The sequence below is a fragment of the Halichoeres trimaculatus genome, unplaced genomic scaffold (assembly GCF_033239565.1).
Source record: "Halichoeres trimaculatus isolate MK-OKI-2021-1 unplaced genomic scaffold, fHalTri1.1 fHalTri1_scaffold_83, whole genome shotgun sequence".
Taxonomy (NCBI): Eukaryota; Metazoa; Chordata; class Actinopteri; order Labriformes; family Labridae; genus Halichoeres; species Halichoeres trimaculatus.
The window spans coordinates 1,642-73,730 of NW_027437262.1; the positions used below are offsets into that span (position 1 = coordinate 1,642).

A 72,089-nucleotide genomic window follows, 5' to 3' on the forward strand; every position below is an offset into this window, starting at 1 on the left:
GGGTCCTATTGCAACAGGAACAAAATATTCTGGTAGAGGACCCTCTGATAAGCAACATACTCAGATTTCATGTTCACAGCTCAAAGTGTGTATAAGTCTTTAGATGGAAGCATGCGTAAAGGCCACATTTACTGTGATGGTTGACCCCTGTGACCTTTGGCTCTTCCCGAGGTGCTGCGGCTCTGAATTTGTACACAGTGCATGGCTTGACCCCCACGATGAACACAGTAACATTTCAGCCCCTTATGTCAAAGCGTTTGGGAGTTATTAATTTTCCCTGTATTTTGTAATTTCAAATTTCAAAAAGTGCCTTTTTAGCTGCCATGCTGCAACCTTTGACCCCACTGACCCCAAACATGGCACATGGGATGGCCCTAGCCCCCCACAAACAAACTTAAAATTTAACTCTCCAGCTTAAACCTGTCTCCTTTAAGACTCATAATATGTTACTGTGAATTTTTACAATGTCGACTGGTTGTTGTCATTTGTTAAAAGTAAATGTTATTGTAAATTTTGATATATTACTTTGGATTTCTACAACACCAGACAGGTTGCTGGATTTCCCAGAGTACGTGATATTACACTGAATTTTTTATTGGTTGCTGTAATCTTCCACACTACATCCACAGTTGAGGTTTCTACATAACAGTACACAATATGTAACCGTGAAATTCTACAGTTCTGCAATAAATACTGTGATCTTTCACAGTACTCTACAGGTTACTGCCTTTTCCCACAGTAAATTATTTGTTACCTTAAATTCCAATGTATAACTGTGAATTTCTACAGTACCATACTAGCTACCCTACCAGACACAATATATTACTGCAAATTTCAATGAATTATTGTGAAATTTCACAGTACTGTAACTCTTGCTTTGTTTTTTTTTTACAGCATTGACGACATTACTGTGAATAACCACAGTAAAACTTGGTCTGCTGTGAATTTATACAGTATTGTGTTTATTACCGTGACTTATACAGTATTTTGCCAATTACTGCTAATCATACAGCATTTTACTTTAAAAATATTCACAATAACTAACCTTACAGAAAGACTGTAAATTACTGTGTATTTCACAGTCATTTTTTACAGTGTGTGGTTGAAACAATGGATGTGTGCTTGACTTTGGGGCCAGGTCTCATGGACAATTCAACCTTCAAGCCGTAATGTAACATCTCAGTGTACAGAGGGGTCTCACATCCACTGTGTCCCCTCCTCACTCACTCATGGTTATAAAACACTGTCACAACAAAAGTGACTTTGCTGTAAAATAACAGTAACATACTGTCTGCAGTGTTACCAGTGTTTTATTTTTTTAAATACATTTATACACTATGTTACCATATACAGTATAATACTCGAAAAAAATAAATAACAGTGCATGCCTTGTAAAATAACAGGAACCCACTGAGTGAAGAGGCAGTCAAAGGACGTCCTTTCAGAGTCATTTTTGAACGTCTAACTTTGGTCTCCAGACTGTTCCTCCAGACATGGTCTTAGTCTGACATCTACTGGATGTCCATTTATGACGTCTACAGGACCTTCCTATAAGAGTGATCCAAAATAAGAAAGAAAAGAAAAAAGATCTGTTCATGTTAATTCAGTCAGGAACCCTTTGTCTGTGTGGAGCACCATGACTTCCTCATTGGCTGTGCCGTATTCTTGAAGACACTGGACCACAGCCATAGACACAGTAGAACGGTTGTTCTCCTGTAGGAAAACAGTGTCAGCAAGGTGGGGCAGGATCCTCCCAGATTCATCCTTCTCCAGGAGGCAATGAAGATGTTCACATCCTCCATCTGGAGTCTCCTACGAGCTTCTTTTTCTTTGAGGTAGACTGATCCTAGGTATTTCTCCTAAGGCTGGTGGAAACCAGGAATGGCTCCTCCACCTCCTCCTCCTCCTCCTCCTCCTCGATGACATTTTCCTTCATGAGTTTTCTCATTATTGGGTGATTGCTCTGAGAGAGTGGGATGTTTTACTACAGTGCAAGGGGCAACCTAATCTTCACAAATTTTAGGGTCAAGGGAAAAAATATTCTGTCAAGATACATAATCACAGCTGGTGAAAAAATAGCCCCACTCCACTGTAGCCTGCCTCATTCAAGGACGTCTATCTCACAAACCAGCTCTGGTTTCATGACAAAACCAACTTGATATTTTGAATAAAGCTTTTACAGCATGTTTCAACAATAAATCAAAACTTCACGATGAAACTACTTTCTGAAGCAGAACACCAGGGAATTACAGCACAGCCCCACAGTCCGAGAGTCTTTCAGTTCTCCCTGCTTACACCCTTTGCCAAATGTAGACCTTTGTACACATGAAGACTTAAAGGAAAAGTCAGAACCACTTCCTGTAGGGGCATCTATCAGCATACAGCACAGAGCTGTTAGCAACACTCCTGGCATTACAGTGGATAGAAGAGCGTGGACTTTGTTCAGCTGTTGTTGGTCTCCATGACATCAGGACAAACTCCCATGAAACCCTGACATATGTCATCATTTTGTACTGGGACTCTGGCAGACTTTCAGAAAGGTGTCCTGTCAGGAGAGAGCTTGTGTAGTGAAAGTCCAGTTCAGTCAGTCCACTCCTGCTGAACCCAGTCCAACTTATTTTGAGCAGCACAACTTTGTCTTTGGCATCTTGGCTCTGAGCCTCATCACTTCATGCAGGATGACTTTACATGAAGTCAGTGATCCACATCATCCCAAGATGCTTTGCAAAAACAGCTCTAGACTGTACTCTGCAGAGACCTGGAGTAGAACCAGACTCATGTTAGAGAGACATCTGCAGAGACAGTGTTGGCTTAGAGAGAAAGGGATGTTTTTGATTTTACTCAACAACTTTGTTTACAGTAATGTGCAACAATGAAGAAGCTCATTTTTCACAGCCTAAAGAGCCTGATGATCACACAATGGACCATGTTTCCATAAAACCTCTAAGATCTGCCGTTCCTTTAAAGAAATGAAAGTCCACCCAGACTCTGGCTCTCACTAAGAGAAGGAAGAGCTCACTCAATTCCTTTCCTGTCCTCTTCTCCACCTCTTTCTTCCTGCTGAGAGAAACGCACAATTTTGCCTGTCCTGATAAAAGAGTTTCAAAGTTTCCGTCTGAGCGTGCTGGTGTGGACCAAAGTATTTTTAAAAACCAATTGGGGGGGATATTCCTTCTTGAGAAATACCCGGCGACGTGTGTACAAGGCCTTAATCAAACCAACAACCTCCCAAACACAAGTCTATTCTCAATACTACTACACCACACAGACAGACAGGCTTCTGTTTCATGAAGAGAGGACACTTGGAAATTACTAATCATAGACAAGGTTAAGAATGTATTTATTTTTCTATTTATTTATTTAGTTAGTTAGTTAGTTAGTTAGTTAGTTAGTTAATTGTGATATGAACAAATTAACCAGCAAAATCACCTCCTCACCCTGAGTCTCATTTTCTGTCATAACCCCTGCTTTACCTCTCTGAGACACACTTCTACAAAGTGACCACTAGATGGCAGTAAACACTAATCAATAAATGTGTCAAAAATGTATTTTGTGTGAATTCTTTTGCCCTTTTTTTCAGGACAAATCTCTCAGGAATTTGTCTTTCTATATTTTTTAGATGCTTCAACTGTGTGGACCAGCAAAATCAATGATTCATTTATTTGATAGTAACAAAGCAGTTTAACAACCAAGCATTAATCTGATGAAAAAAAACTAGATCATAAAATGTGCATTTACCAGCAAAGGGCAAGAAAAAATTACAGGATAACGGTAAAAAAACAAAACAAAAAAAAAACCACACATCAACCTAACAAAACAACAATGTCCCAGCTCAAACAGAAAATTAAAAACATGGCAGCCTAAAAATGGTTACAGCTCTGTTTTGCTTTCAGCCAGAATCAGAATCAGAATCAGAATCGGGTTTTATTGCCAAGTATGCAACACATACAAGGAATTTGACTCTGGCAGTTGCTTTCTCCAGCACAAGAGGTCAGCCAGCACTTGACCTTAACAGTGAAAGATTTTAAATCTGTGTTCAGTTTGATTTCAGTTGGTAATGAATTTCAAAGTTTCCCCCTTTAACAGAGAAAGCTGACTGTCTAAAAGTTGATGTACGTTTTTTATTGATAAAGTTTCCATTCACTGTACTTCTGGTTATTCTGCTGCTGCTGCTGCTTCTCTGCCTTTTAATACATTTGGAAAGAGGTTCAGAGGCCAGATTATTGACAAATTATATAAAACAATAAACATACAAATAAATAAATAAATAAATAAATAAATAAATAAATAAATAACTTCCTAGTTAGTTTCCTGTTTATAAACACTGTTGATGTACAGAAGTTTCAGGCTATTTTTATGGAGATGAAATGTCGCCATCTTTTGGTGAATTTTATTCATAACACTCATATCAGATTAGACAAGATAAATCAAGATAATCCTTTAATTGAGCCACAATGGAGAAACAAGAACAAAATAATCACATGAAAATACTTAAAATAGAAATCATCAAATCAAATCATAATGAAGATTAGTATTAGTTGTAGTCGTGTTTTCATTAATTGCATTTTAATCTTTGTGAGGTTAGTATTTACATTAATCTCATTGTGTTATTTAACAGTCAGACCAAATCAAACCTTAATAATCTGCTTGTTTGATGGATTTCTTGTCCTAACAGGGTCCATGTTGAAGTTTGTTCGTGAGGGTGTCACAGAGCCAGCACCCAGCAAGTCACCAGAGTCCTGTACTACCAAGCTGGATTTTCTTTTAGCCAGGTAACTTCAGGGTTAACCTCTGCAATCAGCTGTTTACAGTAATATGATGATGATAGGCTTCAACTTTCAGGAAACGGAGATGCACTCTGCAAGAAAAGACAAGTGAGGCAAATTTTGGCCTTAAGACTGTTTGCTGTTGCCCCTGACAAATACATGTAAACATTACCAAAAGATAACATAAATATAATCATTTTCATTAACTGCTGAGATCATATCGTCAACAAAAACGAACTATGAGACTCAGAAAATGGAAAATACCAGTCAAGTGGTTAAGTGGTTTTGCACTTATGGAAGATATATGTCAGTTTAGAAACTGGAATATTCCAGTAGGAAGTGGTGTATTCCATATAGCCAGAAGTGGTATACAAAAGGCACGTCTCAAAGCCATAAACTGCAGTTTCCTCTCTCCTCTCTCCTTCGCAGCACTTTCTGAGTAGCCATATTGAAGGACGTTCCAAAGTGATAATTGTGCTCAGAGGAGGGAGAGGGGAGGGAGAAGGGAGGAGACTGATCGGAGCAGCTGTGATCGAGGAAACACAAGAGCTGGCTTTGCGAAAGTCTTTTGACTGACAGACACGCCCCCATATGGAATATCACTCTCTGATTGGACACTACAGAGTCTCAGACTTCTCTGAAACTTCACATCAGCAGAGTTTAACTAGAAAAGCAATTTCTGAAGAAATTGCGCTGTGAATGCAGAATGCTGAAGCAGCTTGCGCTGAACTGCTAATGCAGGAAGCTGAACATGAAAAACTCAAGATATGTCTGAAATGGTTGAAATAGTCCTGAAAAGCTTTCGCTCAACTGCTAACGCAGAACGCTGAACATGAATGACTGAAGTTATGTCTGAAAATGGCTGAATGAAGTCTTACAAAGCTTGCGCTGAACTGCTAATGCTGATACTGAACATGAATGACTGAAGATATGTCTGAAAATAGAAGAAAGAAGTCATGAAAGGCTTGCACTGAAATGCTTAAGCAGAATACTGAACATGAATGACTGAATTTATGTCTGAAAATGGTTGAAATAATTCCTGAAAAGCTTGCACTCAACTGCTAATGCAGAGTGCTGAATAAGCCCCCCATTAACTCTTGGATGAAAGGAAATTAATGGATGAATCAATGGAATGGATAAATGAATTTAAAGTTCAAATGGCTGCATCTTTTCAAAACTCGAAGCAATGAATTAAATTTTAAAGAATATTTATGGAAACAATGACCTGGCTGAGGAATATTGCAAGTCTTATCTCTTGAAATCCTGTGTGTCCTGTGAGTGAGTTTTTAATCATGTAAGCCTTTTAGCTGAGGCTCATCTGAAGCCAGATGTTGCCATGGTAATCATTGTTTACCAACTGCCATCAGAGAGCTGGTGGAGTCTGTTGATTCCCAACACATTTCCACTGAAATCAGGGTGTCAAACTGCCTACGACTGTGACAAAACCAAAGGGCCGATCAGAAAAATGATCACACCGTAGGATTCCTGAGACCCTGAGGAAGCTCTCCACGTAAAATTCATGTCTGAAGATGCAGAAATACGCCCATGACAGCAATAGATAGATGAGGGAAATTTGACTGATCCCTGAGAAAACCCCTCAGGAATTAACATTGGGGTACATGGGTGCCAGAGCTGACTTTGCCCGACAGTTGGCCATTTTGTGAAAAAGGGCTCAAATCTTTTGCTTTAAAAACCACTTTGTCAGAAGCAGGACAAGCCTCCCTACATTTTGAGGGCTTATTTGTGTTGACAGCTCAAAAAATGTGGCCAAGAGAGCAGTTTACCCAGAAGTTTCCCAGGTCTTGTTTCCCCCTCTCCCCAGTCTGTCATTTGAATCTCCCAGTCTAAGCCGAAACATTCCGTCCAATACACACCAATGTTAAATGGCTTGAAGAGCTGAAAATCATCATGACCTTTGAAGGGTCATTGTGAAGTAACTATGAATGCTAGGAAACATTTGAAACCCACTGAATGAAGCCAAAAGATAGCTGAATATTGTGAAGTTTGAATGGAGTTTGTAGCTGAATGTATGAATTAATGAGGAGGGTTTGAAGCAGGCTGAAAAAATGTCCTGAAGGGAGGAAATTTTGAAAATTCCGCATTCATCTCTATGGGACCGAAATTTCGTAAATTGTTGAATATCTCGGAAAGTATTTGTGAAAAGTTTCTGAAGAGTCATACCCCCCTTGTCCCCACTGAAACACACGTTTTGAAGTTTGAACGGTGAAAATCGGTTGAAGTTTGTAGAAGTTTTAGCGGTCCAAAAAAGCGGGCGGAAGAAGAAGAAGAAGAACTAGACAATTTCCGCGGAAATCGTGAGAGGGGCTCGGGCGGCGGCCGGGCTTTTTGCAGTCATTAAATAGTTTAGAAACACCGATATGACCAGACCTTGTTTTGTACTGACTTCTGATTGAACAGGTGTCAAATTATCCCATGCACAATGAAGCGCGCTTCGCGCGCACACTTTCATATCTTGAAAATGTTCAGAAACACAGATGTCACCAGATCTTGTTTCGGACTGACATAGCAAAACACTTCTTAACATTTCTTGTTTCTGATTCAACAGGTATCAAATAACCTCATGCACAGTGATGCGCGCTTTGCGCGCACACTTTCATATCTTTACTGTTCTAGCCCCAAAACATTATGTCACAAACATACACCTTCATATCACAAGACATGGGAGAGTGGCTGGTTATAAAGCCTTAACCCCAAATAAGCTCTTAAGAACTTGTAAGAGTACTTGTGTGTGTGTGTGTGTGTGTGTGTGTGTGTGTGTGTGTGTGTGTGTGTGTGTGTGTGTGTGTGTGTGTGTGTGAGGGAGAGAGGGAGCGAGAGGGAGCGAGAGGCAGCGAGAGGGAGACAAAGCGCGAGGGTGAGAGAGAGAGAGTACTGAAAGGAAAGGGGGTTCATGTGTGTGTGTGTGTGTGTGTGTGTGTGTGTGTGTGTGTGCGTGTGTGTGTGTGTGTGTGTGCGTGTACACTTTCATATCTATACTATTCTAGTTTCAAAGCAATACGTCACAAACAAAGACTGTATAGTGGATAGCGTGGCTCCGCCATTTACAATTGCACAGTTCTTAAGCCAAAATACCTCCGTCAAAGGCGCGGCCATTGGCAGCAGTTGTGCAGCCAGAGTCTGCGCAGTACAGACTGTGAGGGATTCTGGGAGAATCTGAGTGGCGCTAGGTATCAAAACTAATAACTTAATTTTTCTTTTGTGAGTCTAATCACTTCTTGACTCTACGTCCTGACATATTTTACAATCCCAGAAAAAAAAACTGTGTGTGTGTGTGTGTGTGTGTGTGTGTGTGTGTGTGTGTGTGTGTGTGTGTGTGTGTGTGTATGGGTTGGCTGTACGTGTGTATGTGTGTATAAGAAAGTTTGGGTTGGCTGTTTAGGCATAATAAAGAAACACATGTGTTTCCCTGTCCCTCAAAGATCTAATCAGTGATTACCCACAGCTGTGTGGTTACCATGGTGATCATCATGATGTCATAATGAGTGTGAAGTGGCAGTTGAACTTTGGAACTCCTTTGTATCCACTGATCTTAAGCTGGATTTTTGGGCTAGACATAGGTCCGAACAAACTGCATTTACGCTGAAACCCTAAGGGCTAGAAGAAAAACAAAAACATTGTGAGAATCTGGAGACTCTGATGAACAAGATGATATGCTTTACAAGCTGGTAGGATTAGAACTGACCGCAGGAGGGTGATGTATAAAAGTAGTTAGGAATCAAGTTGATGAGAAATATAGGTCAGATTTTAACATTACTTCAGATTACAGGGATGTGACGGTTTCACTCACACTGAGGCGTTTTTTGGCAAAACAGTACATTTTTGGGGTAAAATACTCCCTTTGTAAGAAGCAGGAGATGTCAGGGAACTTAGTAATGTAGTTTTTATTTATCTGCTGTGAAGATTTTGGAAGTTATGACAATTCATTGGAGAATGCTGCAACCTGTCATCAGCCGCCTCTCTCACTCTACTTTCAGACATTCCGCACAGGAGGAGTTGAGACGTCAGGGCAAAAACCAAAAAGTTTATGTTGCTTCAACAGTAAAATCTCAAAAACTGTAATAGATATCAAAAAAGTAAAGTCATACTCATAGAGCTGAAAGATCAGTGAACATTTTAGTGCAAAAATGATGCCTGTAAGTGGAAGTATGCCAAAGTCTTAGCATCTCATAGTAAGTGGAAATTTTGGGCAGCGAGAGGGAGAGATTCCTAGGTTCCCCATTCATTCTCTATGAGGGATTTTTCACCGTTTTTGGCCAATAAGTCGGCCAAAATTCGGCGAATCGGTGAAAAAAATAATAGCACACCATTCCCGGCCGAGCCGCACATTTTGATGTATAATTTGTGGGGGTTTTCTCAAAGCCCTTGGAGGAGTAGCGAGCCAAAATTTTGGCCGGAAGATGATGAAGAAAAAAAAAGGCGAAACGGGAGAGCATTAGGGGCTCGTGGCGAAGCCACGAGCCCCTCTCCTGCATAGCTTGCTATGCAGGAGAGGGGCTCGTTCGAAGCCCGAGCCCCTAACTAGAAAAGCAATTTCTGAAGAAATTGCGCTGTGAATGCAGAATGCTGAAGCAGCTTGCGCTGAACTGCTAATGCAGAATGCTGAACATGGATGACTGAAGATATGTCTGAAAATGGCTGAATGAAGTCTTAAATAACTCGCGCTGAAATGCTAAAGCAGAAGCTGAACATGAATGACTGAAGATGTGTCTGAAAATGGTTGAATAAAGTCAGGCAAGGCTTGCACTGAAATGCTAATGCAGAACGCTGAACATGAATGACTGAAGATGTGTCTTAAAATGGTTGAATGAAGTCTTGAAAAGCTTGTGCTCAACTGCTGATGCAGAATGCTGATCATAAATGACTGAGGATATGTCTGAAAATTGTTTAAAGAAGTCCTGTAAAAGCTTGCGCTCAAATGCTAATGCAGAATGCTAAATTAACCTGCCATGAACTCTTGGATGAAAGGAAATAAATGGACAATAAATTGAATGGATGAAGGAATTTAAAGTTGAAATGGTTGCATCTATTCAAAAATTAAAGGAATGAATTAAATTTTAAAGAACATTGATGGAAATAATGACCTGACTGAGGGTAAATGTAAGTCTGCTATCTTAAACCCTGTTAAAATGTAATCCAGTGTGTACTGTGTGTGAGTTTTTTAACCATGTAAGCCTGTAGGCTGAGGCCCATCTGAAGCCAGATGTTGCCATGGTGATTATTGTTTACCAACTGCCATCAGAGAGCTGGTGGAGTCTGTTGATTCCCAACACCCCTTTTTGAAATCAGGCTGTAAAGGTGCTTGCAATTCTGACAAAAAGAATGATGATGAAGCATGAATCAGTGTAATCTAAAATTGGATTTAAAAGTTTGAATGGCTGAATCAATTCAGAAATTAAAGGAAGGAATTTAAATTTAAAGAAAAAAATCTAGGAAAATAAGGAGCTGACTCAGGGAAATGGAAGTCAAATGCTGTTAAAGTGTGATACTTTCTGCCCTGTGTGTGTGTGTGTGTGTGTGTGTGTGTGTGTGTGTGTGTGTGTGTGTGTGTGTGTGTGTGTGTGTGTGTGTGTGTGTGTTCAATCATGTAAACCTGTCTGCTGAGGCTTATCTGAAGCCAGATTTTACATTGGTTATTACTGATAAATTACCAGACACATGCTTGTCTTTGTTCCTGGATGTTTTGATGAGTTACTATAAACAGCTGCATGAGATCAAAGGTTTCCACGGTGACCAGCTCGTCAAGGGCAGCAGGTGCAGGTGCACAACTTTGCCCTTGTTACTGTAATCTTATGAAGATTTTGTGGCAAAGCAAGAGTCCGAATCTCCTGTCACCTTGCCAAAACCGTGAGGGCTAGAATAAAAATGAACACACCGTAGGAATCCTGAGACCCAGAGGAAGCTGTCCGTCTAAATTTCATGCATGAAGGTCAAGAAACGAACCCACGAGAGCGATAGATAGATGAGGGAAAATTTACTGATCTCTGAGAAAACCCCTCAGGAATTAACATGGAGGTATATGGGGATTTTTTTTAACTTCTCATGACAGTTGGCCATTTTGTGAAAAAGTGCTCCATCCTTTTGCTTTAAAAACCACTTTGTCAGAAGCAGGACAAGACTACTTACATGCTGAGGGCTTATTTGTGTTGATAGCTCAAAAAATGTGGCCAAGAGAGCAGTTGACCCAGAAGTTTCTCAGGTCTTGTTTCCCCCTCTCCGTGCTCTGTCGTTTGAATCTCCCACTCTGAGCCAAAACATTCCGTCCAATACACACCAATGTTAAACGGCTCGAAGAGCTGAAATGCATCATGACCTTTGAAGGGTCATTGTGAAGAAACTATGAATGCTAGGAAACATTTGAAACCCACTGAATGAAGCCAAAAGATAGCTGAATATTTTGAAGTTTGAATGGAGTTTGTAGCTGAATGTATGACTGAATGAGGAGGGTTTGAAGCAGGCTGAGAAAATGTCCTGAAGGGAGAAAATTTTGAAAATTCCCCATTCATCTCTATGTGACCAAAATTTCGTAAATTGTCGAATATCTCGGAAATTATTCGTGAAAAGTTTCTGAAAAGTCATAGCCCCCTTGTCCCCACTGAAACACACGTTTTGAAGTTTGAACGGTGAAAATCGGTTGAAGTTTGCTGGAGTTTTAGCGGTCCAAAAAAGCGGGCGGAAGAATGAAGAAGAAGAATAAATTTTTTTGTCACAGAAGAACATATACTGTGAATGCATTGCTGCATTCACAGCAACTAGACAATTTCCACGGAAATCGTGAGAGGGGCTCGGGCGGCGGCCGGGCTTTTTGCAGTCATTAAATAGTTTAGAAACAACGGTGTGACCAGACCTTATTATGTACTGACTTCTGATTGAGCAGATGTCAAATTATCCCATGCACAATGAAGCGCGCTTCGCGCGCACACTTTCATATCTTGAAAATGTTCAGAAACACAGATGTCACCAGATCTTGTTTTGGACTGACATAGCGAAACACTTCTTAACATTTCTTGTTTCTGATTCAACAGGTATCAAATCACCTCATGCACAGTGAAGCGCGCAAAGCGCGCACACTTTCATATCTTTACTGTTGTAGTCACAAAACATGTCACAAATGTACACCTACATATCATGAGACATGGGAGAGTGGCTGGTTACAAAGCCTTAACCCCAAATAAGCTCTTGAGAACTTGTTAAAGTACGTGTGTGTGTGTGTGTTTGTGTGTGTGTGTGTGTGAGGGAGAGCTGTAAAGAGAAAAGAGAGAGAGAGGGAGAGAGAGAGGGAGAGAAAGAGAGAGGGTGAGGGAGAGAAAGAGAGTATTGAAAGGAAAGGGGGTTCATATGTATGTGTGTGTGTGTGTGTGTGTGTGTGTGTGTGTGTGTGTGTGTGTGTGTGTGTGTGTACACACTTTCATATCTATACTTTTCTAGCTCCAAAGCAATATGTTACAAACATAGACTGTGTAGTGGACAGCGTGGCTCTGCCATTTACCATTGTACAGTTCTGAAGCCAAAACACCTCCGTCAAAGGCGCAGCCATTGGCAGCAGTTGTGCAGCCAGAGTCTGCGCAGTACAGACTGTGAGGGATTCTGGGAGAATATGAGGGGCGCTAGGTAACAAAACTAATAATTTTATTTTTCTTTTGGGAGTCTAATTACTTCTTGACTCTACGTCCTGACATTTTTACAATCCCAGAAAAAAAACACACAAGAACGGCAGCTGTCAATTATAATTTAATTGTGACAAAATACCTTGTTTTTAACCTCTCATAACTAATGGAAATGTAACTGTTCAAAAGAGAAAAAAAAGACTTAAATACAAGGCAGCCAAATGATATGTTCAAAATCATGCACCTGTGTGTGCGTGAGGGAGAGGGAGGGAGAGAGTAAGAGAGAAAGAGAGAAAGAGACAGAGAAAATTGAGAGAGAAGAGATGGGGGTTTATGTGTGTGTGTGTGTGTGTGTGTGTGTGTGTGTGTGTGTGTGTGTGTGTGTGTGTGCACATGGGTATGTATGGGTTGGCTGTATGTGTGTGTGTGTGTGTGTGTGTGTGTGTGTGTGTGTGTGTGTGTGTGTGTGTGTGTATGTGTGTTTGTGCGCGTGCGCATGTGCACGCGTGTGTGTATGGGTAGGCTGTATGTGTGTATGTGTGTGTATAAGAGTTTGGGTTGGCTGTTTAGGCATAGTAAACAAAACCTGTGTTTCTCTGTCCCTCAATAACCTCATCAGTCAGTAGACACAGCTGTGTGGTTACCATGGTGATCGTGATTATGATGTCACAGTGAGTGTGATCTGTCAGTTACACTTTGGAACTCCTTTGTATCCACTGATCTAAGCTGGACTTTTGGGCTAGACATAGGTCCGAACAAACTGCATTTATGCTGAAACCCTAAGAGCTAGAAGAAAAACAAAAACATTGTGAGAATCTGGAGACTCTGATGAACAAGATGATGTGCTTTACAAGATGGTAGGATTAAAATAGACCGCACGAGGACGATTTGCAAATGTAGTTAGGAAAGAAGTTGATGAGAAATATAGGTCAGATTTTAACATTACTTCAGATTACAGCGATGTGACGGTTTCACTCACACTGAGGCGTTTTTTGGCAAAACAGTACATTTTTGGGGTAAAATACTCCCTTTGTAAGAAGTAGGAGATGTCAGGGAACGTCACAATGTACTCTTTATTTTTCTGCTGTGAAGATTTTGGAAGTTATGACAATTCATTGGAGAATGCTGCAACCTGTCATCAGCTGCCTCGCTCACTCTACTTTCAGACATTCCGCACTGGAGGAGCTAAGGTTTCAGGGCAAAAACCAAAAAGTTTATGTTGCTTCAACAGTAAAATCTCAAAAACTGTAAAAGATATCAAACAAGTACAGTCATACTCATAGAGCTGAAAGATCAGTGAACATTTTAAAGCAAAAATGGTGCCTGTAAGTGGAAGTATGCCAAAGTCTTAGCATCTCATAGTAAGTGGAAATTTTGGGCAGCGAGAGGGAGAGATTCCTAGGTTCCCCATTCATTCTCTATGAGGGATTTTTTTTGCCGTTTTTGGCCAATAAGTCGGCCAAAATTTGGCGAATCGGTGAAAAAAATAATAGCCCACCATTCCCGGCCGAGCCGCACATTTTGATGTATAATTTGTGGGGGTTTTCTCAAAGCCCTTGGAGGAGAAGCGAGCCAAAGTTTTGGCCGGAAGATGAAGAAGAAAAAAAAAAAAGAGGCGAACGGAAGAGCATTAGGGGCTCGTGGCTTCGCCACGAGCCCCTCTCCTGCATAGCTTGCTATGCAGGAGAGGGGCTCGTTCGAAGCCCGAGCCCCTAATAATTTTTTTTGACACAAAAGAACATATGCTGTGAATGCATTACATTCACAGCAATGAGAGAGAAAACAGGCACTGAGGATGGTTCAGAAACAGGTCATGAAGGATCATGAAGGTCATGATCAAAAAACGGTTTGATGTGAGTTTGAAGAACAAAATACTGAACACGGCTGTCATCAAATCAATGAAACAGAAGATCAATACTGAAAACTGAAATCTGATAAACAATATCTTCCTGAGACATGATAAACTAGGTTATATTAATAAGTTTTAGTTTTGTTAAATGTGGTCACTAGATGGTGCCCTTGCTCAATTTTTTTGTACTCTTCTGAAACAACTCTTCTGTATACACTTTGTTGTGTTGTGTTCATGAAGTATGAGAGCAGGCAGGCAAGACACCTGCACTCAAGTTTTGTGTCAGGTTAACCTCTTGTAGTGGCACTAAAAAAATACACCAAAGGCTAAAGATCAAAGATCGAGTAAGTTTGCTTATCGTCCAGACCCAAGAAGACAACTGAACACTCCAACATCAGGCTAAATAATTCATAAATAATCTGATAATGAGACATTTTACTGGTGAAGTGATCTGTGTGCACACAGAGTGAACAGAGAGCAGGTTTTTTTTCATGTTAACGTGTTAAACAGGTTAAAAACACAGACAAAGCTCTGTTACTGTTTTTGTTTGCTCAGAGTTATTACAGCACACATGTACAGACACACAAACAGCTGTTAGAGCTGACTGACAGATGATCCAGAGGTGATCAGCTGTCATCACTGAACACGTGGCTTCATGTGACACTGCAGAGGAGAGGACGTTTCATTGCTCTAAAAACAAATCTCCTCTATTCCTTTCTCCTCTGTTCATTTCCTCATTTCCTCTCTCCTCTCTTTATTTCTTTGCGTGTCTTCCATACATCTCTGGTAGGAGGGACTAAGACACAAGTGAACGACTCCAGTGGAGGAAGGAAAGATGAAACTTTGGAGCTTTGAGATGCAACCTATGAAACAATGAGGCCAACATGAAAAAGTAGAAAGCTGCAGTAATCTGTCTGAGTCTTGTTCCCTGTGAGAAGAAAACAGCAGCAAACTCCTAAACCTGTCTTGAAGGATTTTAGCTGTTTTAAAATAAATCATAAAACACAGGGATGGTATGGTAATAGAATGGGGGGAAAAAGAAAAGAAAAAACTGAAGAAAAAGAAATTTGACAATCAAGAACTAACATAAGAAAAAAAGAAATAAAGTTATAAAATTATAAAAACCCTATATGAAAGCCATATATTTGCTTGTTATCACCAAAATATGTACTGATGACTGTATCTTAATGCAAGAAAGATGAAACTACAGTGGGATTACACTGACACATTTATATAACCATATACATAAACTCTTTATTCAATATTTAGTAATATTTTGTAGCCATATATCGTTTCATATCAATACATGCAAAAATGTAAAATAGAGGAGACAAAAACTGATGATGTTATACATATATGGAAACACAATTTATTCTTATTGATGTGTTAGCTTTTTGTGTGTCTTGTTTCACATTTTAGTATAAATAAGTAAAATATATTAATGAAAACATTTAGTCAGTCTTTCTTATGACTTTACTGCAATTAATAGTGAACCTGATTTTCCTTGACAACATTCTGGTATTTGTGTGTGTGTGTGTGTGTGTGTGTGTGTGTGTGTGTGTGTGTGTGTGTGTGTGTGTGTTCTTATTTTTTCCATAATGTTTCTCTGATTATACTGGAATTGTTATAATTGTTTGTGTGTTAAGTTTGGTGAGCGTCTATATATCCATCCATTTTCTATACCGCTTATCCTGTTTAGGGTCGCGGGTGGCTGGAGCCTATCCCAGCAATCATTGGGCGAGAGGCAGGGTACACCCTGGACTGGTCGCCAGTCAATCGCAGGGCTGACACATAGACAGACAACCATGCACGCACACACTCACACCTAGGGACAATTTGGTGTGACCAATTAACCTGGTAAGCATGTTTTTGGACTGTGGGAGGAAGCCGGAGAACCCGGAGAGAACCCACGCATGCACGGGGAGAACATGCAAACTCCACACAGAAAGACCCACCGGCCGAGGTGGGGATTTGAAACGGTGACCTTCTTGCTGTGAGGCTGCAGCGGCGTCTATATGTATATATATATATATATATATATATATATATATATATATATATATATATATATATATATATATATCAGAGAGAGAGAGAGAGAAACAGAGAGACAGAGACAGATAGGTTGTCATGAAGATATAGATATAAATACATGTATAACAGTAGTTATAAGGTGTTGTTCTCAGTAGTTGATGACTAACTGTTCATGCTTGGCTTTGATTTTCTTTCTCAAAGCAACATTTTCATGCTCCCTTCATCCTCTTTGACAGCTTCTATGGCCTGTAGGCCACAGATGGCAGCTTGCTGTGCATGCTGTACAATGAGAGACTGTGAAATGTCTCACCAATCCAATCCAGGCTTCAATCCAGGCTTGTTCATTCTGTGAATCACTTTCTTCTTCTGATTATTTCTAAAATAAAGATGTTGGTTTGTTTTCTACCTTTATTTCTCATCTTTTCCTCCACATCCTTCAATCTTTAAATCACATTTCAGATGTCTCTGAAAATATTCTTCCTCACAAATAAACCTGTCAGTGACAACACTTGTTGGAAAGTGACCCTGTTCTTCTACTTCCTTCTGCTTCATTATTTAGTTACTTCAATTAGAGGAAAAGGGTTTAACATGGTTCCAGTCCAGAAGATTAAAGTGTGTGCTGAAGCCTGTGTAACGTAAGTCAGGCTGGGACCTGGTTTCGCAGCTCTAACCTGGTCTCCAACTTTAACCCCCCCAAGGAAGGAGAGGTAATAAAGCAAGTTTTGGAAAAACAGACCTCTGCGCTCAAGTGGTTTTCTCCCGAAGTCTGCCTCATCCCTTCTCTGATGTTTGCAAGACTGTAAAACATTAAGACACCGCTGTAAATTCGAAGACTTTTTGTTGACACCTGGAGGACATGTGAAACTGTACAGACATCCTTCTCTCAGGGAGAGGCTGGAGAGACCTCCCAGCCTCCACCTTGTATCTTGTGACCCTCGACCTTTCTCTCTGGGAACAAGAAAGAAGGAATGCCAGGGGGAAGATTTGCTCCCCACCTTCTCCTCAAAGACAAAGACTCTTTGATTCACACAGTTGAGAACAGCACAAAAATGATGTTTTTACACTAAGACTTACATGTACATCTTCACCTTTGCAAACATGTACTGTGTAATGAGAATCATTGATAATGTGTGTGTGAAAACTGCTGTCTTCCCATTGAAACATCTTGATTTTGATTTTATTGGGTTCATAAAGAGAAAAACCTATCATGTTTAGTCTTGATGTGAAGCTTAAATCATAAGAAATGTTATTTTGACTATTACACGTGGGAATCTCTTTACAGTTTAAAGTTATAGTTAGTAAGTGATCTCTGGGACAATCTGATCCACGTGCAGAAAGATGAGAGGTGGAGGGGCGTCAGCCTAAAGTGACCTCACTGACTCGGCGGGAAAAAGCTGAGTAAAACTCCACTCCAGGACAAGAACATTGGCTCTTTCCTCTACCCCTCATCCAAGCTCTTTCCTCTTACTTCTTCCAGAAGGTTCCTCTTCTCCTTCTGCTCCTGAATCTTCACACGTCCTCAACTGGCAACGCACATTCCAGCTCCAGACCGGCTCCAGACTGGCTGAGACGCAAGTCACCTCAGCCCGACTGCATCCAGTCATCTATCGGTGCCTGGGTCTCTCCCTGAGACTCCCAGCTGATCGAGGGGGATTCCCCCTCATACGCTGACGTCAGGAGACGAGCGCTGCTCACTGCTTTCCCTGCGGTGATTCAACTTTGGAACTCCGCCAAAGTTTCAACCCGACGCTCGGCATCATCGCCGCTGTTTCAGCCGCTACTGCCGCTGTGAGAATCGATTCTACGGACTCAACTAATCGGACATCACCTCCGTGACGCTCAGATGACCTGCAGTAGGCCTCCAGCCTCTCCATCATCCCTCAACGGACATCCGCAGACATCTGCAGCAGGACCCAGCCATCTCAGTCGCCCCCTCCGCTCTCGTCATCGGCCTCAGGACTTGTGTAAGACAATCTTGCATTTCTTGGTAGGGGAGACTGGGGACAGTTGCAACACTTTTTACATTACTCTCAGTTACTCAGAGAATATTTGGACTAGTCTCACCAAATCTTTACATATTAAACCTACATCCGTATGCTAAATGCCCATGCCATTTAAAGATGGCTACATATAACATATTCATTTGAATAGAGGAATTCAGATGTTGCAACTGACCCCAAACCTGGGGACAGTTGCAACACAGATCAGGGTTGCAACATATAAAAAAAACATTAATTTTTCACTAATTATTCTCAGTGTTTTGTCTAAATAGGACAAATACTAATGGTATGACCCAGAGTGGGCTCAAATTCAATTTTTTTTTTCTGTACAGCTTTAAGGTATTTAATTAGTTTTGTTTTGTTTTAAACCTTGAGTCAATGTGCAGATGTTACTGAAGCTATAAAAACTCAATATTACATTTTGGGACAAAAAGAATAGAATAACTTGCAATTATTTTTTGATGCCGTGCTTGCAAGATTCTTTTTTTTTAATGTGGAACCTGAACAGTGTGGTGTGGCATATGTCAAAGGCCACTGCCCTCACTGATTTGCCCTCAACTATAATAATATCTGAGGCTTGTTCCAAAATACGGAGGGGAACCCCTCTGTTAGTGACTCTCTTCCTCACTCTTTGCATACTGAAAATAAACAGAATACAATTTCTCTATTTAGATGATTCATTCACTCTATGACAAGTTTATATGACACATACAACATACAACAATAACTAATTGCTAAATTTTGCTTAACAAGTTATTTGGGAAATTATTTTCTTTATCATTAGCGTTAGTTTCTCCATGTGATTGCCTGTTGTGTTCATCATGAGCAATAAGATATATTAATGTTGCCTATTTTGAACTAAAAATGTTAAAAAATATGATTGTGTGGTCTTTTCTAGTATGACTAACCTAACAGCATGGGGACAGTTGCAACAGTTGCAACTGTCCCCATGGTACCAGTCATGACAAAACGCTGTGTGCTAGCTAGCCACATTGACATTGACACATGCTCACCATGTCATTTAATAGTCAACAAAAAGTGATTCAAACTAGAAAGGTTTGGATTCATTCATACATAAGGTCAGGACAGTATGACTAAAAAACAGCTCATGAAAAAAGCTACTTTCATTATTCCAAAACAACTTTACTTGATAGAAGCAGGACCAGATGCCCAATATGGCCTCTCTCTCCTTGGTGGGTAGAGGGTCTAACTGAGCATGTGCAGTGTGAGTGTCATCACTCTAGCATGTTTCTGATTGGAGAAATAAGGCTTGTTGCAACCGTCCTTGCTGCAACTGTCCCCAGTCTCCCCTATATTGTGGTCAATGCCCCAGAGATCTTGGGTGGGTTAGTCAATTTATGTGGGTTGGTATGTTCTTTTATTCCATTTATCCAGTTTATTACAATAAGTTTCACTTTCAATTCATCAATGCATTTATCCTTTTATAGTTTTAAAATAAAGACTCTGTCCCACAAGCATCCTCAGCCATTGTGGTAAAGACGTGGCTCTTGTTAGTGTGTGCATTTAGTGGTCCTTAGGGATGGGTACCATATTAGATAGATAAGATAGACAGATAGATAACTTTAGTGTTCCAATTGGGAAATTGTTTTCACAGCCTGCCAAGCCCGCCATTCAGGTACTTTTATAGGTACTGACCGAATTCTGTCAAAAGTACCGGATACCGACTCACACAAACCCAAAAGGACCATGTTTAGGTACTTAAATGCATCCATTTGACTGTGAAGAGTGAAAGAGTAGGTGATTTTCCATACAAGACATAAACACAAAATTGGAAGGTTATATACTGATGAAAAATATTGCCAGGTACTGGCATCAGTACAGTCTCATTTTAAATGTGAAAGGTACCCATCCCTATTAGTCATCAAAGGGACATTTGGTCTTTGTGTGGTCCGTGAATTTGTGTTCTCTGGGGAAAATCTGAAGCAGCCACAGATACCGAGAAATATCATTAGAAATTTAGAAATGACCAGTTTTGAACTCCTGAATAACCAACAGGCAAATAGAAAAGAGCAAGACTGTTTGAGGATCAGGTCTAGAGTCCTCACAGGGTCTTTAAGGAAGCAGGACTGATCCTCCAAATCAAGCCTTTAACTCTGACCTGTTGAACATCTGGACTCTATGACTCTCTGTACTGTTGGTTTCACTCTTTAGATGTTCTGGTGGTCTTCATGGAGCCAAACTGAAAACACAGATCCCAGGAACACACTGGCAGCTAGGAGATAAACAATGAAGTAAATCCGGTTCAGTGTTTTGGTCTTTCTGGTCCAGTAGCCAGGGTCCTCTTCTTCCTTCCTGCTGCTGAGAAGCAGAACCACTGTCTTCAAAACCTCCCTCAGCTCGTCGCTCAAATTCTGTAAGTCCTGGATCTCCTGGGTCAGCTGGCTGCTGCTGCCCTGAAAAAACAAAAACATACCATGGTGTATTAGAGCGGTTAGAGGAAGAAGAAGATGGAAAAGAGGAGTCATTGAACTGAAAGTCAACAGTGGACCTAATATTCTGTCTGAGAAGCTGCTGATGGGGGGAGGTGTTGAATAAAGGAAGAAAGTGTCAAATCAGCCTTTCTGAGGCTTTCAGATGACTCAGACAGTTACACCCCAAATGATTCAACCCTGATTGGAAATGAGCTCCATGAGCAAAATGTACAAACTTCCCTCTGTTAGCAACAACAAACCAAGAGCCGCATTCAAAGCCCTCTGCGTCTGCTCTCTTTCTGTCACCTAAAGCTGAGTCAGGGTTTGTTCTAGGGGCTCTGGATCTATGGGATGAAGAGAATATGGAGCAGAGAAGGATCACAGCAGTTTGACAGAAATACAATTTTATGCTGACCTCTTTCACCTCTGGCAGCAGCTCAGGAGGCATCCCAGCAGGGGACTGGTCAAAGACACGCACACAAGGAATGGATTTGTTCATGTCTGTAAAGAAACATGGGAAAGCTTAGAGCCTGAACAAAGAGACAACAAATTGAAATGATAGATTCTACATGAGGAAGATCTGGAGAAAGACTCTGCTGCTCCACAAATGAGGCAGCTGTCTGTTTCCTCCTTTCAGTCAGAAAGCTTTCTGTTAATATTGATGTTAGTTGAGCTGAATCTCACCTCTGAAGCACTCGTGGACTTTTCCTGCTTGGTCCCTGTAGTCCTCACCCAGGCTTTGGTCTTTATCTGCCTCTTGGTCCTGGGACACATGGTCCTTTTCCATCAGGTACATCATCAAAATGGTCTCCAAGAGGCTCAGCATCATCAGAGTAAAAACCCCGATACAGTAGACGGCTGAAAGAAGAAAGCAGTGACAGAAAGAGCAAAGCAATCAGTGAGCTCACAGTGAGTTAGTAGGTGCTGCTTAAGATCCATCAGTTAGTGCAGGACTCTGAGCTCCTTTACCTATGAGTGGGATCCTGTCTGAAGAAGAAGGCAGAATATCATTCAGAATCAGCTGCATCACTGTGACAGCCAGCAGCACAGTCACCTTGAAGCTCAGCTTCTCACCTCCACTTTCTGAGATCAGGAAGGAGGCCAAGTCCAGACACAGGAAGAACAGGACGGGGACTATGAAGTTGGCCACATAGAGGACTGAACGCCTCTTTATAGTCATCTGTGAAATCATGGTTAAGATCAGGTTGGTCTTTTTGTTCCAACACTTCAGTTAAGAAAGCTCAACAGTCTTTGTGCCCACTGCATATCAATGAGCTGTCAAATCAGCAGGTTAGCATCATACAGGTTATCATAGAGTCAAAGTCTTTGTTTAATGCTCACTGTTTCTCTCTTTATAGACTGAACTACACTCAAATCAGTAAGCAGTGGGGACAGTTTGGCCATTTCAAAGCAACATCAGTGTTTGGAACCAAACTAGTGGAAAGAAGAAAAACTGGAGCTGTTCAGGATGAGGGGAGCTGAACAGGTGTGTGTTGATCCAAACAAGCTAATGCTCTGCAGCAGTCCATGTTGTTCAATCAATAGAATCAACATGTGAATAGAGTCTGGCCTGTTTGGAAGAGATGGACCAATGGGCTCTATGAAAATGTGTTAGTGTGTGTTAGTGTGTGTGTGTGTTTGTGTGTGTGTGTGTGTGTGTGCGCTTGCGCGTACAGACTCCTGCTGCTGGTACTCACTGTGTAAACCAGCATGCTTGAGGGAATGTTAAATTTAAAGACCATTGTAGTTTCCACGGTTACGTTCATGAGAAGCCACTCCGACTCAGTCTTCATGTAAGCACGAGTATCCTTTAACATGTATCCATTGGGGATACCTGAACGAAGCTGTATTTGTCCCACTGATGATAGAGAAAGAGAGACAAGTGTGAGTATTTTCTTCCAGTTCTAACAAAGACAAGGTATCTGGTCTTGGTGTCATGAAGTCCTGTACTAGCCCAGGGACTCCAGACCCTTTGACCTTGGTGAACTGTTCCTGATGTGTTCATTTTTGTCCTTTTTTTCCCAGAGGGGATCAGAAATGGCTGCAGGAGGAAGTGATGGAAGCAACTGGACAGACCTTTAACCAATCGGAGCCAAGTAGCATGTGACCCAGGGTAGCTCAGAGCTACTTAGAGCGTCCCTGTAAAAAGTGTTGAAATTGTCTGTCAGTGAATGAGAAAGTTGAGCAGTTGAAAGAAGAGGGTCAGTCACAGATTGAACAGAATGTAGAGAGAACTTTAGAGATTATTCTCTATCAATACTATCAAAGTGATGTCCTCACTCTCTGTAAACTCCATCAGATTCTTTGGATCTTTTAGAAACCTTTGAGTTATCAAACTGCCACAATTATCTCTAACCATGAAGGCTCTCTTAACACTTCTTGTTCATGGCTAATTCAACAGAGAGTTAACTGCTCTGATCAATGTTCAGCCATCTGTCACAGCTTTGATATGTCAACGTCATCATTACATTTTTAGGATCAAATCAAATCTGAGATTTTAGTTTCAGTTATAAGCCAGCTGTGATGGTTTGTAAACCAGCAGGGTTTTCTGGGACCCGAAGGGGGACTGAGGCAAAAACAGGTTTGAGGGTTTTTATTGAGAGATTAGGTTTAGATGGTGAGATGGAGAGTGTGGCTGTCGGTGAGCAGCTGTAGGGGTGATCCTTAGAGGCACTGGAAAGAGAGACATACAAGGGTTAGTCCCCAAGAGATCCAAAAAACACACATGCACAAAAACACAAGAGATACTATATCGATCTGATTACCACGGTGAGAGCAGGAATCAACTGGCCGGCCCATTCCTCCAGCAGAGCTTAAGTGCCGGCGCTCCTAATCACCCAACTCGAGACAGGTGTGCAGAGTGCAGCCGCAGGAAACCTCTAAGCAGCTCCACAGAGAGGGGAGGGGAAAGGAGAGAGAGAGCAGCTTCCACAACAGCCAGGATCATGACACCAGCTAACAAAAAGATAAATATCTGCAGCGCTCAGCTCACAGCTAAAATATAGTCCCTGTCATCTTTAGTGTGATGGAGGCCAGCTGGATGCTGATAGGGTTAAAAAGTGTTCTAATGTCTCTGAATCAAAAACAGCCAGAAAATAAAACTTAATCCTACTCTACCCTTAAAGAAATAACAAACAATAAGTGACTTTAAGTCAAATGATAATGAAGATGAAAAGATGGAAATATCTCTAACTGTAAAATGGATGAAAGAAATGTGTTTTCTACATGTCTAAAGGTCCCACACAGTCGTAATTAGGCTCAAACAAACAGCTCGTTGTAATAAATAATAGACATGAGAATCAAAAAGTCAAATGTGGAGCATGTTTGGTCCCTGATCCCAAGAATCAGAGATTTAATGTTAAAAACACAAACATTCAGAGTTATACTCACGCTCATGTTGGATTGACTTGAATGTTAAGTTGCAGATCTGAGTGTCAAAGGGAAATCTGTAGAAATCCATCTTACAGGTGCTGACCAGCACCATGCCACTCTTTTGATTTATCCATCCATTAAACCTCATGGTGAGATACTGAGTGTTAAAGAGCTTATCTTTGTTTGTTCTGAAAGAGACAAAAAACAAGTGACTCTAAAAGCATGCTGTAGATTCAAAGTGTTGAAAAATTCTCTTTGTGTTTCTGCTTGAAATGAAGGCAAAAAGTTCATCATTTGAGTCAAATGAAGCTCTGAGCTCATCTCAGTGACAAAACGATAAAAACACTTTGACGGCACAGACTGAGCCCTAACACCTCAGACAGCAGCATGGACACATGGAGAGAGGACAGGTGCAGAGGGTCTTGTTACAGACCTGTGTCCTGGTAAACTCTGGATGTGGCTTAAAGTGTCACCAGTCTGTCACCTAGATAAGATCTCCCTACAAGTTCAAAGGGGGACCTTTGGAACTGAAACACCAGTAGATCTCTGCTCTGGCTTGATAATCCACATTCTTGCTTTTAGTGGATCCTTTCAGACCTGTTCAATCCTCTTTGTCTTTAGAGCTCTTCTCCTTTTAAGGGTAGATTGAAATTTGCCTTTCCTCATGAAAAAAGAAGAATCAGTGAAATAGCAGCCTCCACTACCACCTGCTAGCTGTGACAGCAGCAGAAACTGTCCTAACAAAAACAACCTTTCAGAATCTCAATAGTGCTGTAGGGCTACCACATCAGTTATAAATATACAGTTTAAGGATTTTACTGGTCTGAAATATCTAAAGAAAAATACATCAAGATCGTTCCTCCCTGCAGCCATCAGAGTTTTTAATTCTTTAATCTTTGGAAGATGAGCCCAAACAACATGAATTTCCCTTTGGGGATGAATAAAGTATTCTATCTATCTATCTATCTATCTATCTATCTATCTATCTATCTATCTATCTATCTATCTATCTATCTATCTATCTATCTATCTATCATGTAAATCAGGGGTTTTCAAAGTGTAAGACAGTGAACCTCTCTTCAGAGAACATGAGGTCGTAGGGGCCTCCCCTTTTTAAATAAAACAAAAACTACTTATAATAAATAAACACTCCACTCTGGTTGGAACCACAAAACATATGAATGTTTATTTTATAAATTCTGTTCTAAACCAGTCCCCCAAATTTTAGCTGAAATGGGTAGGAATTAGATGAATTTCGTTCAATGCCTATATGTTCATTTATCATGATGACTTCATGAACATCAAACATTAAAATAAAATTAGATGAAAGCTCTTGAGCCAAGAAAGAAAGCATGTCCACTACTGCAAAAGAGAATAAAAGATCAATCAAAATTCAGGAATTAAAAAATCATTCAATTACAGATCAATCATACACAGAGCTGCTTTTAGCATCTGCAAAACTCTTGTTTAAGAAGACTGTTTAGTACAGCTTTTCAAACGCCAAAAGATTACAAATTCACAGTAAACAAGGTACACACTGTGGCCTTGGAGAATCTGGTGAAAGAAAAACCCAACTTTAAATATCCGTCGTTACCATTGTGCAAAATACGTAGGGGTCTGAGACCCCAAAATTGATATATGAGACCTGCTAAAAGGCTCAACGGCAACATTTCCAGAGGTCTCTTAAGAAGTACATTTCGCCATACATCGTTTAGCTGAGTTCATATGTTCACATTAGTGTGTGTTTGTGGACACATGCCCCTGAGGGATACGTGAGTGTCCTGTTTGGTTGCAGAGCAGAGCAGTTGTCCTGTAGCTGCCTGCATGGTTGCGCGTTCACAACTCTCCTCCGCTCTCTACAAAGCGCATGGCAATGTTCCACCCCGATACACACAAAGGATAAACAAACGTGTGTACGCACACACAGAGACGAGCATGCAGACAGCATCAGGGAAAGTAATGATGAAACTACAGTGCATTTGTTTCCATAATTTTTGTGCTCAGTGCTAATTCAGACATGTAGTTTCTCTTCTTGGGCCTCCCCTGGACCCTTTAGCAGCCCCCAGGGGAGGCGGGCCTCACAGTTTGAAAACCACTGATTTAAATAAATGTGAAGTTAGGTCCAGAGTTTATTCAAGGCTGTTGTGGCTGACCAAGCTTCACAACCTACTCCTACCACAACCAGCATTTAACAGCAAAACAGTCAAAAACACAAACACTGGTCCTGAATCACGTCTCACAAGAGCAAGAGTGGAGCCACATATTTCTGTACAAAACTCTTTAAGCGCTTACTAGCTCCAACTACGTGTCTTCCTCTTGAATATTTAATTAGCCAGCATCAACTCCCAGTTCTCATGCATGCGTCACATGGGCTGTGAAATGGGAGTGAGTGCTTCAAATTGGCAGCTCAGCCCCACCCCCCAGTCTCTGCTCCACGTACTCTACTTATGCTGCATTTGTATTCAGAACTGGAAAGTCTGGAGTGGGAATGGCGTCACCGCCGAGTTTAGCATTCCAGTTGCTTGCCATAACAGTAGTATTTCTGTATATCAACATTAAATAATACTATATACATGGCTGACTTATTGCAACAAACATTAGTCAGAAATTCTAAAATTAAGAGAATCTAACAGGAGCTTAGTTACTATTTACCCTGGAACCTCAGAATATCCAACTTAGAACTCAGGGATAGTGTGAGTGCTCCAGCTTCCAAGTTGGAAATTCTGACCTTGGTGGGGGGCATTCAGTTGGGTGTTCCCACTCGGAACTTGGAAATTCCAACAAATGCAGCACTGGAATAATGGAGAAATGTTGTGTACTGGGCGTTCGTGTAGTGACGTAATGACTACACGACACGCCCACTAGATAAGACGGAAATCACAGAAAAACACGCGAGACACTGTTGAAAGTTTATAAAAAGGAAGAAGACAAAAAATAAGAATGAGCCATGGAAAGATTATCACTATTATTATGTCAAGAATTGAATAGACATATTTCTGTGTGTGCTGCAACATTTAATAACTTTAATCTTCTTTTTGGACAGTGAATTGAAAAATGATGAAAAAAACCCCCTGGTGCAGCACCTGTCAGGGGAGGCAGCACTCAAATTAAAAAGTTTCCAGCTGAAAATGGAAAGAGCCCTCTCTTCTGAGGCTTTTCTCAGCCATTTATGATATAAAATATAGATTGGGAAGCTTTGAAACATGTTGCATTTTTATTATTTGCATAGCAACATGCAAGTTTTACATTTCACAGAGCCATCGCACTAATAAATGGGAACAAATATTACAAGCTTCACTGAAAACATTGAGAGCCGCATCCCTGCGTCCAGAAATTGCCTGGACGCATGCGCTCTCTTCCAGCTTCCTCCCACGGTTCCACACAATAATGAACTCATAATCTCAAATATATATATGTATACATTTATCATACATAAATATATATATACATATATGTTTGTATTTTAGCTAATTAATTCTTGTCCCGAGTTGTTTCTTTAATTATTATCATTATTTTGTGGCAGAGTCAAAGAATATTAACATTTCAACGCTTTAAAATCAATTCATTATAAGGCAACAAGCAAAACGGTATTGAGTGTAAAAGCAGAGCAGAACATTCAAAGTTTAAATGCTACCCGGGCTCATATCTCTTTAAGAACAGTATAGTGGGCGTGTCATGTATTGACATCACTACGTGACACTCCCACTACATTATACCACCAGGGTTTTTTCTATCATTTTCAATTCACTGTCCAAAAAGAAGATTAAAGTTATTAAATGTTGCAGCACACACAGAAATATGTCTTTTCAATTCTTTACATAATAATAATGATAATCTTGATAAACCTTGGCTCATTCTTATTTTTTGTCTTCTTCCTTTTTTTAACCTTTAACAGTGTCTCGCGTGGTTTTCCGTGATTTCCGTCTTATCTAGTGGGCGTGTCGTGTAGTCTTTACATCGCTACACAACACGCCCACTACACGACGCGCCCACTACACGACAGGCCTCTGTCTTGCAAGCCGCAGACAGATACACTTGGATTAATGGCCACTTATCAATTTCATGTACGCCTAAAATGTGCTGTGATAGAGAGAGAGTGCTTCTGATTGGCTGCTAAGCCCCATCCCTACTCCAAGTCTCAGCTGCACTTGTGCAGTGAAATTTGATCATTCTTTTGTGTGTGTGTGTGTGTGTGTGTGTGTGTGTGTGTGTGTGTGTGTGTGTGTGTGCGTGTGAGTGTGTGTGTGTGAGTGTGTGTGTGTGTGTGTGTGTGTAAATTATACTTGTTTTTGCAGCTAGGTGAGGTCCTGACCGTATGAGAGGCAGATTTTGCAAGATTTTAAACTGCAGTTATAGAGCAAAAACCTTTATGGCAATGCAGTGAATAGCACAAGGCTTTGATACACATATATGCATTTTAAGCCTGTACTGTTAAAAATGAGCGAGTTAAAAACGGGGTACAGAGAGAACAATCATGTCCTGGAGGGCAGACAATTCACCTTGTAGCAGATGGGAAGATTTCCTACACTCCTGTCAGACTGAAGCTCTCTGAGCAAAAACTGTCTCTCAGAAGAGTTAAGAAAGGATTCCAAATGAAGGAGGAAGGCGGTAAATCATGTCTGAAGATTGAGGTATGAAGACGTTGTAGACATTTTTACAAAAAAAAAAAAAAAAAAAAGGTGGAATCTGTGACTGCAGCGCACTCTGAGTTGCCACATCATGTGCTTATCTCTTGTGAGAACGCTTTAATCATCATGTTGCTTGAACAGTGATATCTCACAAACTGTAGAAGGGCATAAAGCTAAAGACATCCATTCAGCTGCGAGTGTGACTCTGTGACGGCGTGCACTCCGTCATGGAGGGGGAGTGTGTAGGGGGCCCATAGAGGGTGCGTCTCAATGCGTTAACTTGGTGCTTCCTCCGTCCTATCTCCTCCACGACATCAGAAGTACTTTCCCAGTCACCATTTTGAAGACTGTCCCAAAGCGACAGAGGAGAGAGGAGAGAGGCTGGAGGGGACTGATCGGAGGAGTTATAATCGAGGAACACGAGAGCCGGCTTTGGGGAAGTCTTTTCACTGACAGACACGCCCCCATATAGAATATCACTCTCTGATTGGACACTGCAGCGGGTCAGACTTTACATGACACTTCACAAACGCAACAGAGTTTAATGAGAGAAAAGTCGAGCTGAAAACAGGCACAGAGGATCATTTAGAAACGGATCATAAATCTGGTAATACAGTGTTCGCTGTGAGTTTAAAGCACAAAACACTGAACACAACCATCATCAAATCAATTTAACAGAGGATTAATACAAAAAACTGACTGATAAATAAAATCTTCCTGAGACACAATAAGGTGGGTTACATTAATAAGCTTCAGAGTTCACAGTCAGATGGGCTCTATAAAGGCTAAATAATTCATAAATAATCTTACAATTACGCATTTTACCGGAAAAGTGATCCATGAGCTTTTAAACAGCACACAGAATAAACAGAGAGCAGGTTTTCTTCATGGTAACGTGTGTGTTTAACAGGTTAAAAACACGGATAAATCTCTGTCACTGTTTCTGTTTGATCAGAGTTATTACAGCGCACGTGCCCAGACGCGCAAACAGCTGTTAGAGCTGACTGACAGATGATCCAGAGGTGATCAGCTGATGCCGTCATCACTGAAACACGTCGCTTCATGTGACGCTCTGAAGGAGGAGGATGTCCCATTGCTCTAAAAACGAATCTCCTCCATCCTCTCTCCTCTCTTCATTTCCTCGCGTCTCTCCCATGCATCTCTGGTGGGAGGGACTAAGACGCAAGTGAATGACGCAAGTGGAGGAAGGAAGGATGGAACTTTGGAGCTTTGAGACGCACCCAGAGACGCACCAATTGTGTCATCTTTGTTGTATGGCCTTTGTCTTTTTCTTACTGCCCTCTGCTGGTTTGGGGGTGCAGTGCAGTCCCTTTTATCGCTTCTCAGCACTGCTTTGGTTTGTTTAATCTTCATGAGACTAAAGCTGCTGAGGAAATGCAGACAACAAGGGGGAATTTATGTTTTTGGTCCTTTTGGTTGAAAAGCACCCTCAGAAAGTGATGTTCCAGAGGCACCTGAACTCTAGGGGGACAGTCAGAACTACTCTCTGGCCTGAATAGGCTCAGAGGGGTCAGGGTATTGGGGTTAGTGAGGAGCATGAGGAACTGTCTGATGATACATACATACATACCAACACAGTGAATGTTTTAAAGGAAAACAAAGGTTTGTAACGAAAACTGAAAGAGTTTGGTCAGAAAGCCTTGTGCACAGAGCTTTTTCTGCTGTGGAGGACAGAAAGACAAACTTACACCTCTTCAATGGTTAAATCTGGTTTCCACAACAGCTCAGTAGGAGCAGTGATCTCGTAGGTCTCACAGAAATCCCTCGGTTTCCAGTTGATAAATTTATTTTCCCACCACTTAAAAGAACAAGATGTAAAGTTCAGTTAGTTGAGTCATATGGTCTTTTAACAAAAAAGACCAAAAAGTCAAACAAAAAGTCTTTAGAGTGAACTCACCATCATCATCCAAAAGTAAGAAACTAATTCCTGTTCCTTTTCTTTCTACGAGGAGAAACAAGAAAGTCCTGATCAAGCCTCAAAGGTCAGATAAACCTACATTTAATTATCATAAATGCCAGCAACAGCTTTAAAAAAAACATTAGCAACAACAAAATTCTGAAAAAGCTGAGTCATGTCAAAGAAGAAGCAGGAGAAACTATGTGTCATTATCAACAGGTTAGTCACATGAGTGAGTCGAAAAAAATGAGCCTCCAGAGAGGATTTCATCATCTGCACAACATGATATCATGAGAGGATGAGAGAATCTGGAGAAACCTCTGAACAACAGGGACAAGAACCAAAACTATGACCAGATGGACCTCAGGCAGCTCTGCATTAAAAACAGACATGACTCTGTTGAGGAGATCACTGCATTCATGAAAACAGACATAACTCTGCAGAGGAAATCACTGTATCAATAAAACAGACTTTACTCTGTAATGGAGATCCTTGAAAACTTTTGGGAACTGAAGAAAGTTAGGGTTAGGGAGTCTTTCTAAAATAATTCACAAGTAATTTATGTTAGAGACAAAAGAAAGGAAAGACAAACTGACTGATGAGAAAGAATGACTGCTGTGTTGAAATTAGTGGATAACTTGAGGTCTAGAAACTGGACTTCATCCATTGGTCCATGGTCCAACTAAACACAGAGTCAGTTTGAGATCTACTCCCACAGACATTAATCCATAAAGCAGTAATATGGCTTCGGCAGAAGACAAAAAAAAAATTAATTGAAGGTTAAAAACACTTACCACGTCTAAAATGCTGTAGAGGTTTATAAACAGCATTACATTTGTGGGGCTCCTGATATGTTTGGTTGGGCGGGTCCAGTAAAACTTGACTTTGTCCGATAAATGAAAGTAATTTACGATGTTGGTATAATTACAATGATCTGGCCAATCACCTACAGAGAAGACAAGACATTTTCATTAAAACAGTAATTTCCCTGTAAAAGAAGCAGTCATTAAGTCTGACTGTAAACTGGAGAGTAGTCACTTTATGTTCCTGTTCCTGGTTTGAATAAAACAGTTCTGTGAACTGCAGTAACTAATGACTGAGAAGAGTCACAAAGCATACAGTGACTTCTTTTCCAACTCAGCATGGCAGAGTGTGTGAACATAGCTGTACCCAGAGTCAAGAGGAAGATTGAACAGAAGAGCAGCTTGTGGCTTTAATTCAAAGAAAATGACTGAACATTAAGTTTTTCATTCAGCTCCAGTGTTTGGTCAAACGAGCTAAATGTCATGGGAATTAATCAAAAACTTGATAACTGTGAACAAGATTACATAAAACAGTCTGTATGTAATACAATAAAATTTGAATAATAACCTTCATTTATGAATCACTTTAACAAATAAAGGATCATACCTTCCTCAGAGTCGTACTGATCATCAGGAGGCTGAGTGTGATTGGAGCTGCTTCCACCTGACACAGAAAGAGTTCACAGGTTTTCATGTTGTCGTTATTTTCATGTTTATGTATTCAAGCAGGCTTTTGGAACCACAAGGTGAAGGTGATCAGCAGACCTCAGGGACCGCGGTGGAGTGTAAATATTTAAAAGGTCAGGTACTGAGGTGCTGATCCATGTAAAGATTTAAACACAAACAATAAAAATTTAAAATGAAATCCAAAATAAATGAGAGGGTCCAGCTGCAGACCTCCACTCTCAGCCGATTAACGGCTGCTCCAACGAATCGGAAGCCAGCTCCAATGTGAGACGGATGCGACGTAAAACTGTTCCCTTTTTTCAGTATTACATGTCTGATTGGCTATTCCACCTCCAGCTCCTCTGACGTAAGACAATCCTATTGGCCCTCGTTTATCAATCTTGGTGAGAATTTGCGCAGATCTGGGTGTAAAAATCAGTTTACCAATGTTCACGTGTGATTTATGAAACGTGCATACCAGGACCAATCACGGCGTACGCCTGATCAGCTGTTGATAAATGCGGCGTCTGAAAACAACCGGTTACATAGCACGCCCCTAATTATTCAAGGTAAAGCTGGCCGAACCCAGGGCCGGTCCTACACATTTTGGTGCCCCAGCGAGATTGGCATTTGCGTGCCCCCCCTGGGTGCCCCCCCCCAACAAACATTACTCAGACATCACCACGAATTAAAGAACACAAACATGTTTTTTTTATTTTCTGGCTCATATAACAAAGTCAGTTTTACTCCTTTAAGGAGGTAGGAGAAAAAAATACAAATAAAATGCTAAAACAGTCTTCAAACAAGATAATTGTGCATTGGATGTCTCATTCACATTTATAGAGGTCATATAGTGAAGTTTTAACAAAATTACTAACAAAGTCAGCCAGTCCTAGTGGCAGTAAACATTTTTGTATGCATAGAAAAGGTGCTATTCAATACTCTTTGTATCACATCAAAGTCAGTTTTACTCCTTTAAACACGGATGATAAAATAAAATGTATAATGTTAAAATAATAAAACAAACATTTGGTTGAACAACATGTTTCAGAGAGTGGTGTAGATGGGAGATCACCAGATGTTTGGGCTAGAGGAGCTGCACAGTGTGTGTCAGTGGAGGAGGTGCTGGATGTTGGGGATGTTGGAGCTGAAGGTGCAGCTGTAAACAAAGCACATTCATGCTCTTACACCACTGCATTGTCTTTTGTGTACAGTAATGTTACTGCACATAAACAAAACAAATACAATTTATTAAATTTGACTAAATCCTACATGTAATAGCAAGGTGTAACTGTAAACTACACCAACTTATCAATTACACGAGACCACAAATAATTGGCTGGAGTTACTTACATGCTTCAGAGAGTGGTGTAGAAGTCCCTTCTCCTCCAGGAGTTGGGGGCTTCAAGAATTTGCTGAGTGTGTCTGTACGAACACAGGTACAGTTATTAGCCTAGCAAAAGCATGTATAGCTGCACAGTACAAACAATTTAAATCATTTTTGTAATTGATAATTGTAGTCACATTATCACTGATATAATGGGGCAGCCTGCTACTAATTTTGAGACTCAAGGCAAGCATGATGACAAGGGTTTGGGTTTGTACCTCTGCAATGCAGGTGTAAAGTAGTAACCTAGTTTTTAGTAATAAAACTACTACCAAGCCCAAACGTGAGGAATGAGCATTCATCTCAATCTGTATGAATCTATCAATAGCCCATCATAACATTGCATTATCTAGCTAGCTTTACCTTTAGCTTTACTACTTTTATTATTACTTTATTACTTAGCTAACACTAGCGTTAGCGCCTGTCAGCCTAAAATAACACAGAAACGCAAAACAGCGCTTTGTTGACATAGCTTACCTCTTAATTGGGCTTTCCTTTCCTCCTTCTCTTTTCTCCGTTTTCTGCCCTGCGCACCTGAGGGTTTGTGCCTTTTCATTTTTAAAGAACGCTACCTGTCTGCCTGATATGATATGCGCGGCGGCAGCGGCACCAACATAGGGTGCGTCTCAATGCGTTAACTTGGTGCTTCCTCCGTCCTATCTCCTCCACGACACCGGAAGTACTTTCCCAGTCACCATTTTGAAGACTGTCCCAAAGCGATAATTGCGCTCAGAGGAGAGAGGAGAGAGGAGAGAGGAGACTGATCGGAGGAGCTATGATCGAGGAGACACGAGAGCCGGCTTTGCGGAAGTCTTTTCACTGACCGACATGCCCCCATATGGAATATCACTCTCTGATTGGACGCTGCAGCAGCTCAGACTTCACATGAAACTTCACAAACACAACGGAGTTTAATGAGAGAAAAGACGAGCTGAGGACGGGCACAGAGGATCATTTAGAAACTGATCATAAATCTGGTATTAAAGGGTTCGCTGTGAGTTTAGAGCACAAAACACTGAACACAACCATCATCAAATCAATATAATCAGAGGATTAATACAGAAAACTGACTGATCAATAATATCTTCCTGAGACACAATAAGGTGGGTCATATTGATAGTAATATAACCCACTTTATCTGATCGTGAACTCTGAAGCTTCAGAGTTCACGATCAGATTGGCTCAAGATAAAGGATAAATAATTCATAAATAATCTCACAATTACGCATTTTACCGGAAAAGTGATCCGTGAGCTTCTAAACAGCACACAGAATATACAGAGAGCAGGTTTTCTTTATGGTTACGTGTGTGTTTAACTGGTTAAAGGAACAGACAAATCTCTGTTACTGTTTCTGTTTGATCAGAGTTATTACAGCGCACGTGCCCAGACGCACAAACAGCTGTTAGAGCTGACTGACAGATGATCCAGAGGTGATCAGCTGATGCCATCATCACTGAAACTGGTCGCTTCATGTGACGCTCCGAAGGAGAGGATGTCCCATTGCTCTAAAAACGAATCTCCTCCGTTCCTCTCTCCTCTCTTTATTTCCTCGCGTCTCTCCCATGCATCTCTGGTTGGAGGGACTAAGACGCAAGAGAACGACGCAAGTGGAGGAAGGAAGGATGGAACTTTGGAGCTTTGAGACGTACCCCATGTAGTTGTGTTTACGCGCACGTCTTGATTGGGCTGCGGTTGCCAGTTGTGCAGAGACATATCCCCCCCCACTAAAGCAAGCAGCAGCAGCATCGTGTCTCTGTTCAAGTGCATCAGCCAGGCCAGATGAAATATTGTAAATAAAAAGTGTATTGATTCTTGCTTATTTGTTCATTGTGTAGAAAAGGAGGGGGGCACCTGGGCGCCCAAATATTCTTATTTTTATTTTTTATTTTTTTGTGAGGCGCCCCAAGCACACCTGGCGCCCCAGGCAAGAAACTGCTTCGCCTGTAGGACGGACCGGCCCTGGCCGCACCCACGGAATTTACGACATGGGGTGCTTCCCAATGTGCCAAAAAAATGCAGTCTCCTATCTCCTCTCTCCTCCGCGACACCGGAAGTACTTTGTGAGCAGCCATATTGGAGGACATTCCAAAGTGCCAAATGTGCTCGGAGGAGAGAGGAGAGAGAAGAGAGGAGACTGAGCTGGAGGAGGCATAATCGAGGAAACACAAGTGCAGGCTTCGCGGAAGTCTTTTCACTGACAGACACGCCCCCTTGTAACGTATCAGAGCCGGCCACAAAGCGTCAGCTGTCCACATGTGTGAAACGTGAGCACCATGGAGCAAGATACGCTGTTTAAGTGTAAAGCCTGGCTCGCACTTCAGGATTCTCGCCCCGATTTAACCCAGATTCGGTCCTCCCCACAATCAGGGAAAAAATCTGGTCGGAGACTTAAATCAGCCCCGACGTTCGGCAAAGATTATCTTCTAGTGTGAGCGGTTGACAGATGAATCTTTAGCCCCACGATCGTCTCACAGACTCGTCGGAGCTGCCCCGATAATTTTCAAACATGTTTGATATTTATCTGGATGATTACAACATTCATTCTCACTGAGGATGACAACAGACAATTAGAAAGAGCCCCAGAGACCGGACAACAGACAACAAGGCTTAAAGTGAAACTGAAAGGCTCCGGGTCAGCTGACTGCGCGCTCCACTGGCTCACTCCAGCCAGTTCAATAATGCCTTTAAAAATAACACATAACCACGCCATTTTCATACAGTAGCAAACTGTTGTTTTCTCAGTGATGGGTGTGAGATCATGCCATTATTGGCTGATACAGCAACAGTTTCACCTCTGTCCCTCTGCGTGCGCGTAATGGATGAAAGGCACCGCTGCAGACAGCTCTGCTTCTCTCTCCTCCTGTCCCACCAGTGAGCTAAGCAGTGCTTATAGCAGAATAAACACATTATTTATGAACACAAAGTGGCCCCAACATAAGAATTAAAAACTATCACTCTGGGCCTGGGAAAACGTGACATTTTTCTTTTTCATTCATGAACATATTCATGTTAAACTGATTTAAAAGTGAATATGAATTTTCCGTGGTCGAGCGCCCTGTTGTTTACATTATTTTCCTTAATTTAGTTTCTCCCGTGCGTTCGGACCGGTTTATCCAGCTGTGATGCTGTCATCACTAAAATACGTCGCTTCATGTGACGCTCATAAAATGAACCTCCTCGTCTCCTCTCTCCTCTCTTCGTTTCCTCGCGTCTCCGGCATGCATCTCTGGTGGGCGGGACTAAGACGCAAGTGGAGGAGGCGAGTGGAGGAGGCGTGGATGGAACTTTGGAGCTTTGAGAAGCACCCATGGAAGGACGCATTACGGGGAAAAAGGAACTTCTCCATGCCTGTAATCGGCAACGCTATAGCAGCAGAGGTAGAGAGGAAATGACACGTTGCTGCGTTGTTCAACAGTCGGAAAATAGAGCGAATCAGAAAAAAAATCATCTGCAAGGAAATCACTGCAGTAATTCAGCAGCGTGGATGTGACAAACTAGAATACATCTGAGTTTGAAACATTTAATTTACACATCGTTTGTTTACACCTTGGTTAAGTAATCCTTGTTGTCTGACTGTTAGAAGCCACAATATTGGTTATTGTTTCCATTCAGGACCAGAAACGTGGAAAGTTGTCTTTCAAAGATGTGTTTGAGCTCTTAAAGAAGCTGCAGACTCCAGCCTGAACCTGAACCTGTCACAGACTGAGGAGGGAGTGGAGCTGAAGTGTGTCATTCGTGCGCAGTTACACACAGGTAGTCCAGAGATTTATTCGTACCATGAGACGAGCACATAGGTTGTGATCTCATGTAAATGAACGTCCTTCGTAAGGATCAATATATTGATCCTTACAATATTATCATTTACATCATCTTCACGGTAAATCCTGTAATCAATACCGCTTCCTTAAAATAAAAACCTTTTTTAAAAGTTTGATCCAGCGTCGTCTGAATGTTCTCTGCGGAGACTTTATCATGGACATGGGAGTGCATTAAAAACTTATAACAGCCTCTCTATTTACACATTTTTCGGTAAACCGATCGAGGAAACATTTTTTGTAAACGTAGAAATCAGCTGACAGCTCCTGCTGTTCTTTCATAGCGAAGTATTTTATAGATTGGCGGAATAACAGTGAGCAGTTAAAAGCATTCTTGATGTCATATCTAATTCAAGGATCTAAATCTAAATAATCTAAGAACATGAGTTTTTAATTCTGAAAATGTTTTTGTTCATATGATCTAATAATTCTCCTTCACAGATGGATTTCCCTCGGCACAACCCGGCTCTCCACTGGCATGAACGACGCCCATGTTCAGATTGATAAATGCCAATCTGTGCGTGGAAAGGAGCGTACACTCATTTTTCAGGCATACGCACGTTTGATAAATGAGGGCCATTGGATTGTTGAAATTACTCTAATCGTATCACATAAACAAATATGAATAATGAAACAGACTTGAACTTATTTTACTTTTATGTGTTGAATATGATAAATTAATATCTTTAAACCTTGTATTGATGCTGCTATCTCCGTTGTACAGTTACAACAGCAGTTATGTAAAAGAAAGGTTGTGATAGGACTCTCAGGCAAATAAAACAATTGTGCATCTCAAATGAAAACGCTCAGGATCATTGCATAAAACGGAGGAGCTCACGCACTTATGTTGCTTTGCTCATAACCTGCATTTTGTAACTCTTATTTTAATGCAACACACGCAGAAAAATACGCATGTCTGCCCAAATTAACTTTTAAGACAATAATCTGGAGCGTTTTCTTTTCATTTCCTTAGTATTACGTCATTTCCTTCTGACAGTGGAGGAGTATATGACATCACTTCCTTCTGACGATGGAGGTGTAGAGTATCCAAGACAAGTCGGCTGAGAGTGGAGGTCTGCAGCTAGACCAGTCTTTTTCAACCCCATTTGAATTCCAGGCGACCCCATGTGGGCTTGCCTGGAATTCAAATGGGGTCGCCTGGAATTTCCAGCAGTTGATTCATTAAAAAAAAGAAATAATAAAAATTAAAAAAAAAAAATATATATATATATATTATTAATGATTGAATAGGCCCGTATATTTCATTTAAATTAAAACACCAAACATTTTCGTTTATAATAATTACTATTATGTAACTACTACTAATAATAATAAAACAAGTTTAACCCTCTCTACTGGATGTTACGTCAGACATGAGATGCGCTCTCCCCACCACACCACATTACTTTGAAAACAAAAAAACACAAATAAACAGACTCCCACTGAAAAAATCTGATATTGGTCTGCATTCACGCTTTATTTAGAGAATTTTCAGTGCGTTACTTTCACACAAAACACCGCTTAACAAGGCTCTAGTTCTCATTGTGTCGTAAAACAGTGCTACCGCAGCTGGCTACCTGGCTACGAGGCGCTCGCCCCTTGGTGTATCAGTCCGCACGCACAGCTTGACAGATATAAACAAACACAGGTAGTCTGCCAGGACGGAGAGACACAATGAGAACTAGAGCCTTATTAAACGGTGTTTTTGTATATATATATATATATATATATATATATATATATATACTTATATATATATACTTGGCGCTACCCAAGTAGCTGCCTGTTGCAGCAGCTCTCTCGTCTTTGTCCGTTTCTTGTAATTTTTTCGTCTCTTTTTCGTCATCTTTGTATTTGGAGTGGATCATCACTTTGTATGGTTCATTGTCGGTCACGGACACCAAACTTTTTGTGTCTTCGGCGGTATTTTTTACTACTTTTCTCCTGTGTTTGTCTGGAGATCCTACATGTAACCATGGCTGCATTGTTTACATGCGAAATTAGCTGTTAGCAGCCTGTAGCATGTCAATGCTAACTAGTGTAGGGCTTGATGATTTCCCTCGAGCTGAGGAGGAGGCGGTGAGGACGACGTGCTGGTTCTCGGATGTGAGCTGGGAGGTGACGACATGGACCTGTCCTTCCATCCATCGTAGTTGGGAACGTGGGATCTCGCTCCGGGGGATGGATGAGCTAGCTGTGCTAACCCAGCGGCATCATGCTGTTCACGGACGTGGCTGATGGAGCAGACATCGGACGCCGCAACACATCGGAGGAGCTTCGCCTGCTGTGAGCAGACAGGATCCAGGAGACAGAGACTGAACAGACTGCTGGGGAGGCTCAGTCCTGGACCCTGTGGAGGTGGAGACTGGCTGGGCTGGAGAGTGGTGGACGAGTGGTGGACGGGATGTCGTCATCTAATTTCTTATGGACATTTTTGTACTTTCTATACTCTTTCTTACTTTTGTTTTCTTAAATGCTGCGGTGACTCCTGAATTTCCCCTCGGGGATAAATAAAGTATTTTCTATTCTATTCTATTCTATTCTATTCTATTCTATTCTATTCTATATATATATATATATATATATATATATATATATATATATATATATATATATATATATATATATATATATATATATCGAAATCTATTACATGAACAAAAACAATCATTTGTTTTAGGTGTCTGGGGTCGCCCGAAACTTTTGATGTAAAAATGGGGTCACAGCCCAAAAAAGGTTGGGAACCACTGAGCTAGACACTCTTGAAGCAGTTTGTGGGGTTTCCCTGCGCTCTCTCTCAACTCTGCTTTGGGCTGAGCAGGAGCTCACTTTGTGAGCTTCACTTCATGTGATTATCAGCTGATCAGATCATTATAGTGATCACCAAGAAGCACTGCTGTTTTGCCTAACGTGGCTTCGCCTTACGCCGCCTGGTATTACTGGACTTTGCTTTGCTTTATATGTTTTGCCTTGACTCGGCTGGGCCATGGTACACCTGGGTTTGGCTGCCTGAGTCATATGTGTATCCTGCCCAGAACCAAACTTAATTGTCGTTGAGCCTGCTGAGTCTGGGCCTTACTTGTGCTCTCTCAGCCGAACTTAACTTGGCTCAGAACAACTGGGCCTATTTGTTTTAAGTGTGTGAAAGTGAGTTAATTAATTTGATTTGGATTTCTTCTTTTGGATTTTGGTTCAGCACTGATTTGAGTCATTTTGTTTCTGTCTCCTTTTCTTCCTGGTTTGATATTTCCTTTTTCCCCTTTTGGTTTATTCGCTTATTTCCTTGTGCCTTAATTCTTTTGTTGTCATATTAGAACTTTGGACACAGTTATTTCTTTTGGTTTGTTTCTTTTGTGAATAACAGTTATTTCTGAGGGTTGGTTTGGGTACCCCAAGGGTAATGTGGTATTGACTGTTTATTTGTGGTAAAGTAATTTTGGTTCAGTTATCTGTTTTCTGTTATTTCTTTATTATCCAGTGTAGTAGTTGTGTTCAGGCTACTTTAGCAGTTACCTTTGGTGGCCTTAAATGTATTTTTGATTTATTTGTGGGTTAGTTGGGTTTTTGGTTTGTGTTAATTGAATTAATTTTCTCTCCCTCTCCTTATAGGACTGGAGTCTGGTGGTGGTGGTCCTGGGTTCCTGGTGGTGGTGCTCCCCCTCCTCGTGTGTGGTGTGGTTCTTCTTGAGTTTTTGCACAGTTCAGTGTGTGTTTTTCACAAGTTACTGGGTGTTCCCTTCCCCGTCACATCCCAATCCAGCCCACTGGTGAGCCCAGTCCTGCCAGGTCCCCTTTTTCCCTTGTTTTCTTGTCTTTTGGAGTGTGTGGGTGCTTTTTATAAATTAAACCTTTTAATCTGTTCTTGTTTGAAAAATAAAGTTTCTGTGTACTTTCTAATGTGAACCACGTCTCTGGTTCCTCTTTGTGGACTGACCTGTGTGCCTATCATCAGTGAAAGTGAACCCTTTCCCTGGGTGCAAGTCCAAGGGTGGCGTTGCCTGGCTCTATTATCAAAAGTAAATTAAGGGAAACTCAGACCCCGTCCACTCTAGAGAGAGTGTGTGTGTGCGTGTTTAGGCTGGTTTCTTTCACCTCCTCCACTCGCCACATTTTGATAACAGAGCTTTGCAACTTTTATATAACTGGTTGGTTGTTCCTTACTTGACCTACTGTTTTGAAGTATGAGGAACTGCAAGTTAAACTTCCATCCTGCCAAACTTCATTTTACAAAAAAGAGCAATAAGGAATATTAACAGAAGTCCATACAGAGCTCCCTTAAACCCCAGTATTCATTAAGTTACAGTTGCTGAAGCTTAATCATAGATTTCAACATGCTACAATTTATGTAAAAAGCTAATAAAAAGCTCTGACCATCAAACATTCAGTACAAATTTAAAAAGGGAGAAAGCATTACAAGTTAAAAGGATTAGAAATATTTAAAAAATCAAGATCCAGAACCACGCTAAAGGAGCACAGTATTACAGTTAAAGGTTTCTCTTTATGGAACAACCAGGACAGGGACTCTAAGGAAACCAAATCATTCAGTATCTTCACAATACATGCATAAACAAATACAGGGATGAAAGATATTCTTAAACTTTCAACTTAAAATAAATAAATAAATAAGTCAATAAATAAGAATAAAACCACCAAAATATTACTGACAACCATGATACGATTTTTTTAAATTTTTTTTGTTGGGTTTTCTTTTTGTTTGATGTAAATTTGCATTTAGGTTGTAAATTGCTTTGCCTGTCTTCTTTCTGCAAAAAAGAATGAAGGCAAAGCTGAAAGGCATGCTGGAAGACAGTATTTTTGTTTTTATCTAATCATGTGTTTAACATTGAATGAATGAAGGGGCAGATACAATAAGACTTTTTCTCTTTTTTGCTCCTTTTCATTTGTTTGAGATTTGTGTTGTTTTTATATTGTACTTTTATTTTGTTGCAACATAAATTAAAAAAAAAAAAAGTTAAAATAAATAAACTAAGAAAAAAAAAAACCTCATCCATCTTTCAGTGAGAGCTGCCCCTTCAGCAGGCAGAGGACAACTGGTTTCTCTAGTCCATGACACACAGCGGCCCTCATTTATCAATCTGAACGTGAGTGTAGGGTACGCTCAAATCCCACACCAGGTCTGAGTTTGTGTTTGCAGGTTTCATGTCATTATTAGATCATATGAGCGTAAATCATTTTCAGACAGAAAAACAGAGGTTTAAAGAGAAATATTTAAATATTAATAGTTAAATTAGATATGAAACAATAGTGGTTCTAACATTTCACTCCTCTTCTGTCAAGCTTTCACATACATCACTTATAAAAGAGCAGAGAGCTGTCAGCTGATTTCTCCATAAAATAAATAAAAAAAGATTACTCTATGGGTTTTAAAAATAAAAAATAGAGAGGCTGTTATGTGCCACTAATGTTTTGTTTCTGTTTTATCTTGAGGCCACCTTGGACCTCCATACCTGCTTCGCTCCTGATCCCTGGCACCTCTGAGCTGGCTTCAAAAGCCACTGCTTGGCTCCTCCCACACTCTCTCTCACACTGCAGCCAGGATCAGCAGCAAGGCAGCAGCTCCTCTGAATCCTTTCTGGTCTTTTCTTTCAGTTTTTTGTAATAAATGATTGTTGAAACTTCACTTAATGTCTCCTATGTTGCCTCCCCTGAGCCAGGGTCGTAACAAGGCTGTTATCAGTTTTTAATACACCCCCATGTCCATGATAAAGTCTCCGCAGAGAACATTCAGAGGATGCTAAATCAAACTTTGAGCCAGGATTTTTTAAGGAAGCCGTATTGATTACAAAATATACTGTGAAGATGATTATTTCACTCCTCATAATCTTATCATGTAAACGTGAATTGTGTGTGAAAAAGTGACCGTTTCATATTAAATTGTGTTCATTTACATGGGATCACAAACAACCCGCTCGTCTTGTGGTACAAGTAATCATAAAACTCATTGACACACTTCTTGTCCAGGCACCAAATCAACCACGAATAAAGTTAATGGGATCAGTTTTTAAGTGCACTAGTTTGCAGAATTGAAAATGTTTTATCTGTATCTGACACACAGTGCAGGTTAGTCTGTCCCTCCACCACTTCTGCCTGAAACTAACGCAGAGCCGGTGAGAGCTCCTCTCCCTCCTCAGTCTGTGACAGGTTCAGCAGGAGGGGGTGGAGAACATCTCTGCAGTCACTGTGTGAGGGTCTCATCAGGTCCAGGATCAACCTTGACCTCAGCTTTTATAGACAGCCAGGAGACCTGGACTCTTCCAGGACCATGTGGTGCTTTAAGGGCATTTTGAGTGATGTGGCAGACGGTGACCTGAAGTTTGGGAATGTGCTAAAACTATGATGTTTTTATTTATTTATTTATTTATTTATTCAATATTTCAACAGAAAGTTTGTTGAAATAATAATTTTGAGTTGAACTGAATTACTTGGGTAAATTGAGTAAGAGCAGCAAATAAAGTGGTTCAAAAAAAAAAAAAATCTGTCCGTCCGTCCGTCCGTCTGTCTACAGGGAAACATACTATGCCTCAGGTTGTATTTCCATCCTTTTGCCATTGAAAGTTATTTCCTCTCCTGTGGCTCTTTTCTTTTGATCTGGTTCAGATGAATGAGTGATTTATTGTTGCATTATGTGTGTGGTGTCAGTGACACTATCCAGCTGCCAATCAGAAACCACATTTGGTCAAACAGGCAGTTTGATATAAGAGCAAACTAAGCAGCTATGAAACAAACAAGATGACATAAACCTATAATATAGTCTGCACCAATCTGTCAACAATAACCTCCATTTATCATTCACTTTAACAGACAAACAAACACACAAAGGTCCGTACCTTCCTCAGAGTCGTACTCATCATCAGGAGACTGAGTGTGATTGGAGCTGCTTTCACCTGACACAGAAAGAGTTCACAGGTTTTTTTCTGTCATTATTCTTTATCCCACTGAGAAACAAAATCCCTTTCTACATACCGTCCAAGTGGCTCTGGTTGTAGGGACCTTCAGCATCAGGAGGCTGTGTGTGGTTGGAGCTGCTTCCACCTGACACAGAAAGCATGATCAGCTTCTGATTGAAACATTCTATCTTTGCATATGCATCCCCTCTTTTCAACAATCAATGCTTTTCCTGCTCACAGAGCTCACAGCTCACTGACACACCATCAATACTTTGCTTCAATGAAATCAACTCTGCATGAATGTTTGTGAATAGTTGGAATCAAAATGTAGAGCTCCACAGCAGCATGCTTCAAAGAGAAGAGAGCCAGCTTACCCGTGAGGAGGAGCAGAAAGAGGAACCCTGCAAACATCCTGACCGTGGAACGTCTCCTGTCACTAAGGATCCCTGTCCCTCAGACTCTCTGCAAGATTCTGACTGTACACATCACTGCCTTGTTGTGGAAGAGGGCAGGCCACACCTACAACAAAAGCTTTTTTCCTTCCTCTAAATGGCATCAAGCTCAACCATTAACACACTGTGGGTAAATCCATTTTCTCCTCCAAACAAAGCAGTTTACTCCTCAGCACATCCTCTGTGGTGGCTCCAAAGTTTACCAAGAAAAAGCTTTTTAATGGAAGAGCTTCACCCAGCAGCTTCCACACAGCCATGTGTCATTCCTCTTCAGTGCTGTTGATCTTTGAATCCAGTCTGTTTTGAACAGAGATCAAATCACTCCCTCAGACTCCCTTAATAAAGACTTTGTAGACCACTTCAGGGGTCAGACTGACCAATGCAACAAAATCCCAGGGGAAGCAGCAAAGCAGCAGTCCCCAAACCAAAATGCATCTCTGCACTGCCAGCTGTATAAAGATCTCAAAGGCTGAAACCAGGTGAGCCTCTTTGATAAGAGCTCAATCCCAAACCACCCCCTACACACTACCCCTTCACTTCTGAGTGTAACTCCAAATGAAGTCACACTCCTGGCTGTGGAGGGCGCTCTTATTGAAGGGGGAGGGAACAAATATGACTGGCAGGAATGGGTGGCCCTCTTCACTTCACTGGGACACAGAATACTGGTCGCCATGGCAACAGAAAGACCCTCTCTGTGTATGGCTGTCAGAATAGAATAGTATAGAAAATACTTTATTTATCTCCGAGGGGAAATTCAGGAGTCACAGCAGCATTTAAGAAAACAAAAGTTAGAAAGTGTATAGAAAGTGCAAAAAGGTCCACAAAAAAATAGACAATGACAGCCCGTCCACCACTCTCCAGCCCAACCAGTCTCCACCTCCACAGGGTCCAGGACTGAGCCTCCCCAGCAGTCTGTTCAGTCTCTGTCTCCTGGATCCTGTCTGCTCACAGCAGGTGAAGCTCCTTCAATGTGGCATCGACGTCCGATGTTTGCTCCGTCAGCCACGTCTGTGAACAGCATGATGCCACTCTGCCCTCCAGCAGCCCCTCTGCTGCTGGGCTAGCACAGCTAGCTCGTCCATACTACCGGAGATAGATCCCACATTCCTGTTACCGTCTCCCAAACATAATATAAACTGGCTCCAGACCACAACATAAAAGGGACACCACAAGCAAGTTTTGAAGAAAAACAAGAATTTAATTTTATTTCAGACAAATCAATGTTCAACCAAAATGAAACAATAAACCAAAAAGGACTGGAGACCCCGGCCGAAATAATCAAAAGATGGGAAGCTGCCGGGCCAATCATGCATTGGACCGTCGTACCTAACACCTTCCCCTAACCTAAAAACAACAGAAAAAATCCTACTTCAAAGAAAACCCGATAACTGGACTACCTGAGATCTCCAGCCCAAACTAAAACAACAAAACCTGGGTGAGAGAGAGGAGACAAAAAAAGCACAAGTACAATGCAGTTATAAAATTTCACACAGGGATGAATTTTGTGCAAAGTTTTGAGAGTTTAGAGCACAATGAAGGCACATAATCTGGGATTAAAGAGTCTGAAGAAATATTAATCCTTATGGTTTCAAGAGGGCCTTCGCCCTGTTTTTAGGCTCAGGCCCTAATCAACCATCCCATCGCTAACCCCTATACGTGAACTAATATGTGAGAGCGTATTTTATCTATTTTCAGTTTAACACACAGTGTGTCAGGTTTCTTCTAAACACTCAGATCTTGATAATATCATATCTTACTCATATCTTGGTGGGAATTCACACAGTGGAGCCTGACTTTGGTCATGGGCTCCTTTTTTCAAATCAGCAAATACATTTATAGATACTACCTGTTAAATTCCTCTGTTATTCATCAAATTAAATCACAATACACACTTTAAATATCAACAAAGGAAAGTTTTCTGACCTGAAAGACACAACAGACACAGAAAGATCCTCTCCATCAAGGTGCTGCTCTGTGGACTGTGCAGGACCACAAAGAAACCCAGGGGTTATGAAGATCCCACTTTAGGTAAAAACATGTAAATTCACCAGCTCCTCATTTCCCTTGTCTTCATGACCCATCCTCAGTCTCCTTAATCCTCTCTGTGCTCTAGTTCCTCTGATGAGTCCTAGAAATGTTAAAGAAGGCTCACCAAGGTAAAACATGTGGCCCATCTTTTTAGAGTCTGAACTGTATCCAGATGGTGTTTACTGCGTGATGACAGCTCAGGCAGTGGCACAGTCTAACTTGGATGTCAGGATGTTGTATCTTTCTGAATGTTGGCCTTCACATCATGAATCAGGAGGAAAAACCTGCGATGATCCCAGAGCGAAAACAAACCCAGCCCTATTGAACAAGAAATAAAGGGTAGTCCACTCAAATATCCTCAAAGAAGCAGCTGGCTCTGTGGCTTAGTTTGCCTTTTATTGTGACGGCTGTGTTGATTACACCAACACAGGATCTAAAAGAGACTTATAAAACAGTTATGTTAATTATAATTTGAGTTCAGATTAAAAGGTTTTTAGATCATTTATACAGTGAATTACTGTTTCTGTTATCTGTTTCTATGGGGGTGAAATCTGGTTAAAAGTTGTCTGGTATGTGTCCAGCCTTTGCTCGATTCTCAGTCTGTTCCAAAATGAACACCACATGTTGAAATACGATAACTTTTCCCTGTTGCAGGAGCACGCAGAGTCTTTAATTCAACTTCATGTGTATGATGTACAAAACATTATGGAGTTTTTTTTCATTACTTAACTTCTGCACCAAAAAAACAAACAAACAAACAACAACAAAAAAATCATCAGATAAACACGGGATTGACTCTCCTTTCAAACACAGGAGACAGTAAAATTTATGCAGGATCCAACAGACATTAGTCATCCAGATGAATAGTTAAACGCTGGGAGCTTCCTGAAAAACAAGACGACAGAAGCTCATGTAGAGGACTGACAGCTGACCCTGGATAGTTAGTGTCTTCCTGTGGTGTGTACTCCCATACAAAACCTGAAATTCTGAAGAAATCTTTATTCTTTAATGATCCGTCAACTTTCCTGCTGATGACAACTATATTAAAGTTTCAGTCATACCTACTGGTCAAAAGCAGTACTACAGTGCACTCTGTGGTTGAAACGATGGATGTGTGCTTGGCTTTGGGGCCAGGTCTCATGGACAATTCAACCTTCAAGCCGTAATGTAACATCTCAGTGTACAGCAGGGTCTCACGTCCACTGTGTCCCCTCCTCACTCACTCATGGTTATAAAACACTGTCACAACAAAAGTGACTTTGCTGTAAAATAACAGTAACATACTGTCTGCAGTGTTACCAGTGTTTTACTTTTTTTTTTTACATTCTTACACTATGTTCCCATATACAGTATAATACTCGAAAAAATAAATTACAGTGCATGCCTTGTAAAATAACAGGAACCCACTGAGTAAAGAGGCAGTCAAAGGACGTCCTTTCAGAGTCATTTTTAAACGTCTAACTTTGGTCTCCAGACTGTTCCTCCAGACATGGTCTTAGTCTGACATCTACTGGATGTCCATTTATGATGTCTACAGGACCTTCCTATAAGAGTGACCCAAAAAAAGAAAGAAAAGAAAAAAGATCTGTTCATGTCAATTCAGTCAGGAACCCTTTGTCTGTGTGGAGCACCATGACTTCATCATTGGCTGTGCCGTATTCTTGAAGACACTGGACCACAGCCATAGACACAGTAGAACGTTTGTTCTCCTGTAGGAAAACAGTGTCAGCAAGGTGGGCCAGGATCCTCCCAGATTCATCCTTCTCCAGGAGGCAATGAAGATGTTCACATCCTCCCTCAACATCTGGAGTCTCCTGAGAGCTTCTTTTTCTTTGAGGTAGACTGATCCTAGGTATTTCTCCTGAAACTGGTGGAAACCAGGAATGGCTCCCCCTCCTCCTCCTCCTCCTCCTCCTCCTCCTCCTCCTCCTCCTCGATGACATTTTCCTTCAAGAGTTTTCTCATTATTGGGTGGTTGCTCTGAGAGAGTGGGATGTTTTACTACAGTGCAAGGGGCAACCTAATCTTCACAAATTTTAGGGTCAAGGGAAAAAATATTCTGTCAAGATAAATAATCACAGCTGGTGAAAAAATAGCCCCACTCCACTGTAGCCTGCCTCATTCAAGGACGTCTCTCTCACAAACCAGCTCTGGTTTCTTGACAAAACCAACTTGATATTTTGAATAAAGCTTTTACAGCATGTTTCAACAATAAATCAAAACTTCACGATGAAACTACTTTCTGAAGCAGAACACCAGGGAATTACAGCACAGCCCCACCGTACGAGAGTCTTTCAGTTCTCCCTGCTTACACCCTTTGCCAAATGTAGACCTTTATACACATGAAGACTTAAAGGAAAAGTCAGAACCACTTCCTGTAGGGGGCAGAGTTCAGAGTTCTTGTGACCAACATTTGTCAGATCCAGTGTTTGTTTTTCCAGATGGATCTAAAGATCCAGATCACATATCTCTGTGAGTGACCCGGGTTTGAAGAACAGGCTCAGACCATCTATCAGCATACAGCACAGAGCTGCTAGCAACACCCCTGGCATTACAGTGGATAGAAGAGTGTGGACTTTGTTCAGCTGTTGTTGGTCTCCATGACATCAGGACAAACTCCCATGAAACTCTGACATTTGTCATCATTTTGTACTGGGACTCTGGCAGACTTTCAGAAAGGTGTCCTGTCAGGAGAGCGTGTGTAGTGAAAGTCCAGTTCAGTCAGTCCACTCCGTCTGAACCTAGTCCAACTTATTTTGAGCAGCACAACTTTGTCTTTGGCATCTTGGCTCTGAGCCTCATCACTCCATGCAGGATGACTTTACACGAAGTGAAGGACATCACATCTGAAACCACCTATCAGTGATCCACATCATCCCAAGATGCTTTGCAAAAACAGCTCTAGACTGTACTCTGCAGAGACCTGGAGCAGAACCAGACTCATGTTAGAGAGACATCTGCAGAGACAGTGTTGGCTTAGAGAGAGGGATGTTTTTGATTTTACTCAACAACTTTGTTTACAGTAATGTGGAACAATGAAGAAGCTCATTTTCCACAGCCTAAAGAGCCTGATGATCACACAATGGACCACGTTTCCATAAAACCTCTAAGATCTGCCGTTCCTTTAAAGAAATGAAAGTCCACCCAGACTCTGGCTCTCACTAAGAGAAGGAAGAGCTCACTCAATTCCTTTCCTGTCCTCTTCTCCACCTCTTTCTTCCTGCTGAGAGAAATGCACAGTTTTTCCTGTCCTGATAAAAGAGTTTCAAAGTTTCCATCTGAGCGTGCTGGTGTGGACCAAAGTATTTTTAAAAACCAATTGGGGGTGGGGGGTGTTCCTTCTTGAGAAATACCCGGCGACATGTGTACAAGGCCTTAATCAAACCAACAACCTCCCAAACACAAGTCTATTCTCAATACTACTACACCACACAGACAGACAGGCTTCTGTTTCATGAAGAGAGGACACTTGGAAATTACTAATCATAGACAAGGTTAAGAATGTATTTATTTTTCTATTTATTTATTTATTCATTTATTTATTTATTTATTTATTTATTTAGTTAATTGTGATATGAATCAGCAAAATCACCTCCTCACTCTGAGTCTCATTTTCTGTCATAACCCCTGCTTTACCTCTCTGAGACACACTTCTACAAAATGACCACTAGATGGCAGTAAACACTCAGGAGTAAAGAGCAGAAGGCGGAGAGAGGCCTGTTGTGTGAACAATAGATCATAACAACATTTTTAAGGACACCTCAACCCTTAACCACAATAATACAAACAGTCAGCCTTGTCCTTCTTCTCTTTTTAATAAATAAATGTGTCAAAAATGTATTTTGTGTGAATTCTTTTGCCCTATTTTCAGGATAAATTCAAATCTCTCAGGAATTTGTCTTTCTATATTTTTTAGATGCTTTAACTGTGTGGACCAGCAAAATCAATAATTCATTTATTTCATAGGAACAAAGCAGTTTAACAACGAAGCATTAATCTGATGTGCTGCACAGAGAGTTTATAGCGAGTGCTAATTTCCAACTCTTGTCCCGACTCCCTAGTAGAGCTTTAAAAAAAAACTAGATCATAAAATGTGCATTTACCAGCAAAGGGCAAGAAAAAATTACAGGATAACGGTAAAAAAAACAAAACAAAAAAAAAAACCACACATCAACCTAACAAAACAACAATGTCCCTGCTCAAACAGAAAATTAAAAACATGGCAGCCTAAAAATGGTTACAGCTCTGTTTTGCTTTCAGCCAGAATCAGAATCAGAATCGGGTTTTATTGCCAAGTATGCAACACATACAAGGAATTTGACTCTGGCAGTTGCTTTCTCTAGCACAAGAGGTCAGCCAGCACTTGACCTTAACAGTGAAAGATTTTAAATCTGTGTTCAGTTTGATTTCAGTTGGTAATGAATTTCAAAGTTTCCCCCTTTAACAGAGAAAGCTGACTGTCTAAAAGTTGATGTACGTTTTTTATTGATAAAGTTTCCATTCACTGTACTTCTGGTTATTCTGCTGCTGCTGCTGCTTCTCTGCCTTTTAATACATTTGGAAAGAGGTTCAGAGGCCAGATTATTGACAAATTATATAAAACAATAAACAAACAAACAAACAAACAAACAAACAAACAAATAAATAAATAAATAAATAAATAAATAACTTCCTAGTTAGTTTTCTGTTTTTAAACACTGTTGATGTACAGAAGTTTTAGGCTTTTTTATGGAGATGAAACGTGCCATCTTTTGGTGAATTTTATTCATAACACTCATATCAGATTAGACAAGATAAATCAAGATAATCCTTTAATTGAGCCACAATGGAGAAACAAGAACAAAATAATCACATGAAAATACTTAAAATAGAAATCATCAAATCAAATCATAATGAAGATTAGTATTAGTTGTAGTCGTGTTTTCATTAATTGCATTTTAATCTTTGTGAGGTTAGTATTTACATTAATCTCATTGTGTTATTTAACAGTCAGACCAAATCAAACCTTAATAATCTGCTTGTTTGATGGATTTCTTGTCCTAACAGGGTCCATGTTGAAGTTTGTTTGTGAGGGTGTCACAGAGCCAGTACCCAGCAAGTCACCAGAGTCCTGTACTACCAAGCTGGATTTTCTTTTAGCCAGGTAACTTCAGGGTTAACCTCTGCAATCAGCTGTTTACAGTAATATGATGATGATAGTCTTCAACTTTCAACTGTCTGGTTCAGTTTTTTGGTCTTTGTGGTCCAGTAGCCGTGCTCTTTTTCTTCTTTCCTGCTGCTGAGAAGCAGAGCCACTGTCTTCAAAACCTCCCTCAGCTCGTTGTTCAGACTCTGAAAGTCCTGGATCTCCTGGGTCAGCTGGCTGCTGCTGCCCTGAAAAAACATACCACGGCATATTAGAGCAGTTAGAGGAAGGCTTTAAGATGACACAGACAGTTACACTACACACTAGAAAAACCATTTCTGAAGAAATTGTGCTGTAAATGCGGAAAGCTGAAGCAGCTTACGCTGAAATGCTAATGCAGAATGTTGAAGATGAATGACTGAAGACTGAAAATGGTTGAATGAACTTTTGAAAAGCTTGTGCTAAACTGCTGAATGCGGAATGCTGCAGAAACCTGTCGTGAGCTACTGGATGAAAAGACAATGAATGGATGAATCAATGGGATTAATAAATTAATTTAGAAGTTTAAATGGCTGAATGTTTAAAACATGAATAAATGATTGAATGAATGAATGGATGGATGAAATAAAAGTAAAATCTGTGAAAATCATGGGTTCAAGAAGTTTAAATAGGACTCTGATCCAAGTGGCAACATCCGGTCTGAAAGCACACGACAACACTGAGGTGCTTATATCTGCTGTTTCTCGAGTGTCTGCTTGAGGCTGGCTGTGGAAGCACAGGAATTCACACACACACACCAAACCAAACCAAACCAAAAAAAACAGCAGAAACAAAGTGCCAAACCATTCATGCTGGGGGATGTTGCAGGCAGCAGAATGTTCTCCATGGCGTCTCCAGACTCTGTCACGTCTGTCACATGTGCTCAGTATGAACCTGCTTTAATCTGTGAAGAGCACAGGACCCCAGTGGCGAATTTGCCAATCTTGGTGTTCTTTGGCAAATGCCATACATTCTGCACGGTGCTGGGCTGTAAGCACAACCTCCAAATGTGGACGTCGGGCCCTCATACCACCCTCACGGGGTCTGTTTCTGACCCTTTGAGCAGACACATGCACATTTGTGGCCTACTGGAGGTCATTTTGTAGGGATCTGGCAGTGCACCTTCTGTTCCTTGGTCCTGCTGCTGGGTTGTTGCCCTCCAGCGGCCTCCTCCATGTCCCCTGATGTACTGGCCTGTGTCCTGGTAGCGCCTCCATGCTCTGGACACTACGCTGACAGACACAGCAAACCTTCTTGCCACAGCTCACATTGATGTGACATCCTGGATGAGCTGCACTACCTGAGCCACTTGTGTGGGTTGTAGACTCCGTGTAGTGTTGCTTCCTAAGTGTACAGTTTGATTTCACAGAAGTGTGATTGACTTGGAGTTACACTGTGTTGTTTAAGTGTTCCCTTTATTTTTTTTTTGAGCAGTTTACATTTTTCGGGAACGGAAGATGTAGAAAAGGCCCTGGATCATAAGCCACACCCCATGACAGACTGTGATGTCACGGCCGACGAGCAGTGTTGGAGTTGCTTCGTAGCTGCAGTGAGCATCGCTGTGTGGACTTGTGCCTGTTCCTGTGTATAAGTCAGTGTGGACTCTTTTGGGTTTATGTGCGTCCATGCAACTGTGAGTACAAAGCTGCCTTTATGCTGAAGACTACCTTGGTTGAAGTTTGTCAAGATTTATCATGCATGTGCTTGTATATCGTTCCCTCTGCTTACCGAGCCTCGTGTGATATGGAGATTTACTTTCAGTGTTAAAATCCTTCCTTACCTATAATAGTGAGCTATAAGTGTTAGAACTCATTTATCATTCAGTTGTTCTTTGGTTAGAGTTGTACAGTGTGAATTACATGGTTATTTGTAAGTCCGGTGAAGAGTTTGCCGTAACTGTGTGTCGTTGAAGCTGCCTTAGATGTGTGCCGCATGCTAGGATTGCTGGCGCCGCTGCTCGTTAATTTTCCGCCACTAGATGGCAGTCTTGGCTTATTAATAGAGATCAGTGTGAGAAAGGATTATAGGACTTTCATCTATCAGTGAATAAGACCCTTTATTGTATACTGTGGCTGTTAATTGCATTTTAGGATTTATTCAGTTAATAACCTATTTGTTTGAGGATGTATCCATACTTATTTATGTTTTGTATTTGTTTACAGAACCACATAACTACAAATAACTCAGATACAAGAGTCCCATTGAGATGTTGCACCTTCAGAAAGGAAAATAAAGACAAGTAAATGCATCAAGGGTCCTGCCTCCTACATTCTGACCGATGTACCACAGTGAATGCCCATCCCACGAACCGCAAATACAGTCCTTTAAACCTTCCTCCATTACAGAAGAACATATGCTGCAAATGCATTGCTGCATTTACAACAATGATTCAACCCTGATTGGAATTGAGGGTAATGAGCAAAATGTACAGACTTCCATCAGTTAGCAACAACAAATCAAGAACTGCTTTCAAAGGCCTCTACATCTGCTCTCTTGCTGTTGTCTAAAGCTCAGTCAGAGTTTGTTCTAGGGGCTCTGGATCTATGGGATAAAGAAAACATGGAGCAGAGAAGGATCACAGCAGTTTGACGGAAATACAACTTCATGCTGACCTCTTTCACCTCTGGCAGCAGCTCAGGAAGCGTCTCAGCAGGGGACTGGTCAAAGACATGCACACAAGGAATGGATTTGTCCATGTCTGCAAAGAATCATGGGACAGCTTAGAGCCTAAACAAGGAGACAACAGCCTGAATTAGAGAAATTGCATGTCCCTTGCAGCTAATGCGTTGAAATGCTGAAGCTGAGGAAAGAAAATGTGAAATGAAATTGCTATTAGTACTGAACAAAGCTGAAAATGTGAAATGGAAAAAAGAAAAAGCAGAAGAAATTATAACTGTGGTAGAAATAATGATTAAAGTAGCAAAGAAAGAAGAAAAAGTAGTTTCAATAGTAGGGGAGACTGGGGACAGTTGCATCAAGGGACGGTTGCAACAAGCCTTATTTCTCCAATCAGAAACATGCTTGAGTGATGACACTCACACTGCACATGTTCAGTTAGACCCTCTACCCACCAAGAAGAGAGAGGCCATATTGAGCATCTGGTCCTGCTTCTATCAAGTAAAGTTATTTAGAAGGTATGAAAGTAGCTTTTTTCATGAGCTGTTTTTTAGTCATACTGTCCTGAACTTTATGTATGAATGAATCTTGTTGTCTATTAAATGACATGGTGAGCATGGGCTCTAATTTCGTAGACCAGGCGCAGGCGCAGGCGCACCTGCCCTGCGCCGGCCTTCGCCGTGCGCACAGGGTGTGACTGGCGCACTTTGCAAGTTTCCTGCATTGCCAAGAGAGGCGCAGTACAGGCGCACATGAGCGCGGAGCTGCGCGTCCACGCCTCCCTCCGCGCAAATGGCAGAGAGGGAGGAGAAAAGCCGTGAGTGGGTTTAACACAGCCGAGCGCTGTTTTCACCAATCAAATGAGCGCCTCTCCTTGCCTTTAAATGCCCTGCGACTGAGGCGCAGCGTCTGATTGGTCTGATCGATCTCCAGCACCACGGAGAGAGTGTTGGTAGCGGAGACGGTCAGAGCCGCTGTGCCTGCAGCAGGAGAATGGACAGCGGGGCGCATCGGAGGACACAACGCGTCACCTTGTGGGCCAGCTCCCGGGACAGATTTAATCTGTTCCTTTGTCTTTATTCGGAGTAAAAAATTAAGAAGCAGTTACACAGCTGGCTTATCCATTCAGAATACTTTTAATCCACCTGCACTCCTGGTTTGTCATCGCCAAGCAGTGCCTTTGGTGATACACTGTATACTCTCCCAGTGTCTCCACCTCATCCTCCTTACAGTAATGTACTCCATCTTTTTAGATCACGTTAAAAATAAAGACTAAAACAGAGAAATATGGGAAATCACGGGTAAATCCTGAGTGACATACATTTATTTTGTCTGTTTTTTTCTTCGTCTTTTCTCTCCCTCTATTCTTTGAATGAAATGAAATGAGAGAACCAGCTATATACTCAGTATCAGATGTTAAGGCTGTTTATTGTTTAACTGTAAGATGTGCATCAAACTTCCAGCTGCCGTCAGGTTGACTTTCCATTATGACAAACGGCTTTAATCTGACATCAGATGTGACGGGAAAGTTAATATAGATATAACTGTATATGCTGGTTCAGACAGTTACATTAAACAGTGATTGCTGTGATTGTTTACTGCATCAAAATGTGTGTGACACTCTGGAAACCTGCCTCTGAGGCTTTGATGACATGTGGGCACATGTGCGCCTGTCACCAAATCACAGCTGCGTGGGGTGCGCTCCGCCTTGCGCCGAGGATAGACCAGGTTGGAGCTGGCGAGCTTTCAGCGCACTTTTTTGGCACGAAATTGTCACTGCCCCAACATGAATCTGCTGACACCTCCCCCTGGTGCGCCGTCAACTCCCCCAGTCGCGCCGTCACACCCATCTCTGCGCAGACGGTCTACCAAATTGTCAAATTAGCAGCGCACGGTGGTGCGCCACACGAAATTAGCACTGCGCAGGCTGCGCCAGGCTTGCGCCCCCTGCGCTGCGCCACGAAATTAGAGCCCCATGTGTCAATGTCAATGTGGCTAGCTAGCACACAGCGTTTTGTCATGACTGGTACCATGGGGACAGTTACAACTGTTGCAACTGTCCCCATGCTATTAGGTTAGTCACATTAGAAGAGACCACACAACTATATTTTTTAAGGTTTTCAGTTCAGAATAGGAAAAAATAATATATTTTATTGCTCATGATGACCAGAACAGGCAATCATATGGAGAAACTAACGCTTATGATAAACAGAATAATTTCCCAAATAACTTGTTAAGCAAAAATTAGCAATAAGTTATTATTGTATGTTGTATGTGTCATATACACTTGTCATATAGTGAATGAATCATCTAAGAAATTGTAAAAAAAGAAATGATTCCATTCTTTTTGTCCCAAAATGCAACATTGGGTTTTTATAGCTTCAGCAACATCTGCACATTGACTCAAGGTAGGCCCATGTTTTAAACAAAACAAAACTAATAAAATACCTTAAAGTTGTACAGAAAAGAAAATTGAATTTGAGCCCACTCTGGGTCATACCATTAGTATTTGTCCTATTTCGACAAAACACTGAGGATAATTAGTGAAAAATTAATGTTTTTTTTATATATACATGTTGCAACCGTCCCTGATCTGTGTTGCAACTGTCCCCAGGTTTGGGGTCAGTTGCAACGTCTGAATTCCTCTATTCAAATGAATATTGTGATTAATATGTTATAAGTAGCCATCTTTAAATGACATAGGCATTTAGCAGACAGATGTAGGTTTAATATGTAAAGATTTGGTGAGACTAGTCCAAATATTCTCCGAGTAACTAAGAGTAATGTCAAAAGTGTTGCAATTGTCCCCAGTCTCCCCTATTAGTTTTTTATACCAAATTTTAAGAATAGTAGAGCAAGCAAAGTAAGCTTAAGTAAGAGTATATGGTTCAATCAGTGCAGTAGAAATAATGCTATCAGTGTATAAGTGCATGTAAAAGTACCTTTGTATGTGTGTGTGTGTGTGTGTGTGTTAGTGTGTTTGTGTGTGTGTGTGTGTGTGTGTGTGTGTGTGTGTGTGTGTGTGTGTGTGTGTGTGTTTAAGTGTTTGTGTGTGTGTGTGTGTGTGTGTGTGTGTGTGTGTGTGTGTGTGTGTGTGTGTGTGTGTGTGTGTGTGTTTAAGTGTTTGTGAATGAGAGTCTTTTTGCTCTGATTCTCATTAGCACAGGAAGAGGTCTTTTATAGGAAATGGATGGATAATGGCTCTTTTCAATGTATGCACACACAGGCACACATATGATGCTATCTTCCCTGCTGCACCCTCTTTAAAGCACCCAACCTTCAGTGAATGCTTCATGCACTACATGATGTCTTTTTGGCTGACTTGAACTAGTTAAGTGGTTGCACTTACTGCACAATCATGAGGGAAAACTTCTGGCTTTTTTCTATTTCCCTGTTTTTTGGTTTGGTTTCAGGTTTGTCAGAGGCTTCACAACAGACAAAACTTTTCTACTGAAATTTCTGTAATAACCAGCCATACTTAGGAAACGTCTTAGTGATCTCCAAGTGGAGGGAACAGGAAACTCTACAAGAGTAATCTCACCCTTTAGGGGACGAACCTGGCCCTGGCCCACCTGTCAGCCTAAATATGTTACAGTGGCCTGATTTGGTCACATTTGGCCTGATTCAGAGTAAGTGATGCGTCAGCAGTTCAGAACACTTTTCTGCATATGTTCCTCCCTGGTGGTGATGTAAACAATGAGGTCATCTAAATAGGCATTACAATTGAAAAATGCCAAACACCGTAACAGTGTACTGCAAAAACTGATCAGGAGTCACAAAGAGATTTCAGGTGCAGGCTTGGTTAAAGGCACATGCCAGTAACCTTTGACCAAATCTAACTTGATTACAAACTTTGCTGTTCTTTAGCTATCTTCACAGTCTTCCATACAAGGTAAGAGTCAGGAACAGTCAGTATGTTTACATGCAGTCAGTAACTCTTTTATATTTGGAATACTAGCAATGACCAGGTAAAGGCAATGTTAACACCAATAACCCTTTTGAAAAAAAACAATGTGCTCATATTCCGGTTTTTAAAAACCCCAAAATCACCCCTAGGGTACTCCTTTTCTAACCCGAACATTTGGTCATGTATACACCTATTGGGATATCACCATTGAAAGGAACATTCATTTGTGTTTTGAGTATGTTCTGTCTGCAAGGAATCTTGGTCTTCTGGGTGTAGGAAGTCCGACGTGCTGCTGTTGTTGTTGTTGCTATGGGTACAGCAAGTTGAAGCAGAGATGACACGCATTGCATCATGACGTCCATGCATCAAGATGCTGCCTGTGCGTTGCTGTTTTGATCGGGATACCATGTAAAACAGGAAGAACTCTGTTTGCTCACATATGCAAACAGGTTGTTCTGAATGTTCCAGAAATATGAATACTGACCTTAACCCAATATTGACTGCATGTTAACAGCATTAACCTCTTTGAAATCTATGATGAACTGTAGAGAGCCATCTGATTTCTCTTTCAACAGGCAGGGGGAGCACAAGGAACTGGAACTGGACGTGGCTAAGCCAGTCTTGAGGAGATACTCAGTCTCTTTTTTCATCATTTCACGCTTTACCTGATTTACGTACTAAGAATGCTGTTTAATGGGACGTGGATCTTTAACACTGACGTCATGCTCAAGCACGTCTGCTTGAGTGGGCAAATCATAAAACAGGCAGAGGTAACTACTTACCAGTCCGCTGCTACGTCACGAGGCTACGTCACGCTGCTGATCAGGAGAAAGGTAACTCAATACTGAAGGGAGCTGGGCAAATGAGCGCTCTGATAAACCAAATGGAGCATAACTAAGTCCTGGAGAGGACACTGAGAGTCTGTCATGATCAGGACACACGCGCTGGGTACTAAGGCAGACTCAGCTTCGGTCCCATCAGCAAGCTCGCGAGTGATACTTTTTGATCGTTATCACATGACACACACAGGTCTTGTGTCTCCTCTTTTATGTGCGAGTCACATAACCAGTGTCGCTGAGACGCTCACAAATATCAAACATCTGACTAATTTGGCCAAGAAGGCAGAACCAGGAACAGGTAACAGGAACAAAACTTTCTCACCTGCCTTAAAATGCAAGGGAACAGCAGAATGATCACAACGGCATTTCACAACATTCTGAGAGGAGGACAGACTCTTTTTTAACATGTTTTTATTGCATTTTCATGAACCTACATTCATTATTATCAGTGACACAAAAGCCAAAATGGACTAGGAAGGAACACTTCAGGTGCTAGCGGAAAATATCAAGAACCACTTGAACATGAATGAAAACCTCCCAGACAAGCAAAAGCAAACTCAAAAAAAAAACCAAACCAAACCAAAACAAAACAAAACAATAAAAACACACAAAAAATACCCCCATATATATTTAGCACAATACAATACTTTTGCATTGTATTGTGCTAAATATATATGGGGGTATTTTTGGTTATATACAATACATTGTATTTTATTTGAGATCTGTGACGAGAATGAATCTGTCCCCTAATGAGATCAGCACCGTGCTGGTAAACCAAAATCTCAAAACCCAAATATGAAATAACCAGTCAATCAATCATCTTATGGATTTCTCAGATCCCCTTTCCCTTACTATAGTTCCAGTCTACAAATCAAATTTGTCCAAGCCATTGCTATGCAAAAAGACACGAAGGCCATAAAACAGATTACATGTATTTATAAGTGCTCGAAACAGAAATTGACAGAAGTAATGTTTCTGTATTGCTGTCATTGTAGATATATACAATGTGATAAGACCAATCCAAAAATGCATTGGCTTTTACTTGTATCAATGGCTCATTATTATCTCATCACAAAGCCATAATATACAGGTCCTTTGTGGCTGTTCAATATTAAAATGAATACATTTTCATGTGAAATGTTTGTTTTGAATCTAGCATCTAAATTCTTAAAGAAATCATACTTAAAGGATGAAATCGGAACAAATCTCTAAAGGTTCCCTGATATACAAAGATATGTATCCTGATCCTACCACAGTAACCCAACCTGTTAATTGAACAACTTTACAGGTCTCAGAATTTGATGATTTTTTTTCCCACTTTGAGAATATGTATGTGGCCAAATAATTTGTAAGTATTTTAGGTGTACACCAACTGTAAGTTGGTCAGACACATCTCTAAAGAATTGAATTTGTTGAAAGAAATCATGAAAAAAAAAAAAAAAAAATTCCAGTCAAAATTCAATAACTTCTTTAACTTGTAATGCTTAGCTTTACATTTGATTTCAAAAGATGCACCAGACTTTAGTGAAGGTGATTTGACCCAATTTGATGATTTATTATTTGTGTTTGAGTAGGTTTTGGGGTAAAGTGTGCACCCTGGCTCACACCTATGGCAATGATCATAAAATAGGTCATAGTACAGGCCCTGGATGACTTTTGGATTACTACAAATACCACACAATAAACAAAAAATTGGGCTGTGGGCAAAATTACATGTATTGTGAAAGAGGTCCTTTAAAAGGTTTTAATTGTGTTTTCTTAAGATAAATAAACTTGTCTTCTGTAGAAAAAATGTATCTTCTTCCTATAATTCTAAAGATCAAAACTGTCATGTTCAAATACCAGTTGCGCTAGCATGGCTGCAGCTGTTAAGTTTTATTCAGTCCCCGTTGATATAATGCCATTGCATATGAAACAGAAACAAATTGCTTTTAACTTTCACTTGGTCGGATTTTCAGAACGAAATAAAAAAACATAGATAAATAAATGAATAAGTACATTAATAATAATGATAATAATAATCATAGCTGTGCGTGACTATTAAATGCGATGCACATAATGTCAAAATTGTGCTGCCCACTATACTTTGTTTTTATTAGTCTGAAGATGTGAAGTAGTTAATGAAACTTTTTATGTCTAAAACACAGAACCTGTCAATGTTAATGTGCTTTCCTTTTCTATGAATAGTTTCCCCTTAGGTGATCCAGGCAGGCTGAACGTGCAGTGAAATTTGAGAGCTGCTACTTCAGTACTGACTCAAGAGTACAGAGATCTTTTACATGCTATTTAGTAAGAATTAATGGTTCATAATTGGGAGAAGTTGACAGCATGACTGCAGGATTTATGTAACTTGACAGAATAGTTTGGTTGCACTTTAGATTACAGCCCGCGTCTGACAGTGTAGTTTCCCGTCTCTTACAGTGTAGTTTCCTCAACTGTTGGGGTAACTCTCACACATGCACCATGACATTTTGCAGTATCTATGGGGTAGTTATGCTTGCGTCTTACAATGCAAGTCCTGGAGTCTTAAAGTGTAGTTTCCCGTGTCTTACCTTGAACTTATCAAAACAGTGTAGTTTTCCTGGACATATGCTTTTGCTGTGAAAACCTTGATGTGCCACTTCCTCTTAAGAATAAGCATGGATACAGATTATGTAGACCAATGATAAAGTCAAAAGCTGTAATGTATTGATGAGTATGGGTTTCACATAATAATGACATGCAGACGTATAAAATATCTTTATTTTTTTAAACACACAGAGACTCCACAGTGTAATTCTCCTTTTAAGTTACCGATCCATTAAGATCACACTTGTCTTTGCTTACTGGCTAACTATCCAGTATTTCCTTTTATAAATTTTCTTCATTGTTGTGTTATAAGCATTTTGTATATAATTTTATTCAGGCAACTTAATGGGCAGACAGGGGTCCTTAGGATTTTGCGTATTTGCATTCATGCACTTGTGCGGGCAGCTTGGGGTCCTAAAAGTTGTATAGCCCGAACCGAGATTCCACGATTGTTTAAAAGCATCTTCAAAGCATCGTATAAGTTACCAGTGATGCATTCTCGAGGAAGTAAGTATTTCAATAGCTTACAAGTTATGTTTAAGGGGTGTTTAGTGGGGAATAAACATTTAGTTTATGTGGCGGGAATTTGTATATTTCCCTTACATTGCGCTGTTAATGCTAATAGCTAGTGGGCACATCATTTACATCTGGTAGACACTGGGTGCTTCTCTAAGCTTCAAAGTTCCATCCTCGCCTCCTCCACTGGCCTCCTCCACTTGTGTCTTAGTCCGAGATGCATGCCAGAGACACATGAAACGAAGAGTGGAGAGAGGAGACGAGCAGGTTCATTTTATGAGCATTGAGATGTCCTCTCCTCCGGAGCAGAGCGTCAAGCGATGTCTTTTAGTGATGACGGCGTCACAGCTGGATAAACCAGTCTGAACGCATGGGAGAAACTAAATTAAGGAAAATAATGTAAACAACAGGGCACTCGACCACGGAAAATTCATATTCACTTTTAGATCAGTTTAACATGAGTATGTTCATGAGTGAAAAAGAAAAATGTCACGTTTTCCCAGGCCCAGATTGATAGTTTTTAATTCTTATATTGGGGCCACTTTGTGTTCATAAATAATGTGTTTATTCTGCTATAAGCACTGCTTAGCGCACTGGTGGGACAGGAGGAGAGAGAAGCGGAGCTGTCTGCAGCGGTGCCTTTCATCCATTACGCGCACACAGAAGGACAGAGGTGAAACTGTTCCTGTATCAGCCAATAATGGCATGATCTCACACCCATCACTGATAAAACAACAGTTTGCTACTGTATGAAAATGGCGTGGTTATGTGTTATTTTTAAAGACATTATTGAACTGGCTCGAGTGGGCCAGTGGAGTGCGCAGTCAGCCTTTCAGTTGCACTTTGAGCCTGCGTTTGTTGTCTGTTGTCCGGTCTCTGGGGCTCTTTCTAATTGTCTGTTGTCATCCTCAGTGAGAATGAATGTTGTAATCATCCAAATAAATATCAAACATGTTTGAAAATTATGGGGGCGGCTCTGACGAGTCTGTGAGACAATTGTGGGGCTAAAGATTCATCTGTCAACCGCTCACACTAGAAGATAATCTTGCCCGAACCTCGGGGCCGATTTTAGTCCCCGACCATATTTCCTCCCTGATTGTGGGGAGGACCGAATCTGGGTTAAATCTGGGCGAGAATCCTGGAGTGTGAGCCAGGCTTCACACGTAAACAGCTTATCTTGCTCCATGGAGCTTACGTTTCACACATGTGGACAGCTGACGCTTTATAGCCTGCTCTGATACGCCACAAGGGGGCGTGTCTGTCAGCGAAAAGACTTCTGCGAAGCCTGCACTTGTGTTTCCTCGATTATGCCTCCTCCAGCTCAGTCTCCTCTCTCCTCTCTCCTCCGAGCGCATTTGGCGCTTTGGAATGTCCTCCAATATGGCTGCTCACAAAGTACTTCCGGTGTCGCGGAGGAGAGAGGAGATAGGAGACTGCATTTTGGCACATTGGGAAGCACCCAAAGCTCCAAAGTTCCATCCTTCCTTCCTCCACTTGCGTCGTTCTCTTGCGTCTTAGTCCCTCCCACCAGAGATTCATGGGAGAGACGCGCGAACACTTTATTTCCAGATTTATGATCAGTTTCTGAATGATCCTCTATGCCTGTCCTCAGCTCGTCTTTTCTCTCATTAAACTCTGTTGTGTTTTTGTGAAGTTTCATGTGAAGTCTGAGCTGCTGCATCGATCATACCTCCTCCTATCAGTCTCCTCCATCCTCTCTCCTCTCTCCTCTCTCCTCTGAACGCAATTCTCGCTTTGGGACAGTCTTCTAATGGCGACTGGGAAAGTACTTCCGGTGTCGTGGAGGAGATAGGACAGAGGAAGCACGAAGTTAACGCATTGAGACGCACCCACTGTCTTTGATTCACCTTCTGTTATTTATTGTTTCAGATACCATACACTGCCAACCCTGTTGAGATGCACTGCTGATAAGTGGCTGTTGGACGTTAATGTCACACACATTATTCATCCTCTTCATTCATTCAATCTCCATGCATCCTGCTGTTGCTGTAATGCTGTTTCTAAAAGGATACATAAAAGACCGAACTGTGAACTGTGTATCTGCCTTTACTCTCTGACGGAGTATCTGTGTGGATAAAGTGTCCCAGCATTATTCAGCATAGAAACACAGAAGTCAGTAGCTTCCACAGTTCCACTGCAACAACCCAGCACTTTACCTGTAACTACTGGTCAACACCTGGAACTGGGCTGGATTATAAAGTGCACACTAGTAGTGGGTAGTTAAGCAGTAAGTAAAGCCAACAAGTGTGCAATTTATAATCCAGCCCAGTTCCAGATGTTGACCAGTAGCTACAGTAAAGTAGAAGGCAGTAACACAGTAAGTAAAGCCAGAAAGTGTGCACTTTATAATCCATCCCAGTCCCAGATGTTGACCAGTAGTTATAGGTAAAGTGCTGGATTGTCGCAGTGAAACTACTGGACAGTTAAACAGTAAGCAAAGACAAGTGTGATCTTAATGACTGGGTTACTTAAAAGGTAAATTACTATGTGTGGTCTCTGTGTGTTAAAAAAAAAAAAAAAGATATTTAATACGTCTGCATGTCTTGTCATTATTTTGTGAAACCCATACTCATCAATACATTACAGCGTTAAGTACATCACTGGTCTACATAATCTGTAGCCATGCTGATTCTTAAGAGGAAGTGGCACATCAAGGTTTGCACAGCAAAAGCGTGTGTCCAGGAAAATTATAGTCCTGATTAGTTCAAGGTAAGACACGGGAAACTACACTTTAAGACTCCAGGACTTACACTGTAAGACGCAAGCTTAACTACCCCATACCGCAAAATGTCATGGTACATGTGTGAGAGTTACCCCTACGGTTGAGGAAACTACACTGTAAGAGACGGGAAACTACACTGTAAGACGCGGGCTGTAATCTAAAGTGCTACCAATAGTTCAATATTGCTGTAGTGACTTTTAAATCCTTCCTGTAACCCCAGGCTCACGCTGAATCCTGTGCGAGTCCAGTGCAGCTTCCACATGTAATCCGTATCATTAAAATCACTGTTGTAGGCTCACATTAGCTCTGCGCGGTGCGAGTCCGGTTGTGGGAGCCATAAGACTCCGCAAGAAGTCTATTTTTCCTGGACGCCGGAGAGGGTCTGCATCAAGCTGAATGAAATATGACAAGCTATACAGGAAGTAAATTGTCGGGTGGCATTAAGATCTGTTGTTTTTTAAAATAAAATCAGTGTTCAAACAAATGTAACACGACTCTTCTTTGACAGCACAGTAGTGCTAGTTGTAAATGTAAACATTACATTACACCCGGTGACACAAGGTCACAAAAGTGAGCAGCACAGCACCTCCTCACTCATTTTGACGACAACAATGGACGACGAGAGACTCATCCTTGAAGTGAAAAGTCATTCCATTTTATTTTTTTTTAATTATAAGGATAATACAAGAAAAAAAAAAAAAATTAAATAGTAAACATTGGAGGAATAAAGGTTTGTGTACTTATTCACTGTAGAAGGAAATGATTTGAAAAACACCAGACAACACAAGGGTGTAGTGTTACAGGCAAATGCAATTATTATTTACATGATAATAATAATAATTTTATTTGTATAGCACTTTTAAAAACATAGTTTAAAAAGTGCTTTGACAAGCATTCAGCACAAAATAATAACACAATGAGCACAGTAAAGTAAAAACATAAGCACAGCTTAAATCAAGACTAATAGAGAGAGACATGTAAAAAGACATGAGGTGAAAAGGTCCTTTCCATAATTTATAGTACTTTATAGGAACCCAAACAATACAAGAACCATGCAGCCTTAAGAGACCACGAGGACCAAACACAAAAAACATAAAATCAGCAAGAATAGGAAACACAATAAAAAAAGGGATGAAAGCAGAAATCAGGTCAGAAAATGTAAAAAGATGAAATGAACAATGATGATAAAATTTCAAAATAATAAAAAAATAAGTTGCGAGTATAAAATACAGTATTAACATAAGCAAAAGTTAAGGCAATTAAAAGTCTAAAAATTATCCATAAAAGAGTTAATAAAGGTGAACCATTAAAAAGTTAAAATCATAATTAAAAGCACATAATAAATTAATGAATAGGAGTAAAAGAAAGTGAAGAAAAGCAAACAGTAAAACAAAATAAGATAGAGATAAAAGACAATAAAAGATCATCAGATAAATAACTGGGGCCCAGCCCCATGATTACTTAAAAAGTAATCAATAAAATCTTAAAATCAATTCTAAAACTCACAGGAAGCCAGTGAAGGGAGGCTTAAACTGGAGTGATGTGATGTTGTCTACTAAAACCAGTTAAAAGCCTAGCTGCTGCATTCTGGACCAGTTGGAGGGGATGGAGAGATTTTTTATTTATACCGGGGAGGAGGGAGTTGCAATAGTCAAGCCTGGAGAAAATAAATGAATGGGTGACTTTTTGGAGGTCTGGAGGGGTAAGTATGTGTTTTATTTTTGAAATGGATAGTAAATGAAAGAAACAGGACTGGATGGTTTTATTGATGTGGGTGGAGAAAGTGAGGTCCAAATCGAAAATGACTCCTAAATTTCTGGCAGAGGGGGTGATGTTTACTGATAATGGACCAAGGCTAGACTGTATGAGGGGGGGAGTTTTGAATGGAACAGAGAATTATTTCGGATTTTGAATTATTTAACTGAAGAAGGTTTTCTGCCATCCAACTGTTGATGTCCCTGAGACATACCATGACAGCAGCTAGGCCCTGTGGGTTCTCAGGTCTCAGAGGAAGGTATATCTGTGTGCCGTCTGCGTAGCAATGGTAGGAGACTTGGTGGTGAATTAGTTGGCCAAGGGGCAGCATATAAATAGAAAATAAAATTGGACCTAAAACTAAACCCTGCGGTACACCACAGGCAACGGCAGCAGAAGAGGAGCTGTGATTGCCTTTGGAGACCGCAAAGGTTCGCTCGAAAAGATGAGACTGAAACCAGCTAAGTGCACTGCCTCTGATACCCACCTAGTTTTTAAGACGCTCAATTAAAATGGTGTTTATCAAAGGCTGCACTGAGATCGAAAAGAATTAAAACGAACCCTCCCCTCGTTCTGCTGCTAAAAGAAGATCATTGGTCACTCTGAGGAGGGCTGTCTCAGTGCTGTGACCTGCTCTAAAACCAGACTGAAATCTCTCAAATAGGTTATTTCCAGACATTAAACTTAAAAGCTGTGTAGAGACCAGTTCTCTAAAAGTTTGGATAAAAAGGGAAGTTTTGAAATTGGTCTAAAATTGTTAAAATCAGTGAGGTCAAGGTTTGGTTTCTTTAAAAGAGGTTGGACCACAGCGTGTTTAAAAGCAGAGGGAAATACTCCCTCTGACAAAGAACTATCAATAATAGATAAAATGCTGGGTCCAACCATGTTAAAAACCTCTTTGAGGAATCTAGTAGGAAAAAATACCAGACTGCACATAGCTGGTTTCATATGGGCTAAAATGTTAGATAAAAAGGATAAGGACACCGGCTCAAAACTGCTAAAATTACAAAGGACTTCCCTAATTAAAAGCACAGGATATTCAGGAGGAGTGATTTGATGCCTGGTGTCCTTAACCTTGTTTAAAAAGTGGTTTAAAAACTTCTCACAGGTGTCTTGAGAAGCATTGCTAAAATGAGAGGGGGAAGGGTTAGTAAGGGAGTCTAAAACCTTAAATAAAACTCTAGGGTTAGAATGATTGGCTAAAATCAAATCAGAATAAAAAAGTGCCCTTGCATCTTTGACTGCCTTTTGGTAGTTTTTCATAGAATCTTTCCAGATGCATGAAAAACCACCAACCCAGTCTTTTTCCATTTACGTTCATTTCTTCTGCAAATTTGCTTCAGTTCCTGCGTGGACTCTGTAAGCCATGGCTTGGGGTCTTTTTTTAACCTTTTCAATTTTGAGGGAGCTACAGAGTCCAGGATGGTCTGACATGTGATTCAAAAGAGAGACAAGCTCTTCTGTGTTAACAACTGGATTACGATGTGGGTTAAAGGCAGTCAAAGATGCAAAAATAATAAGCTCTGTAAACTTGCTAGCAGACGTTGAATTAAAAACCCTTCGATGAACAGGAGCATGGTCAATAAAAGAAGGCTGGGACAAAAAAACCCAGTGAGAATAAAACCAGCTTGTGATCTGACACACAGATATCCTTAGTTAAAAACTCACCAGGGCTAAGACCAGTAAATATTACTAAGCCTAGACAATGTCCTTTTGCATGGGTTGGTTCCTGTATTGCCTGGGTAAGGTTAAAAGAGTCAAGAATTTCAATAAAATCATCAGTCATGGGCTGAGAGGGACAACAGACATGTATGTTAAAATAACCTAAAATAAGAATACTGTCATAATTACATACAAAATGGGATAACAACTCAGAGAACTCATGGATAAAAACAGAGCTGTGCTTGGGGGGTCTATAGATTATTAAAACTAAAACAGGGTCTTTCAACTCAATAATAAAAGCAAGGTGCTCAAAGGAATTAAAAGTGCTGATGGTGATGGGGGTGCATTTAAAAGCCTTCTTATGAATGACCGCCACCCTCCCTCCCCGACCTGACAGCCGGGGTTTATGGAGGTGAGTAAAGTCAGGGGGGTGGCTTCGATAAGGGAGGTGTAATTGTCCCGAGTGAGCCAAGTTTCTGTTAAAACAAAAAAATCCAGGTTGTTTTGGGAAATAAAATCATGGCATAGAATAATAATAATAATAATAATAATAATAATAATAATAATAATAATAATAAATTTTATTTATATAACGCTTTTCAGGAACTCAAAGACACTTTACAACAGTTAAAATCAATACAAGCAATGAACAGAAGTCAAACAGAACAAAACAAAGCAAAACAACAGTACAATCACAAGTTAAAAGCTAATCTAAAAAGGTGATTTTTTAACAGAGATTTAAAATAAAGAGAAGTCGGAGCAGTTTTGGATTTGCGTGGGGAGAGAGTTCCAGAGAGTGGGGGCAGCTATGGAAAATGCTCTGTCTCCCCAGGTTCGGGGCTTGGTTCTGTGAGGGGGAGACATGAGGTTGGTGTGTGAGGAACGGAGGTTACGGGAGGGAATGTGGTGGTGGAGGAGGTCAGTGAGGTAGGAAGGGGCCTGGTGGTGGAGGGCTTTATGGGCGAGGAGGAGAATTTTAAACTGTATGCGGAAGGGGACGGGAAGCCAATGGAGATGTTGGAGGACGGGAGTGATGTGGTCACGGGAGCGGGTGCAGGTGAGGAGGCATGCAGCAGAGTTTTGAATGTACTGTAGTTTATTGAGGACTTTGGATGATGAGCCAAAGAGGATGCTGTTACAGTAGTCTAAGCGTGATGTGATAAATGCATGAACCAGTTTTTCAGCAGCAGAAAAGGAGAGGAATGGACAAAGGTGGGCTATGTAAAAAGGTTTTGTTGTTGATTGATCTGATGTTTAAAAGTCCAAAGTTCACAGGTTTACTGTTAAAAGCAGGGCGGGGTAGCTGGGGGAGCAGGGGGATGTGGATGAGGTTGGAGGGGATACAGTTTCTGACTGGACAGGAGTGAGGACGTGAGGAGGTGGTGCGGACTGGGAGAAAATATTGACTGGTGGTACTGATGATGATGATGATGTGTGTGTGTGTGTGTGTGTGTGTGTGTGTGTGTGGGGGGGGGGGGGGGGGGGGGACAGGTGGGAATGGGCAGGTGAGTGGGCGGGGTTAACAGGACTGCTTTGGGGTGACCAGATGTTGCTGTGGGGTGTGTGTGTGTGTGTGTGTGTGTGTGTGTGTGTGTGTGTGTGTGTGTGTGTGTGTGTGTGTGTGTGTGTGTGTGTGACCTGAGTGTGGGGGAAATGAGCTGCTGAGTGCAGACTGTCAGACAGTTGAAGAGTGGATCTTTAATTGAATGTTAGATGACAGCAATTGGCTACCCCGCCTGTAGCCCACATGTAGTTCCTGTATATAGGGCTTGTCCTCAAGCAAAGTCCAGACAGGAACGTGAACCCACGTGAGCTTCTACTCTCACAAGTGCCCTTTCTGCACCCGGCACAGGAGTCAGCGGCAGCCTCTATCTGGAGCTGATGTGAGTGGCAGCTTGCAGAAAATCTGCACGGAAATCTGGACTGCAACCGTTCTGGAGCCAATGTGTGCGCGGTGTTAATCTCTTTGTGAGGTGATGTGGATGTTTCTTACACATATCCTTATGTACCTGCTCTAATTCAACACATCTGGTGACCATTGGTAGCATTGAGAAAAAGGAAAAACACCACGCTCTAGTGGTTAAAAAAACTACAAATGAAAAAATTTTGCTCTGTATGTCTTGTTATTTTGTAAACCAGTTCCTAATCGTCTTCGCCTCTGCCAACAGCCATCTACACCCAGTTCCAGCTCCTGTATCACTCCTGTCTCCCCTGGATCTCACTTTGGACTCTGGACTCACTTGTTCTGGACTCTGGCTTCACGCCCAGGGACCCTGGACTCACCAACCAATCTACTTCATCCTAATCTCTGGCTCACTGCTCACTCCCTGTTCAATAACTGTTTCTCCTGCAGACTAAAGACTCTTGGCCATTGTTAGAATATCTAACTGGTGTATATGTGCTTTGCTACATTATTATCCAAATGTGCTCATATGCGGTCATAAATTAACAGGTTTCTTTTCAGATGGTTTTAAGCTCTTGAGAGACTACAGATCACCCAGAACTGTGTGTGCGTTTTTCAGATAAATTATGTGCTTTCAGTTTTAACATGAGTAAGTGTGGTTTGCAGATGTAGACAAAAACAGGAAGTTCAACTGCAAAAGTGAAACTGTGGTTTTGAGGTGAACAGAAGTTAAAGGTCTGTCAGGGAAAAAGTTAAAGGTCTGTTTTTACCATGTGTGTAGGCGTCTGCAAGTGTCTGTATGTGTATAATATATTTCCCTTTTTAGGTAATCCATCGATGTTGCTGTGTCCTGTAAGAGAACACGACGTGAACGAGCACAGAGGCGGTGATGTGACGCTCACCAGAAGACTCAGACTAAGGAAATGACATGTTTAAACTAGGAGGAGCTGAAAAGAATGATAATAGGGTTCGAGTAACGAGATAGGGGGTTCTTTTACCCAGTAAATGTCTGTGGAGAGGAAAAGGTAGAAAGAACCAAAATCTGTCCACATTTTTCGGCTTGTAATCAATAAATCTCGGTATCAAATGGAGAACTGAGTTATCATCATCAACAAACACCAGGAAACAAGGTAAGCACCTCGTTTCCAACACCATCTATTGTGTTTGCTATTTTTTCAATACATCATTTCTTGCAACAGCCTCTTCCTCTAATTGTTTTGTGTTCTTAATTTGGATTCAAACTAGAAAGGTAGCCATAACTGCAGAACTCTTTTTTTTACCTGAGACAATTTATCCAGCACATGACGTACTTTGTTTATACTGTATTTACACATAATCAATATAATTCATAATTCTCCACAAGTCTTGACTTTTATCAAAAGAATTTTAAGAAAGGCCTTCCCTGAGACTCATTTGATGGTCAGTACTTGTCATGTGGTTTCAAAAAGCAAGTACTCTTAGCCAGACAGAGTTAGACTGCATCTTTGTTAATGTCCTATAAATGCAAAGCTTTGTGTAAGTACACCTTTTTCCAGGAGTGGATGGGTTCAGCATTATGCATTTTCTGTCTTGTGTTATATATTTTTGTAATAATTGGTATAATTTTGTATTTTAATGCAGTCACATGCTATGTTCAGGGTTGATGAATGTTTATATGGCAGATAGAAAGATAACTCCTGTCTCCAGCTTGTGTCTGACCTTGAGTAAACTTTCACCCAGTCTCCTAGCTCCA

General features: G+C 41.0%; 1 protein-coding gene across 6 annotated transcripts; it reads right to left on the reverse strand.

Annotated features, from left to right (window-relative positions):
* Positions 1 to 19,466: 19,466 nt before the first annotated feature.
* LOC141786746 (5-hydroxytryptamine receptor 3A-like) lies at positions 19,467 to 44,722 on the reverse strand. 6 transcript variants are annotated; one of them, XM_074665266.1, is made up of 16 exons: positions 44,579 to 44,722; positions 44,281 to 44,349; positions 44,145 to 44,201; positions 33,447 to 33,518; positions 33,169 to 33,252; positions 32,035 to 32,091; positions 31,419 to 31,570; positions 30,625 to 30,669; positions 30,416 to 30,525; positions 24,097 to 24,266; positions 22,404 to 22,564; positions 21,781 to 21,886; positions 21,676 to 21,693; positions 21,391 to 21,564; positions 21,122 to 21,207; positions 19,467 to 20,688 (listed from the first exon to the last, which is right to left on the reverse strand). In XM_074665266.1, the coding sequence occupies exons 1-16, from the start codon at positions 44,613 to 44,615 to the stop codon at positions 20,443 to 20,445; spliced, it is 1,644 nt and encodes a 547-aa protein (XP_074521367.1). In that variant the 5' UTR covers positions 44,616 to 44,722; the 3' UTR covers positions 19,467 to 20,442. The 6 variants fall into 6 exon arrangements, with proteins under 6 accessions (XP_074521367.1, XP_074521363.1, XP_074521364.1 ...); XM_074665262.1 differs by having other exon boundaries at positions 21,676 to 21,886; XM_074665263.1 differs by lacking the exon at positions 44,145 to 44,201 and having other exon boundaries at positions 21,676 to 21,886; positions 44,579 to 44,721.
* Positions 44,723 to 72,089: the final 27,367 nt, after the last annotated feature.

What these genes read in the sequence shown, in the direction of transcription:
- LOC141786746 (XM_074665262.1), bottom strand. Translation starts at nt 44,615, where the DNA reads ATGTTTGCAGGGTTCCTCTTTCTGCTCCTCCTCACGG. An exon ending in CAACCAGAGCCACTTGGACG is followed by an intron (nt 44,202 to 44,280) that starts GTATGTAGAAAG and finishes TTTCTGTGTCAG; the next exon opens with GTGAAAGCAGCTCCAATCAC. An exon ending in TGCTGCCAGAGGTGAAAGAG is followed by an intron (nt 20,689 to 21,121) that starts GTCAGCATAAAA and finishes TTGTTTTTTCAG; the next exon opens with GGCAGCAGCAGCCAGCTGAC.